General features: G+C 49.1%; 2 protein-coding genes and 1 long non-coding RNA gene across 11 annotated transcripts; 1 reads left to right on the top strand and 2 right to left on the bottom strand.

The window, feature by feature from the left end:
* Nucleotides 1-2,874: 2,874 nt before the first annotated feature.
* On the bottom strand, nt 2,875-6,017 carry LOC115661104 (cytochrome b-c1 complex subunit 9). 2 transcript variants are annotated; one of them, XM_030583247.1, is made up of 2 exons: nt 5,776-6,017; nt 2,875-3,142 (listed from the first exon to the last, which is right to left on the bottom strand). In XM_030583247.1, exon 1 carries the CDS (start codon nt 5,964-5,966, stop codon nt 5,778-5,780), a length of 189 nt encoding a protein of 62 aa, XP_030439107.1. In that variant the 5' UTR covers nt 5,967-6,017; the 3' UTR covers nt 2,875-3,142; nt 5,776-5,777. The 2 variants fall into 2 exon arrangements, with proteins under 2 accessions (XP_030439107.1, XP_030439106.1); XM_030583246.1 differs by having other exon boundaries at nt 5,826-6,015.
* Nucleotides 6,018-6,243: 226 nt separating this feature from the next.
* ZMAT5 (zinc finger matrin-type 5) lies at nt 6,244-30,857 on the top strand. Of its 8 annotated transcripts, XM_030582775.1 has the most exons (8): nt 6,277-6,349; nt 6,637-6,711; nt 11,530-11,691; nt 15,076-15,138; nt 16,587-16,667; nt 20,199-20,442; nt 23,431-23,533; nt 30,579-30,857. In XM_030582775.1, exons 2-8 carry the CDS (start codon nt 6,651-6,653, stop codon nt 30,723-30,725), a joined length of 861 nt encoding a protein of 286 aa, XP_030438635.1. In that variant the 5' UTR covers nt 6,277-6,349; nt 6,637-6,650; the 3' UTR covers nt 30,726-30,857. The 8 variants fall into 8 exon arrangements, 7 of the variants coding, with proteins under 7 accessions (XP_030438636.1, XP_030438635.1, XP_030438637.1 ...); XM_030582776.1 differs by lacking the exon at nt 6,637-6,711 and having other exon boundaries at nt 6,244-6,349; XR_004002973.1 differs by lacking the exon at nt 20,199-20,442 and having other exon boundaries at nt 6,284-6,349; nt 16,587-16,660; nt 30,579-30,665.
* LOC115660908 lies at nt 11,402-28,590 on the bottom strand. Its single transcript, XR_004002974.1, has 3 exons — nt 28,029-28,590; nt 20,603-20,607; nt 11,402-11,413 (listed from the first exon to the last, which is right to left on the bottom strand). It is a non-coding gene; the product is annotated as an uncharacterized LOC115660908 (long non-coding RNA).
* Nucleotides 30,858-53,085: the final 22,228 nt, after the last annotated feature.

The following is a 53,085-nucleotide window of genomic DNA, read 5'->3' as shown; positions in this document are numbered from 1 at the left end:
TCACAAGAGCCTAGACAGACATTGGAGATGGTACTAGCTGTCTGTGATACAAATGTCAGTAAGTTGTCATTAAATATCTGCACATTTAAAACACATTCTGCTCACCAGCATATAGACTTGTAGTATTTATTTTCAAATGCAGGATGAGTACATCAGCTCCCTACATAAACAGATGACAAATGAGTTGTGGTAGATGAACCTGTTCCAAAGAAAGACTAGAGCAATTTATTTTTGGTGTATTGCTGCTACTTAAAATGCACTGAATTCCAAGCTCCCGGCATTCTAGCCCTTGTTGCAGTGTGTGTAGTACATGTTGCTTTTCTCCACATGCTGCAAAATGAAGGCTTTTGTGTTAAGCTTTGTATGCACATCCCTCACTGCCAAGTTATACGCAGGGGGAGGAGATTGTACAGCTATGTGATTAGTGCTAGAACACTGGGGCTGCTTTCAGAAAGAATGGAAATGGCTGTCACCATTATGCAGATAGGATAAAGCCCTGAATGTTCACAGGATAAAATTTTCTGTACTATTCAACAGCCCACTAGGACATGGGGTAAAAGGAATTAATTTAACACTTGCGTTTTCCCAAAAGCCATTGTTATGGGAAACTACTTACCCCTTGTACTTTCATTGTTATCCCCTTTTGCCTAATAATTTGCTTTTTGCCAGACTTGCTACCACATCTCCCTATCTAATATGTATTCATTGCTAGGTAACTCTAGCTTCAAGGCTGCTGAAACCATCATCACTAGTTCAGCATAGCACAAAGCAAGCAGTACTGCAGGTAAACTTACACTGGAAGCAAAGGTGGGCTTTTTGGTTAGGCCTTGCTGGGCTAATCTCATAACCTAACTCCTACCCCCTAGGGTGCCTCTAGAAAAGCAGTTTAAGGCTGCTAGGAGTCTACATCAGCCATTTTTTCTCAAACAAAATATTGGCAAATCCTCCTTACCCACCTAGTGAAAATGGCACCCATTGTGGTTAATGTATTTTCACTATCCATAAAGCTTTTCTCCAGGTCATGCTACTGCTGTAGCAAGCTCCCTTCCACCTCAAGAGTCATCTGTCAGCAAAACTCCAATTGCATGTTATTAGTGGAAGTGTAACAAGCAGAGACAGTTCAAGTGTAAGGTGTGTAGGACTGGCAGCCAGCTTGGTTTGTACAGTACTGGACTGGACAGGCAAGAATTAGCTGGTTTCCATCATCCCCATGCACTAAAAACAGATTCCCATTGGACAACTTTTAAAGGAATCAGCTAGTTAGATAATGCTTTAACTTCCTTACGTCCTGGCCTGTGCAGACAGTTTCTGGCAATAGGCAGCAAGGGGGCATGGGAACTGATGGCATTGCTGTCAGTTCAGATGAGAGACTTAAAGGTGTTTCCCACTACAGACAGGCAGGCACTAGCACCGCTCCACCTAGCAGGCTAATAGCACCATGACACAAAACCAAGCATTGCAGCTTGGGCTAGCTGCTTGCATACAATCCCCCCCAACATCTCTGCTACAGGCTGAGGCACAGCTAACATGGTACTCTACCTATTCTGGGAAACACCATGCCTGCTGCTGTATAGACAGAGCTACAATCTCACTATAGTATTGCCATATCCCTTCCCATTGCGTGCTTTTTACCACTTTCCCCCATGCCTATATATTTAGCTTTATGCTCCCAGGGCAGGCACTCGCTGTTTAGCACCTTATGTACTGTGTCATAAACAGCAAAACCTGCACCACCACTTCAGCATACTCACAGGGTACGTCCAGACTACCCCCTGGATAGCAATCGATCCCTGAACACATGCCTGTCAACTCCAGAACTCCACCAGGGCAAGTGGCAGTAGCGGAGTCGAGAGGGAGAGCCATGCTGTTGATCCCGTGCCGTGAGGACAGGAGGTAAGTTGAAATAAGATACATCAACTTCAGCTATGCTATTCCCGTAGCTGAAATTGCATTTCTTACATCAACCCCCCTGCCCCAGTGTAGACCAGGCCCTACTGCATGGGGAAAAGGCTGAACAGAACGCTCAAGACAGATCAGTACAGCCCTCCCAGCATGGTAATACAAAGCTCCAGACCTGTACTAAATTTAAAATGAGTTAGTCACTTTTCAAGAGCTCATAGGGCTCTCAGATGTCATTAGGATACACCACCTCTACATCCTATTTACAACCCCTTTGTTTTAGCCCTTCCTTCCTGTGTTGGGCTTTGTTTTTTTATGTGCAGCTCAGGCCAGCTCTCTGAAAGCAAAGCAGCACTTCCCACTGATGAGTGAAGGATATTTGAAAGTTAAGATTTTAATTAAAATCAATACTACTGAGGCAGCCATCTTGCTGAACAAGTGCATATCAGGCTAGATGGTTTGTCTGAGATGTAACAAAGATACAGCTCCAGAACCAAAACTGGGTGCGTTGATATACTAATTACTGTAGAAAACAAGAGGTTTAAATAAAGAGAATAAAGTGTTGCATATAACCAAGAGCAAAGTGAAAGATGTGTTTGAATGCTGGAGGAATTTATTTTTTAAATAAAGTGCTGTTAAGAATATTTGGCGAGACCATTTATGGTTAGAGATACTGGCCAACTATTGCCTGCCTATTAAAGGCTATTGCTCCTGCCTGTACATTGGTCTGAGTTATAAATTGGAACATTTACCAGGCAGAAGCAATAAATATTGACAAAGGCCTTCAGCTGTATCTGTGCTTCCACTTTTTAGGATACACAAAAACAAACTCCTTATGATTTTCCATACTAGTGCCACAGAAATAAGGCTTTATATGCCACATTAATTTAGAGCCCAACATCCTGTGGTTAACAATAACCCCTTATTTACATATGGAGCACAGGGGAAGTTCACTGAACATGTAAGCACAAAAGGTATTGGTTAGTGAGTTTATTAGTTTAACAGAATGTTTTAACACAGCAGGAGTAAATCCCTAAGTCCATCTGTGGCAGAAATCTTTATGAAGTTGGTGATGTACTCTGGCTCAGATTTCTTCAGTCAGAAGCCCATTCTCATTCTTGGTAACTGGTATCAGGCAACTGAAGAGTTGCACATGGGGTACAGGCACCCCCGCATGACTCCTGCAGCTCTCACTTCACTCTTCTTGTGTCTCATACTTGTGCTTGATGTGTTTCCACAGTTTCTGCATTAAAAAAAAACAAGAAGTCTTATATACGTGTCCCAGTGATGCTGGGCTGAATTTCTTACTTTCTAAATTTCTAACTTCTAAATTTCTTCTTACTAAAGGGACTGCCTACAAGTGAGGAACACTGAAGTTTCCTGTCATTACTGTCCCATTTGGTGTCTTGCCCTTGACAGCATATCCTAATGGCACTTTTTTGGGTGATCACTTTAGCACATCCGCACAATGCCTTACCTAGCCAGACCAGTGCACTCCAGGAATACCAAAGGCACAGCACACACCTGAAACACAGGTTCGGGGTAACTTGAGGAGGAATTGCACTGTGGAATGGAGTTAAGATAATGGATCTCATCTTTTTTTTTGATGAACCTGCCTCTTGCAGTGGACTGGCAGAATGAGACCATGTCCCCTTCCTCTCAAGTCCCAGCATACTTGCTGCCATTTCTTCCTTCTATTCACACACTTTTTTCTGCATTTTGCTTAATTTTTTTTTATAGTAGCTTTGCTCTTTTGTTCTATGGCCTCCCTGTACCCAGTCACCAGAGGAGTGTATGATACTTGGACCAGAAGCATCTATTGACACCTCTTTGCCACAGGTGCTTTCCCAGGAGAGTGCCACAAGAGCCTGGGGCAGTGCACCGATACCTCAGCTTGGGACCTCATATTCAGGATCTGTATTAGGTAAGCCACAGTAGCAGAAAGGGAATGTAGGTAGCTTTCAAGTATATTTTTATAAGGAGGCAGTCTAGGATCATACAACTTTGCCCTCCTCTGTAACCCTGCAGGTTAAGAAACACCAAACTGTTGCAGCTTCTGGCTACCCATTCACACTGAGGAAAAGCCACTGTAGTCCACACAAATTCAAGCTGGACTCAAAACAAGGTCTTTGGCCCAACCATCACAACCAACTGGTACAATAAATACTTAAGATTCCTATTTGTGAGCAGAAAGTATCATAGCATTTCTAATGCCTGGTCTAGACAGGATCATAGCCTCTTTAAAAGAGGAAAATCAGCATACAACGCTAGACTCACAAAAAGTTCACTAACACTTAATAACCGAATTGCTCAATTCAGAAAGTAGCCAAAGTAGTACATAATTCCAGTTGGATATTAGAAGTGTCATCTGGCCCCAAACTCCTGGAAGGGAAGAGGAAATGTGCAAATCATACACACTTTATATTTGGCTGTAATTTTGTATTTTGCACAAACTCTGGGTGCTTTTAGAGCTGAAATACATACTTTTTGATCACAACTTGGAGACAGTTACAGATAACTGGAGGATCAGGCAATGTGTGTATCACTTATTGCCATGGTATCTAAGCATTAATTATCAAGCTTTTCCTGTCCATGGATGCAACCTAACTATAATGACAACTTGACATCTCATCTTGCGTTGTGTCTAATTTAGATTGTAGACTGCTTGGGACAGCACTGCCATACTGGCAACACATCCTATATGACCTACATCATGTGCAAAGTTGCTGACACCTGTTTTGTTGAGTTAGACATCAGAAATATGAAACTGAAGACATTCAAGAAATACAACTTGTTTTAAGCTTCCTGTGTTACAGTTTCTTTAACTCTGCTCCCCCATTAGGGCCAAGAGAACTGGAGAAGTCCAAGAGCATGCAGAAATCCTCCCTATAAGGGCCATAATAGCAGACTTCTATAATCACGTAAAAGCAGCAAAGAGTCCTGTGGCACCTTATAGACTAACAGTGGTTTTGGAGCATGAGCTTTCGTGGGTGAATACCCACTTTGTCGGATGCATGTGGGTATTCACCCACGAAAGGTCATGCTCCAATATGTCTTGTTAGTCTACTAAGAGGGCTGCCCCTCTGATTCTATAACCATGGTGGTTATCACAAGGCAATTCCGCACTGGCATTACTGTGCATTTACAAAATGCGTCCGCCGTGATACTAGCACGGCTGCTGGATCCACAGCCCTTCGTATGCATCTGGGACTGCGGAATAGAGCGAGCAGCGCTCGATCCCGCTGCTCCCCTCCCACCCACAGGCAGCCGGTGGGAAGTGGGGAGAACGCTCACTCAGCCCGTGCCCGGGGGTCCCGGCAGCCGGCGGGGAGCGGGGAGGACGCTCACCCAGCCCGTGCCCGGGGTCCCACCCGCCGGCAGCCGGCGGGGAGCGGGGAGGACGCTCACCCAGCCCGTGCCCGGGGTCCCATCCGCCGGCAGCCGGCGGGGAGCGGGGGGGACGCTCACCCAGCCCGTGCCCGGGGTCCCACCCGCCGGCGGGGAGGACGCTCCCCCGCCTGGCAGGGACCGGTGAGGGGGCTGGGGGCGCGGCGCCCTTTCCCGCCCCCGGCCCAGCACGGAGCGGCAGGCACAGAGGGGCGCGGGAGGTTGTGAGGCAGCCGGAGCGCGGAGACCAGGCCGCTCGTCCGCGCCGGGTGTGTGGGGCAGCCACCCCCGACCGGCCGTTCCCCCAGGCTGGGCCCCGAGGCGGCCTGGAGCCGGCAGCCAGCCCGGCCGGTACAGGGGGAGGCCTCACCGGCCGGGCCCAGCTCCCCGCGGCCGCGCTCTGGCGCCGGCGGAACGCGCCTGGGGACACGGGCGGTCCAGAGGCCGGACCGGGGCCGGGGCCTCGCCTAGCGCACAGGCCGGCCTGACCTTCAGCCCCCCGGCCTAGGGCGCGCGCGGGCTCTGCCGCGGCCCCTCACCCCGTGGTTCAGGCGCTCGTAGAACGCGTCCGCGCCCTGGTCGAAGACGCGCTCGAAGACGAGGGCCCCCAGCACGATGGTGAGGGCGAAGGTGGAGGTGCGGCGGAAGAACACACTGTACAGCCGGGCGCGCAGCGGCATGGCGGCCTCCTCTGGCGACGCTCAGGCCAGCGCAGGCGCGGTTTGCGCCCGGAAGTTATATGGCGGCAATGCACCCTGGGGCTTGGAGTCCTGCCGCGAGGCACCATGGGACTTGGCGTGCGGCGTCGCGCCGCTCTGCCCCAGTGGGAAAGCGCCTCGCTCTCTGGGCAGGCGCGGATTGTATTTCCCGGCATGCATAGCGCCACGCTCGCCGCTGACTGGAGGTCCCTCAGCGATGAGACCTCTGGGAGATGTAGTCCCTTCATTCGAAAGCCTGCGCCGGACCTTCCCTGGTGGCGGTAAAAAACTACAAGCCCCAGCAGGCCGTGCGGTGCGCGCTCAGGGAGGTGTAGGGCGGAGAGTCGGGCTGGGTCCGTGGGGAGGTGAGTGGCAGCCGGGGGCGGGGGCAGGACAGGAGACCCCGGGGGAACGCGGCTCAGGCCTGGCCCGTGCACACGCTCCCCGGGGAGCGGGACGCAGGCTGGGCCGGGTGCGGGGCGCACGGCAGCCCGGGGCTCGCACTGTGTTGTGACACAGCCCGGGCAAGGGGCTGAGGAGTCAGCCCAGCGGGGGGGGGGTTGTTTATACAGTTAGCACAAAACAGGCCTTTGTCACTTGGGGAGGGGTGACGAGACAGCAAGGCCGAACAAAAAATGGCCTCTGATTTCAGCTACTTCAATTCGTATGTGCTCAGCTTCAGGCGGGGCTCGAGGCGATTTTGGAAGTGCTGCAGTTGGATGTCGATGTAAGCTGTAAGTGCACATCTCTGACGATCAGGGCCGAGCTGCCTTGAATTGGGCAGCCCAAATTGCACCCAAGATCACTATCTAATATTGACATTTTCAGCCCAAGTTTATATAGACCAGCTGCATATTATGTGTTTTACACAGCACAACAGGCATACTTGGTGATCTTCACACCTACAGAAAGAGTCTTGAATTCTGCATGAAACCACACCACAAACAGTGACACTGGATTGTGGTGGGTAATGAGCAGAGCTAAGAGAAATCCTGAGGAAAGAACATTTGCTCCTGGAAATAGAATCCTAGGGTTAAGGGACCACAAGGGAGGCATGTTAGGTTTCATATATTGTTGTGTGTGTGTGCAGCTATTTCTTTTTTATTGATCACACATGAGAGTAAGAGTAGTTATCATTAGAGAGCAGAGACTTGTGATAGAAGGCACAAGAAAAACATTAATTTTGTGGCCTGGTGCTGCCTCTACTTTAAGTCAGTGGAAATTCTGCCATTGACTTCAGTGATAGCACGAGGAGGGTGAAGTTGCTTGGGAACTGGAATTCCTCCAATAAAATGTCTTCCATTTGCCTTCTGCTTATTTATATCAAAATGGTTCATTTTAACAAAGGGAGCAGTTACGCATTATCCCCATCAATTCAAACCTCAGTGGGACAGAGGTAAATCTGGGTTTAGAAGCATGTGCGGGAGGGGTATCTGGGACTGCATTCAAGCAAACTAAAAGGAGGAGGGAAAAATTCCCTTTAAAACCTCCCTCTCTCTCCCAAGGTTTCTATTTAATGAGTATCTAAATTGAATTTTAAAATGGATCTTAAAAACTGACATTTTCTCTGTGTTTCAGTCATGTCGGCCACCCAGAAATGGAGTCCTGGCTGCAGAGCCATTTGCTTTCCTTGATCTTGCACACAGCTTCTGTTAAGATCAGTGGAGGTTTCTTGTGTGGACCAAGGCCTCTGTCTGTGTCAGAGCCATGGAGAAAAGCTGGAAAGTTGGCCAAGAGGTTTGGACACCCAGTTCTCATTAATTATAATGGGAATTAGGTACACCTATCTCTTAGGTGACTTTGAAAACTCAGCTGCAGTTTTTCAGTGGTAACTGCTGAGCATCACTTCTGCTAAGGCAATCTTCCTAATAAGCCTATAAACTATTCCCACTTGGCTGGATTTTGATCACAGTTATGCTGGCATGACTCCTGACTAAATCCAGTGAAATTGGTGGAGTTATTCTGGATTTACACTGGTGTAAATGAGATCAGAATTTGTTGTCTTTTCAGCATGGAGAAATGCTGACAGATTCCACTGGTTTCACTTGGCACTGAGCATATTTAAATTGGCAGCTGGGTCTCATAAGCTTGACACTTGGCTTTAATTGACTTCACATCTGCCTAGATACCCTACCCAAGGTGACTGAAATGGCCCTAAACCTGGATTATGAGGAAGCAGGAAATTGAGAGAGAGGCCCAGAAGCAATTTTCGGAGTCCAGTACCAAAAAAAATCAGTTACACCCAGATGAAAACAAATCAGACATGTGTTCTCTTCTGCATCTCCTTCCCTCTCCCTGGATTGCATGCACCTGTAAATGAAATCAGTGAAAGGCTCCTTAGAGAGGAAGGTTGTGAGATTATGCAGTGTATCTTGGATCTTTTCAACCACTCAGCCCATGTGGGTACGCCATGCACTGCACTCATTGGATTGTGCTATTGCTTTTTGAAAAGGCTGCTCTGAAAAGATTTTAAACTGGAACAATATTATTTTAAGATAGGTTTAAGGCGGATGGACCTCTGCACCTGTACAGGCTCTTTGATGTTGGTATGGTGGCTACACAGAGACCCAGGGGTCTACTTTGCATGGATCCAATTGCAAATATTACATTAAAGGAGAAAAGCCAGGTTAAAAAAATATTAAGCAGAATTTTTACTCCTGTTATTAATAACAACCAAGATTATTAAAACTGAGGGAGTTCTTTAAAAAAAATCTATTTGTACTTTTAACCAATAATGCTGTTTGTTTTGAGTGTCATTCAGTAGAGAGAGCAGAAATAGGTTAGTCAATATCACTTTTCGTTCTAGTCGTTTTCACTTTGATTCCCAGGCACTAGGACTGTGCTGGAGCGTTTGGATTGCAGCACTACAGAGGATTGTTAAAATCCAAACAAATAACTGTTATAATTGAAATTTTATGAAGAAGATGAAAATATTTATTGCTCTTACTCCTTATAAAAAAAACATTTTGTGTCCCCCACCCGCCCCATTATTATCGAGTAGCCGGTGACCCTCTAATAGATCTTTATTACATTTTTTCCCCATAGTCTGGCTTGCTACAAGAATGCAGGAGCCAGTACCACAAGGGATGTATGGTTTGTAGAAAGTAGCATTTGCTGAAATCTACAGGACTTCTCACTCTTTGCTGCTGCTGTGTATTTTGGGAATTAGTTTCTGCAGTTATGGGGCCAGAATGATGAAAAATGCAAATAAAGAAAAGTAAAGATTTAAATTAATTTTCTCAGGGTCTGATGCTGTAATGTTTTCTGGACATGAAATTCACACTGAACTCCAATGATATTTTGTGTGTGGATTCATTGCAGAAATCAAGCTCATTTCCCGTGATCTGAGATCTGGTTTTGTGGAAATTGGAGTAAAAGTAGACTGCAGAAGCAGGTGGCTGAAATCTAGAGTTTGGGTTAATGTCAGCTGCTGGCATATCGCATGGAATCAGATGTCAGAGGGCTTTGAACATAGAAACTTAAAAACAACAATAAAATCCTTGAGTGACCCTTTATGTGGTGGAAAGTTGTAAGAACTTTCCCCTACAGATCCCCAAAGCTGTCTGGCTGCTGAGTTATGCCTAGTGCCAGATTCCACAGTTGGCTACAAAAGTTTGTAGTACATCAGGTAGAAAAAGGTGACAAATGGTAGGTAAATGCTGATTAACTGAAGATAGGCTGTGTCTTCTAGGACTGCAGAGCAGAGCTTCAGGCTTCACCCCTGCAGATCTTAAGAGCTCACCAGGGTTGAAACTCCTGACCATCAAGCTATGGTAGCACTTTACTAGCAAGAGCTAGACTTAGCCATCATTCTAGATAACATAGTCGGTTTCCCAGTAGGGTAATCAGAACCTGCGAGAGAGAGAGAGACCAACCCCATCTGGCTTATTCTTATCCAAGTATTTTACCATCCATCAGGTACCTAGAGAACAAAGGAGACATTTATATTCAGTGCCTCAAGGTGGGGGTTTATTGGCGTGTGATTCCTCCAGTCTCCCGTATCTGTGCAGCGGCTGGCACAGGCATTGAGGAATCTTGCACTGGAAGCGAATGGAACAGACAGGACTCCTTTCTCAGGCTCTGGGAGGCAGCTAGATTGACTTTGTAGCAGTGATTTGTTTTGCCCTTGAGGTGTCCCTGTGGCTGGCTGACATGAAGGCTTGGCAGGATCTGCTCTGAGGGAAGGCTGGGCAGTGGTGCTAAAGAGATCACCTGTTGATAGCATTGTTTCTGCTGACTCTGGAGAAACTCCTGGCTGTCTTTTGTTTTTAAGTCTTTATTTCTTGTGCTAGTTTCTGTGCTGCGCTTTTCAGAAACTTGGTCATCAAGTTTGTGAAGCTGTGTAGGCATTTTCAGAGTCTCTACCTATCTGTTCATCTTAGGCATTTGTAGGGTGTCCATCATGTTCCAAGAGAGGGAGTGTACAGCTGCTACTGGCTAAGATTCTGTACTGTGCTTCCAGCAGGCACAGTCCAGTGGGCGATGGGGCACTGGTGGTTTAAGCCATCTTTGCCCATTTGACCTGCTCTGGGGGCTGACATGGCCCCTGCATAAATTAGAGTAGTCAGTTCCTGGATCCTGCCTATAGACCATAGCACAAAATCTCTGTAGTGCTCAGTGCTACGGAGACTCATGTGACATGCCTCTGCCCTTCACCAGCCTTTCTCCCGTGCCAGGCTGGGCACCATCAGGTAACGTGGTGTTTCAGTGCAGTGTCTGTGCCAGGGGAATCCTCTCCCAGCTGGCTAGTTATGACCCTTACTTGCTGCCAGGACAGCTATACAGGGGGTGCAGTGGAAGGGAGAATCCCCCTTGCTTCAACTTCTGAAGGTCTAGGAATGGAATCATTTGGAGGGATAAATTTGTGGACTGGAAGGAGGAAAAAAGGATGGGGGGAGGCTAATCCTGCACATTGTAAGGCAGCATTAAACTCTAGCTAGATCAGCATTGGATTAGGCAGTACCATCACTTTATCATCCAGGGTGACTAATTCCTGAGATCATCCCAGCTCCCCAGGGGTAACCGCTTCACCACATGGGGGCTGCTGGGCAGCTTGCAGAGGTTCTGTGGCATCGCTGCTTGGACGATCTGGACTCCTCACAGCAGAGAATCCTATGGATAGGAGCAGTGCCGTGAGGAGGCATTTTCGCGCCCAGGGCGAGCAAGCATGTTGCTCCCCCTACTGGGGTTTGTTAGTTATTTTTCTTCCCCTACAGCTTTGCACCTTGGCGGTTGCCCTGCTCACCCTGCCCTGGTTTCAGCCCTGCGGAGGAGGTGTGTTTAGCTGCCTCCCTCTGCTTAGGGAATGGAAGCCTCCCTGCAGCAGTGCTGAGCATCAGCCACAAGGCCACTAGACTCAGAGCTGCCATGTCTTGGTGGGAGGGACAGTAGTTTAAATTAGCCTGTCTCACCCCTTCCTCTCTCTCCCTCTCAAGTGTACACCTCAGAGGATGCACATCCTTGTCCTTTGGGAGCAGGAAGTGTAAGGGATTCCCTGGGAATGAATACTGCCTGGCGCTGACCTCTGTCCGATGCTGTTTTCCAGGCAGCACTGACCCCGCTCTGCCCAACGGAGGATCAATGGGGAAGAGGTATTTCTGTGACTACTGTGACCGATCCTTTCAAGACAATCTTCACAACAGGAAGAAGCACCTGAACGGGGTGCAGCACCTGAGGGCCAAGAAGGCCTGGTATGACCTGTTCCGAGGTGGGTCCTGCCAGCCGAGTTGAACCTTCTCCCAGGAGGGTGGTCATGAGAGGTGGTTAGTAAATGAGGCTGGATCAGCATCAGTAATGTGTATCCAGCATCATTAACCTCAGTGTGTCAAGGACGCCTCCCAGACTTGGTGTTTGGCTGCCAAATTATTTCCAAGGCAGCAGTATCACACTGTGAAGAATCCTGGGTGTCAGGTGAGATTTGAAATGAGATGGAAAGAACCCGGAAGTCTGCTCCAGATGGTAAAAGTGCAAAGGAGAAACCTCTTGCCTCCTCTCCCAGCCTCACCATTATTGGCGCATGTGCTGCATGAGGGGTGTAGAGAGTGAGTGCTGGAATTAGTTAGGTGGCTTGTGAAACCCCAGAGGACTACTGTGAACTGAACTGGGAGCTGGGGGAGGCAGGGATGTGTGATGGGGAGAAGAGGTGCTGCTTTGTTTGCATGGAGGTTCTGCGGCCCTGGGGGAGGGTGGCACTGAACGTTTGGACAGAGGAGGCAGACACAGGTATGAATTGTGCTGGAAGATGCAGCTGCAGCCCAGGAGATGCCCTTGTGACTTGGGGAAATCGCACGGCCTTTGCTGGGGCTCCCATGGGCCAGGAGTTAGAGACTGCCTGAGTCGGACAAATCGCCTGGCTTACTAGGTCGAGCGCAGCATGGCGCTGATGGGCTCGGGCTGGGCAGGAAGTTTGCCTAGTGCAGTTTGGGTTATGGAAGTTTAGGTGACTGTTGCTGAGTGTGGAAGGACAAATGGGGTCTTGCCAGGGCAAGCTGCCGAATAGCCTTACCGCTTTGTTCGTTCCCAAGCCTATCTTATGCTGCTGTCCTAGTGACCCTCTCCAGCCTTGATTTTACAGGGGTCACCTTCCTTTTGGCTAGCAAGGACTCCCGTCTCCAGACTGAATATAGCCCTGGCATCAGCAGCTGCAGTTTTCATTGAAATCTGAGGGAGTTGCCTCTACTAGGACTCATAGACTTTAAGGTCAGAAGAGACCATTATGATCATCTAGTCTGACCTCCTGCACAGCGCAGGCCACAGAATCTCACCCACCCACTTCTGTAACAAACCTTTAACCTGTGTCTGAGTTACTGAAGTCCTCAAATTGTGGTTTGAAGACTTTAAGGTGCAGAGAATTCTCCAGCAAGTGACCCGTGCCCCACGATGCAGAGAAAGGCGAAAAACCTCCAAGGCCTCTGCCAATCTGCCCTGGAGGAAAATTCCTTCCCGACCCCAAGTATGGTGATCAGTTAAACTCTGAGCATGTGGGCAAGACTTACCAGCCAGCATCCAGGAAAGAATTCTCTGTAGTAACTCAGATCTCAACCCATCTAACATCCCATCACAGACCACTGGGCATACTTACCTGCTGATAATCAAAGATCAATTGCCAAATTAATTGCCAAAATTAGGCTATCCCATCCCCTCCATAAACTTATCAAGCTTAGTCTTAAAGCCAGATATGTCTTTTGCCCCCACTACTCCCCTTGGAAGGCTGTTCCAAAACTTCACTCCTCTAATGGTTAGAAACCTTCGTCTAATTTCAAGTCTAAACTTCCTAGTGTCCAGTTTATATCCATTTGTTCTTGTGTCCACATTGCTACTAAGCTTAAATAATTCCTCTTCCTCCCTAATATTTATCCCTCTGATATATTTATAAAGGGCAATCATATCCCCCCTCAATCTTCTTTTGGTTAGGCTAAACAAGCCAAGCTCTTTGAGTCTCCTTTCATAAGACAGGTTTTCCATTCCTCAGATCATTCTAGTAGCTCTTCTCTGTATCTGTTCCAGTTTGAATTCATCCTTCTTAAACATCGGAGACCAGAACTGCACACAGTATTCCAGATGAGGTCTCACCAGTGCCTGTACAACGGTACTAACACCTCCTTATCTTTGCTGGAAATACCTCGCCTGATGCATCCTAAAACCGCATTAGCTTTTTTAATGGCCATATCACATTGGCCGCTCATAGTCATCCTGTGATCAACGAATACTTCGAGGTCATTCTCCTCCTCCTTGTTACTTCCAACTGATGTGCCACCAATTTATAGCTAAAATTCTTATTAATCTCTAAATGTATGACCTTGCACTTTTCACTGTTAAATTTCATCCTATTACTATTACTCCAGTTTACAAGATCATCCAGATCTTCTTGTATGATATCCCGGTCCTTCTCTGTGTTAGCAATACCTCCCAGCTTTGTGTCATCTGCAAATTTTATTAGCACATTCCCACTTTTTGTGCCAAGGTCAGTAATAAAAAGATTAAATAAGATTGGTCCCAAAACCGATCCCTGAGGAACTCCACTAGTAACCTCCTTTCAGCCTGACAGTTCACCTTTCAGTATGGCCCATTGTAGTCTCCCCTTTAACCAGTTCCTTATCCACCTTTCAGTTTTCATATTGATCCCCATCTTTTCCAATTTAGCTAATAATTCCCCATGTGGAACCAGATCAAATGCCTTACTGAAATTGAGGTAGGTTAGATCCGCTGCGTTTCCTTTGTCTAACAAATGTTACCTTCTCAAAGAAGGAGATCAGGTTGGTTTGGCACGATCTACCTTTTGTAAAACCATGTTGTATTTTGTCCCAATTACCACTGACCTCAATGTGGTTAACTATTTTCTCCTTCAAAATTTTTTCCAAGACTTTACATACTACAGATGTCAAACTGACAGGCCTGTAGTTGCCCGGTCACTTTTTTTCTCTTTCTTAAAAATAGGAACTATGTTAGCAATTCTCCAGTCGTATGGTACAACCCCTGAGTTTACTGATTCATTAAAAGTTCTTGCTAATGGGCTTGCAATTTCATGTGCCGGTTCCTTTAATATTCTCAGCTTGGCTCTCCAGGCTCATTCACTGCTAGGGGTTTCCAGGGCACAACCTCAATAGTCATTAAAGGCCACTTTTGCCGTGGTGTCCCCTACATGCACAGGATGAGGTGCTGGAGGCCGAGCTTCCAGAACTGCTGCACACGCCCCTCCCATCCCCCCCCCCCTTTACCACCAGTTTGAACCAGAGTCTGTCTTTGTCCCTTGAGCGTTACAGACTGTCTTTGCTCTGGCCTCATGCTTGTTTTTCTGTTGTGTGGCTGGAGAGGGAGCATGTAGCAGAAGGAAAACAAGATCTTCCAAAGCCAGTGAGATGCAAGGGAGGAGCCTGCAGACAAGGAAAATGTTAGTTCCCTGTTGTCTTGTAGTGAGCTTTCCATGGCTGCTGCTCACAGCTCTCATGTGAAAGGGCTGCTCACTGGGCAGCTGACCTGCATGTGATTCTGGTGGGCTGCAGGCGCTTTTGCAAGGGTGGTGACGTGTGCATGGTTTTTGGGTGAGATGGCTCTATTTATTCCCATCTCTCTCATTCCTTTCCTTCCCCAGATGCTGCTGCTGTCCTGCTGGAGGAGCAAAGCAAGAAACCCTGCAGGAAATTTCTGCAAACAGGTTGGGTTTCTCCATGATGTCTTTCCATACAGTGATATCTAGGGTGCACTAGCTCAAAAAATCTCTGTTAGCCAGGTCAGCGCCGCGCAGGGTTGGCCTGGAAGTTGTGCCTAACACAGTTTGGTGTGGAGCTGCTGGGTGTGCTTGTGTGGACCCCCATGTACATACACAGTAAAAAGTTTTACTCCTGAGGACATTCTGTGCCAAAAAATTAAAAATTCTGCAAAATTCTGCAAATGTTATTTGTCAAATAAGTGTGGAGGCTCCAGCCTGGTATTGGGGAACATAGGCCCCTGGCTGCACGGGGTGGGAGATCACTGTATAGCTCCTCCCCAGAACATGGACTCAGCAGTGAGACTGCACCCAACCCTGCCTCAGAAACACCCCAGGGCCCTGCTCCTCTGTGCCAGGTGCACCACGTGTGGGCAGGCAGGCTCAGCAAGGCAGCATCCAAGTGTGGATGGTTAGTGTGGGAGGATCCAGGTGTGGGTTGAGAGGGTTTTGTGTGGGGCAATCTGGGTGTGGGCAGCTCAGTGGGGGATCCAGGTGCAGAGGGGATCTGGGTGCACAGGGGTTTGTTGGGGGGGTTCTGGGTGCAGTGGTAATGGTCTAGGAGAAGGTGGTTGGAGCTCAGTGGAGAGTGTGTGTGTCTGGGTGTGGGAGGGGATAGAGCTCGGCAGGGGGATCTGGGTATAGGGGGGTCCAGATGCTAGTGGTGTGAGGCTCAGTGAGGTTGGGCATCCAGGTGCGGCTGGCTGGAGCTAAGTGGAGTGGAGATCCGGGTGACTTGTTGGGATGGTCCAGGGGCAGAGGGAGTGGGGCTCGGCAGGGGGTTCTGTGTGGCGAGGTTGAGGCTCAGCGGGACGGTCTGGGTATGAGGGGATCTGGATGCACAAGGTTTTGGCAGCTGGGGGAGCAGCTACCTGTACAGAGATCCCTCCCCCTGTAGCTGAGGAATGATGGGTCCAGGGTGTGAGGGAGTTTGCAGAGCTTCCTGCAGCCTGGAGAGAAATCTGGGGATGGGTCTGACTCTGATCTGGATGCTGTGTAGGGGAAGAGGAAGTCCCATCCTCCCCATGCCAGCCGGACTAGCAACTGAGCCTGGCACAGGGTAGGAGCCACCAGCTGGGTCTTCCCCAGTCCTGCCTCCGCCCCACAGTGATTTAGCTCTCTGCTGGCTGCCTTGGCCACCCAAAACATACTGCTGGATAGGGTCACATGACTGCTCTTGTGGCTTCCCTGTCAGAAAGTCAATTTTCTGCAGGGAAGCAAAGAAATCTGCGGGGGATGTGAATTCTGTGCATGCGCAGTGGTGCAGAATTCCCCCAGGACTATAAAAGGGAAGGATGGAGGCTGTTTGTGCAGATGCATGGGGGAGACCATGCCTGTTCCTCTGATCTTTGGAGTGAGCCCTGCTCTCATCTGCCTGCATTTGTGTCTTGTTCCAGGGCAATGCGACTTCGGGTTCAACTGCAGATTCTCTCACATGACTGAGGAGGATCTGGAGAAGCTGAACGCACAGGTACAAGGTGAAGATTGGGAGAAGGGAACAAGAAACTGCCAAGTGATTTGTGAGGACTGTGATCCCTGGGTGCAGAGTGTTGGTGGGGCACAAGGGGGCACAGACGAGCAGTTGTGCAAAGACAGCTTGTGGGACTGGGCAGCTGCATGGAATGATCAGTGCAGATCCATCCTGCTGGCCCCCCAGCCACTCCTCACCATCTGAGCCTGTCACATTACTGGAGATGGAGATGGGGCCACTTCCTATATGGATTCTTTCCCTGATTTCCTGGCGTAGGGAGAGACCTGTGTGTGTTACTGCTCAGAGCTACAGCCCAGTAGTGGGTTCGTGGGAAGGTGGCTTTCTGGGCCGTGTGGGTTCTCTGCAGCATGGCTGGGAGAGGGCTTTGTTAGCCAGCTATATGAGTTGTCACCAGCAGGGGGCACCAGTGCATCACATCCTCCCAAACTCTCAGACTTTTATGATTTTCCCCCAGCCCCTCTCCCCAATTAAAGGGAAACTGCTTCTCCGAACCCCAGGAAAGTTTGGTCTGGAGTTAGCTGGGCCCTCTATGGGGCGTGCACAGGGACATGGATTCAGGGTTTCTGCTTCTGTGGGAGTGGAGCTTGGGATGGGGCAAGGGGTTAGAAAGAAGATGCTGAAGGGCTGCTCCCCTTGGCCAGTCTTGCAGGAGGTCATGGCTTTTCCATACTGTGATCCCAGATGATCCCCCTTCCATCCAGCTCTGAAGAAAGGGAAGGCAGCTGCAATATGCCTCCTGGGGGTCATGACCTCCCCAGACTAAGAACCCGAGGGTCAAGCATTGTTGACCTCCTCCAAGCCAGTCACCTGCCCAGGCTTCCAGGAGAGGTCGAATATCGCATTGATAACAGTCCAGCAGGGAACAGCCTTAAGCTGCCGGGGCGGGCTGGGGGGTCTAATTGGGGGGACTCTTGGGACCCCCAGCCTTTGCTCTACATTAGAAAGAGTGGGAGGGAGAGGCCTGGCTGTTGCTGAGTCAGGCGGCACATCCCCGAGGCTTCTCTGCGAATCGCTCGCTGATCGGCGCTGGCAGTCAGTAAAAATCCCTCCACTGGGGGATAGAGAGAGCCAGCGATAGTTGTCTCTCGCACCGTACACAGAAAAGCAATGCCCATCTTGCCATCTCGTCTCCTTTTCTCTCTGCTCCTGCATCCCTGGGCGGAACCTCTTGGTGACCCCTCTTTGCTGTAAGGCCCTATGAGGGGCTGTTCAGAAGTCAGTTAAACTGGAAGAACCTGTAAAACTCCAGCCATTTAAGGCTGTTTATAGCAGGGGAAGCAACCACCATGGGCTGAGGGAAGCTGTGCCTCCCCAAACAGTCAAACTTGGCTCCGCTCATGCTCTGCCCCCAGGCCTTCCCCCCACTTCCTTCTCTGCGTGCCACAGGCAGCAGCTCTAGTCCCCCTGTTTGGAGGCCTCTGGCTCCGGCTGGGGCCACGCCGCTGGCCCTCCCGGCACTCCAGGGCTAGAGCGGCTAGCCTGGGGCAGGGGCCGGTGGCTGCGAGGTGAGGATAGGGGAGCTCTGGGCTCCAGCAGGGGCATGTGGAAGGAGTAGGGCCTCAGGCGGAAGGGGTGGGTCTGGGGGCTAGTCTCCCCCAGCTGGCGGTTCACATTCCACCCATGGCAACAGCTGTCCTGAGTGGAGCCACAGGGAGAGGGCAGGATCTGACAGGGCTGTGTGCCAAGTACATTTGTTATTGATGATTGATTGGATGAACGTGGGGCATTGAACTGACTGGCCAGGGGGACTCCTTGAAACCCTGGCCCTTGGCTTTACAAACCTAACGCTTGAATTGCAGCACTGGCTTCAGGGCTATGCTCACCTGGCTCCTGGGAGCAGTCTCAGTCATGTCCATGGAACTCCTCTGTGAGTAAAGGCTGGCCGTGTGAGCTGGTTTGTGCTATGATGAGAGTCCCAGGGTGGTTTAGCCTGACAGAGGCTGACCGGGAATTTCTGGAGATAGTTTTTAAGGCTGTGAATGAAGGGCACAGTGGAAGGGAGGTGGGATCGGTAACATGGAAAATCTGGATCACATGAATGGCCAGAGAGCACAGCTGGCACAAGGTAGCACTGCACAGCATGCAGTCAGCTGGCAGGATTCACAGGCGTGGGACATTAGGGTCAGATACTGTAGCTGGGCTTGTAAAATGGAGCCAGACGCCAGGAGAGTTTCAGAGAGACAGGATAAAGTGGTGTTAAGGCTATGGGTCAGGCAGTGCAGGAGTGCGGAGGCCAGGCAAGAGGTACAGCATGCTCAGGCCAGGCCAGGATTTAGGAAGGCCCTGTGTGGTGGCACTCGGTAGCGCAAGGCTGTGTTTGTCAGGGAGCTAGAGAGCTCCACAGGGTCTGTGTATCTGTCCCAGGAAAGAATTCCCTTTACATCCATTTTAACCTAGTTCTGGTGCTTCTGTCCCACAAGAGGCACCACAGGCCGCTGCGGGAGATGTGACTCAGGACTTGATGGACTAGCGATCTTGACTCACGGGGGATAGTGCCACTTACTAGTTTACCAGCCCCACTCCCTGCTCCTTGGAGGTCTCCCATCTGACTGCTGAGCTGCCCCTGCTTAGCTTGTGGGATTGTGATAGGAGGGTCTGGCTGCAGGATGCAGGGGATTGTTAGGGCTGAGTCACAGTCACAAGGGGTGGGAGCAGCAAACAGTTGCCAGGTGGGGTGGGTCTCTTCTTTGCAGCGGTCCCAGAACCCATCACTTGCAGAAGTTATTAACTTGCTGCTGGTGGCTGCTCTGTGCCTCAGATGGAGTCAAGGGAGGGACAGAAATCAACCTTTGGCAGGGTTCTTCGAGCCGCCCAGCTCTAATTCCCTTTTGTGTGTTGGGTATAGGACGTAGGAATTGCCAGACTAGATCAGAGCCGAAGCCCATCTAGCTCAGCCTCCCATCTCCAACAGTGGCAGATACTTCAGAAGAAGGTGCAAGAAACCCCATAAGGAAAAGCTATGGACCAGCCTGCCCCATACGGGAAGTTTCCTCCTAGCTCTGTTAGTGGTTGGCTTATACCTTGAAGTATGAGACCTTGTCTGATATGTCTATGTCTGCTCTTACTAGCCATATGAATATCAGATCCTTTCTTGAATCCAGTTAAATGCTTTGATAACCTTGTGGCAGTGAGTTCCACTGGTTTTAATGTATTGTGTTACAATCAAAGGAAATATTTATTTTAATTGGTGCCTTTTAATTGAGGTGGGTGTCCCATGTTTTTGTGTCACATTTGAGGGTTAAGTAGGAGGTTTTCTCTACCATTCGTTGCTTTACAGTGGTTAGGCATCAAGACCAGTTTGGTTTTAGCTGCCTCTGCTGCCACTCCAATGTGCATGTCCTGGAGCAACAGTTTCCCCCTGTAGTAGGATGGGGAGCAGTGTCCCAACTGTCCGCTCAGAGCATTCGCTGGCTGGGTCTGCTGTGTCTTTCAGCAGCGAGACATGTGAGGGTTGTTGTCTTAAGTGCGGTTATGGTCAGGAAAAGTGACTGTAAAATTGGCATCTTCTTACACACAGTTACGGGCTCCTTGCTACGTTGCGTCCCTCGTGCTCATAGTACTGACGCGCCCCAATCTCTCTCGTCGGCCCTGGCAAGCCCATACAGATGTGGGAGAGAGCTGGAGTCCCTTCAGATTCATGCAGTGCTGCAGAGGAGCCAGAGAAGTTCTGGTTGCAGAAGCTTCCTAACCAGAGAGTGGCCCAAAGTTCAGATCTGGATCTCAACTTGCTCAGGACGCCTTGGGCTGCTCTGCTCTGAAGGGTTGGTTCTGGCTCATATCTCTTTATAACGGATGCTGATGTCAGATGCCAAGAGAACTCAGCCTGACTCTCCAATCCCAGATGAGCTTTGCACGTTGTCACGGTGCGAGTCAAAAGCTGATAGAAAGCTATATTCCCCCCCTTCCCCCAATTGAACAAACCTCTTCTGGAGCCCCATGGGGAGAAAAGCTTAATCTGGAATCCCCTCACAGCTTCGTTAGAGAGGCACTTTACTCACTACAGCCACTCTTTAATTGGTTGTCGTTAGGCTTTGAATGGAACTCCCCAGTCTTGCCACCATTCCCACTGTCTGCTTCGCTGTGTACTCGGTACATGTATTTTTATCACTGAAGCAGATGGGCTCAGAACCTTGCCTCTCAAGCTTAAACTGTAGATTCTGGCAAATCCATCCCCATTCTTGGGAGTGTCCCAAATGCACTGGCACCTAGGATCGTCCCAGGCGACACAGGATTGGGGAGGGAAATGTTGCAGAGGAAAGCTGGTTTAGAGGCTTGGGTTTAACAGGTATGCAGAGAGCAGGATAGAGCTCAACGTGTCTGATGCCTGCTGCCTGTATGTGGGTGTCTGAGGATCAGAGCATCCTGGCGCAGAAATTCATGTTGTTGAACATGTAGCTAGCTGGATGTTTTAATGTGGACACCAGGCGCCAGAGTCTTATCTCACTTAAACCAGTGTAGATCTGGAGTAGCCAGTGAGTTACTCTGGATTTATTGTGGGGTAATGGAGAGCAGACTCTGGCTCCATGGATCTGCGGAGTCCCACTTGCTCCCGTTCTGTCTCAGCAGAGCTGAAGTCATGGAGATGCTTTGGGGCAGTTTATTCCATGAGTGCCCCCTGCTGTCTGAATAGTAGAGTAGCTTTGACAGAGGCCACTCTCCTGGCTGCTCTGAAAAGCATTGTTGAATGGAAGAAGTGGGGTAGAAAGGCAATCCCAGTACAAGGAGAGAAGCCTGTCTAAGTACTTCTGTGACCCTCGTCGCCACATATCCACGCTCTTCACAATTACTGGTAGATTCATCCCAGTAGGAAGTGTTATAACCATTCTGCAGATGGGGAAACTGAAACTAAAGGACTAACCCATAGATGTCTGGTGTGTCCTTGGCTGAGCCAGGAACTGAATGCAGGGCTCTTGAGCCCCAATCTAGTGCCCTGTCCACTGGACTCATTCCTACCTCCCCTGTGCACCCCTTCTGATCAAGTCTTTGATTTGGGACCATGTTGGGTGGCCATTCTAAATGGGGGATCCTTCCCCACTCTCCGGGGAGAACAGCAGAACAGAGCTCTCCAGCAAAGATCCTCATCGCTGCATTTAGAGTGACATGCCGCCAGTGGGATCAAACCAACCCCCCTTAACAAAGGCTGCGAATTCCGGGTATGGGAAATTATCCATCTCCAGTTGCTCACTGTGTAGCACATTGTCCTCATTAAAATTCACCAAGCAGATGAATAATTGGTTGCCACCGTTAGGATGGAGCGATCCTTCACTCTGCTGGAGTGATATTAATTTCACACCCTGTCTGGAAATGTATAATATTTTGCTTAAAAGTCTGACGTATGATGTCTTGATGATGAGCAGGCACCTTGCGCAAGGGGCCACGGGGCGGCACAGGCTGTTTGTGTCAGGGATCTAGGGCTCTCCAAGGGTCTTTCTGTCTGTCCTTTATATCCATTGTAACCTAGTCTTGGTGCTTCTGTACCACAAGAGACACTACTGGCCACTGCCGGAAAGGCGAGACAGGACTTGCTGTTTGGTTTCCTTTTGTTAATTTCAGAGTGTTTAAAACTGCACTCCCAGTTCCGTGGTCTGGGAACTTGAACCTAGGCTGCAGACTCCCGGAGTGTGAGCCTCTAGCAGGTTGTCTCTGCCTTGCCTGCTGTCAGGGTGTGATTGTGTTGTTAATGTCAGCACAGAGGGCTAGACCCTGGCCAATGTCATGGCCCCTTCATGCTGTTCTGGGGGCAGAAAGCTGCCCTAATGGGGCAGCTGGGAATTCCCCCAGCGTGGGGCATTCTCAGAGCCATGCTAGCTGGCTCCGTACTACACTCTCTCTGGGCACAGGGAAAGGGTGTAACTGGATGCCATTGCTCTCTGGCTACCTCCTGCTGGCAGAACAGTGCCTGGGGAGCTATTACCAGATGGGGTAAGCTAGAGCAATCTTCAGGCTGCTCTCTTATGCCAGGGCTGAACAGGCTCTTGACAGCCCAAGGGATCAAGAAAGTGCAAAGGTGACAGTCAGTCACTTTCACCCCCTCCCCTCCTTGGCTGGCTGAGCAGAGGTTAAGGAAGGTTAGCTGTACCCCCTCCTCACCCCTCATTGTGCTATGCTCTGAAATATCTGCTGTTGGCCTTTGTCAGAGACCAGCTGCTGAACTACACTGACCATTGATCCAGCAATCCCTCTGGCTCTGGCCTGCCCCCTAAGTGTTTGAGTTTGTGATGTGTTGAGCAGCAAATGCCCCAAGAAAAACCCTGGCAGCGTCCCCATTATCTTCCAGCAGAAACCCTGTGTGTGTTTGTGTCTGTCTGAGACACACACACATTCTGAATCTTTCATACTCCTGCAACTTGCTATCTGCATCGATTGATACAAATGCTCCTATTGCAGCCAGCTAGGCGGGGCTGAGGTGTCTGGTTACTTCCCTGCCAGTCAGATGGACAGGTCCTTGGAAATCTTTCAGGGCTGTGGGCCAGCAGAGGCTAAGTGCTGCAGGAGAGGAAGCTGACACCCTCCCAGATCCAGAGGCTGTCAGTCTCTTTGACTAGCTGGGCATGTGTCTGCCAATGGATGCTCCTGGGTATGCCCCTAGCCATGGCGAAGCCAAGCTTCCAGATGCTGGTGGCCAGCAGGGGAGGAGGGACCGGATTGTATTGGAGAAACTATTGACTCACTGCAGGGAAAGTGTTGCAGGATTACAGGGCTGGCGCTCGCTCTGACAGGGCCCTCTTTACCTTCTTTCCCCCAAACAGAGGAAAGGAGATCAAAGGAGGAAGGAGCAGAGGTCCCAGTTGGCACAGTAGAGGACTGGCTGGAGAAGAGAGAAAAGAGGGTGAGCTTGGCTCAGAGCAACAGGTATGTGAGGCTGGCATCTCTCCCCGCCCTAGTCAGAAGATGGTCTTGTTCTTCACCTCACTCTCCTTGAACCTTAAAGATGTTGGAGGTTAGTCAGAGCAGAGTCTAAGCTAGTGGATTGATTGTGGGAGCTGGGAATAGGGACACCCCGCTGGTGAGTTGCTGTGACCCTTTGGGCAAGTCACTTAAAGCCTGGGTTTGAAAGTTATGCATGTGCGCTGGGTGTGTATGTCATACCTACCCACTTGTGCAAATCTGGACTTGCCCGCACAGATCAGGGTTGCATGCACTTGTAAACTGGGGTGGGTCCTGCTATTGTGGGGAACTTTCCTGGCTTATACACTACCCTGGTGAAGTGGGCTAGCGAAAGGATCTGAGTCCTCGTTCCCACTCCCTTTACCCAGAGGCCTCCCTGCCCTCAAGGGCTCCCCTTCCTCTCTCCTCTATGGCAGAGTCCTTGTAACCCCAACAAGGCTGGGCCCAGGATTCCTGGGGGGCTCGACTCCCCATCTTGTGGTCACTTAGGGCACTGGCTAGGGTGTCCCCATTCCAGGGTGCTCTTTGCACTCTGGACACTTCCCTGACCCACTGCTCATTACATACAGTTCAAGCAAATACAATTTATGAAACAGCAACCAATTAAAACATGTTAAAAATGGAAAAGGCTAAAGGAAAACACGTAACCCCGCTCTGTGGCACAGGAACATCACAACCAGCGTCTCTGGAGTGTAAGGGAAGTTGATAGTCTGTCACTCACATGTTCCAAGCCTCCCTTCCAGGCCCTGGCTGTGCTGCAGGGACACTTGCTCTGGCGATGGCCACACGCCCTCAGGCTCTAGGTGGTAGGACCCTCTTCCCAGCGTCGACCCCCCCCTTTGGGGTTATGATCCCCCTCTTGGCTGGGGGCATCTCCCTGCACTGAGCCCTCTGCTCAGAGTCCCCCTCGCTTTCCCCAGCTGCTCACTGCACCTGGCTCCAGCCCCAACTCTGCCCCAGCACTGCTGCTGCTCTGCGTCCAGCCCTCCTGGGCTGCTTCTCTGGCCCCTCTGGCTCCTGCAACTCTCCTCCCAGCATGGATCTGTTCTCTGGACTTTTTCTATGGCTCTCGTTGCTATGGCTCTGCTCCCAGCACTGACCTGCTCCGACTCTGTTCCAGGCAATTCCAGCTCATACAGAGGATGGGATCCTGGCCTCCTGATTCCCTCCTTAGCCTGCCCACCCTGTCAGTCAGGCTGACGTGAAGCATTGGCCTTTTCCCATTGTTCCTGGGGACTGTCAGTCTCAGGATCCTGATTTCCCATCAACCCTTCCCCTTTCTTTTGGTACCGGGAGCTAACCAACCAAAACACCCCACTGAGTTTTAGTAAAGGACAACAGTCCCCTTACACACTCATGGCTTTGAAAAGTCTCAGCCTTGCTCTCTCTCTCTGCCTCAGTTTCCCTATCTAATGTGAGCTAGTGATATTTCCCTCCCCTTTGCAAAGTGCTTGGAGATCTCTGGGTGGAAAATGCCACCGAAGTGCTGTGTGTCATCAACAACCCGAGTTCCGTGGACAGACCGCTGAGCCGGGCTCGGCGACAGCTTCTCTGCCCTCTGCTTGTCCTCCCCGCACAGCTCCTGCCTTCTGGTTTGCCAGCAGTGGAATGGAACCAGCCCCTCCCAGTGGCATTCTGACAGCTTGGCATTGCCTGTTGTCTCGCTCACCTGACTGTGCCGCAGGCTTAATTGGCTGTTGCTTGGTCAGGTGCCAGATCGCTCTTTTGTTCTTTTCTGTTTACTCTTGTCCCTTCCGCATTGGTCTGGACAGGATCTTCCTTCTGGAATGTTTCTAGATGTGCTGCTTTCCTTTTATCCCATCTGTCCGCTTGGCTGCTCTTAGCCCTGCAGCGGAACCTGCTTGCAATTGGCATCCATGCAGTGCAGTTGCCCCTTGTGTTTGTCCTGTTCAGGGACTCATGCAGTACCAAGTGGAAGGGCCACGAACCAGCACCTGTCTCCCTGGTCATTAGAAGCAAGCAGGAGGCACGGGATATTGGTGTTTTATTTGCTAAGCTCCTCTTTGCTCCAGTAGATGCTGCTGGTGCATCTGCCAGCCAGGAACTGAATGTCATTCATGTAAGAGCTTCACCTTAGACTGACATGGCAAATGTCTATCCCTCCCAGCTACACTCACCCACACAAACAGCCACAGGACGCTCAGCAGCCCTTGCTATTCTGCTGTCCTGAGCAACCGTGTGTTCTGTTTGGTCTGGGAAGGAGCCTTCACTTTCCACTGTGAGATGCTTTCCAGGGCGTTGACACACCCAGCTAATGGGTGGGCGGCTGTAGACAGTGCTGAGAACATTGGCAGCAGGGGGCAAGTAGCCCATTTCCCTGTCTTATCCTGGGAAGGGTCTTTCTCCTTCCTCTGCAATATGGAGCATGGAGCACTAGCTGGAATCATTTGGGCATGTCTCACTTCATCAATTCCCTGCCATTGCTGGGGCCTCAGTCTCGCGTGTTCTCTGCCTGTGGACTGAAATGCTTTGGTTTAACTCAAGTCATTAGGTTCAGTGTAGGGGTATCTGGGTGAGATGTAATGGCCTGGGCCACGCAGGAAGTCAGACGTGATCTGCTGGTCCCTTCTGGCCTTAAACTCTATGAAACTTCCAGAGAGGTGACCCATTCTCTGAAAGGGTCGGAGAGTGCAGTGATGGGTACGTGGACTTGAAACACATATGCCCTCCAGCGCCTGCTTCATTTAGCTAGTGCTTTGTGTGGCTGCTGGTGTCCATAAAGGCCATCTGGCTCTTTAAAATGAGACTAAACTGTAGAGAAAGTGCTGTGGGGAGCAGTCTGCATTGGCAAAGAGACGGGACTAGGGGATCCTATGGGCCATTTCCATCTCAGCTACCAGGGAGGGCAGCTTGGGGGATGATGGAAAAGCTCTTGGGGGCAGCATGGTCCTGAATGGTCTGAGGAGCTCCAGTGTTCCCTGCCGATGTGCCTCAGACCAGGGCCTGAGGGTGGCAAAGGGGAGTTGAGCTTCTGTCTCCATTCGCTCTGTGTCCTCTTGGCTGAGGTAACACTGTGGGACTCTGATCTTGCGGGAAATGACTGGAGATCCACCAGCTTGTCTCACATAATCTCCCCAAACAGCCCCCCATTCCCTTCTGGCTGGCTTTGAAATGACATTTATGCAAGAGACTCCCATCTGATCCTTACTGCCTGAGTCATGCAGTTCTCTGCCATTCTTTGGATAGGTAGGCTGGGGCGGAAGGAAATCCATGAATAATTGTATCTAAGGTACGTATATGGCCCCCATCAGCATGTAGTTATCTTCCCAACACCCTTGTAATATCACCACTGTACAGATAGGGAAACTGAGGCACAGCGAGGCTAAGTGACTTGCCCAAGTTCATACAGAGAATTGAATCTATATTCCCCAAGTTCTAGTCTGGCATCCTAACCACTAAGCCACCCTTCCTTTCCAGAAGGCCTGCTGGCCTCCCACACAGTTCTTGGACCAGGAGAATAATTTTGGTTAGGTCGGTGATTTTTTGTTTGTTTGTTTGTTAACCAGTATAGTTAGATCAGTACAAGCTCCAGAGTAGATGCGGTTACACTGTAATAAAGGGGTCATATACCGCTATAGTTTATTCCCCTTCCTGTATGGGTACAGCTATACCACTGTATGCACCCTTACACTGCTATAACTGCATCCACACTAGGGAGTCATATGGCATTAGCCATACTGGTCTATTTAAAACAGAACAGCTTTGATGTGTAGATAAAGCCTTAATGTAGAAAAACCAGTGTTACCACCAGACGCTGAAAGCATCTGCAGTGTCATCCAAACTCCAGAAGATGCTCCCCCAAGGGGATAGAAAAATTAGCCCAAATCACAGAATCATAGGACTGGAAGGGACCTTGAGTGGTCTTCTGGCATGAGTGCAGAGGACTGGAGTAGAACTAAGTATTATCTAGACCATCCCTGAGCGATCGTTTCACTTAGACCGGACGGAAGGTAATGCACTAAACGTTTATAGTCAATTCCAGCATATGGTCTGGGCTCCACAAGTCTCTGGATAAGCACTATTATGTAAAGGAGCTCGATAACATTCATTCTGGCATAACAGTTAAAGAGATGTGTGAGGATCAGAGGTAGAAGCCCCTGAGAATCAGTGAAAGCGGCTGTCAGGACTTGTACTGGAGAACAAATGAATTATTCTTCTGCACGGAGGAGTTGCTGGAAAGGGGGCAGGTTCCGTGCCAATGGAAGACTTAAAGGGCCAAGTGCATCCCTGTTCTGGAGGTAATGGAGTGACACCTCGGCTGGCTTTGGCGCTTGATGTGCAGAATGATTAATTATCCTCTCCAGAGCGAGAGAGGCGTTTACCTCTGGCATGGGAGCGCTGTGCTTTGGGTGGAGAGGCTGCCTGCTAGTGTTAACTGCAGATTTTCACCCATTCTAGCAGCAAGCACAGGGCATATGCCACCTGCTGTGGTGGTGACTCTCTCTCTCTCTGGGATGTGCTGGCCCCAACCCCACATCACAACAAAGACCAGCTTGACACCCTCACCCACTTCTCTGCAGAGCTTTGGGAAGCCAGCTCCCTGGAGTGCTGGAGGCTGGCATGCCTAGGGAGAAGAATCAAGGCTGGGGCATTCGGCAACTGCTCTAGCAATGAAGTGTATAGCTGTGGGTGGAAGGGTGGGTCAGATTAGGTGGCTTAACTTTTCCCATCCTTGCTTGTCTGCAGCAATCTTAACTGATACCCAACAGGGAGAGGGGTGTGAATTTCCCAATGGCTAAATCAGGAAGGGATCTCCCACCCAGCAGTGGGGCCTGTCACAAAGTACCCAGTCGTTTCAGCAGCTCCTCTCTGCACAGAGATCCTTTCACGGGATTATTGCTGTGAAGGTGGAGTAGAGGTTGGAATTAGGAGAGCAGTAAAGCAGTGTCTAGAGGAATAAATGCTGCTTTTTCATCCCGTGCTCTTACTCATAGACTCATAGGTCAGAAGGGACCAATATGATCATCTAGTCTGACCTCCTGCACAAGGCAGGCCACAGAACCCCACCCATCCAACTTTATAACAACCCCTAACCCAGGACCGAGTTATTGAAATCCTCAAAATTGGTTTGAAGACCTCAAGCTGCAGAGAATCCACCAGCAAGCGACCCGTGCCCCACGCTGCAGGGGAAGGCGAAAAACCTCCAGGGCCCCTGCCAATCCGCCCTGGAGGAAAATTCCTTCCCGACCCCAAATATGGCAATCAGCTAAACCCTGAGCATGTGGGCAAGACTCACCAGCCAGCACCCAAGAAGGAATTCTCTGCAGTAACTCAGTTCCCATCCCATCAAACATCTCCCCGCAGGCCATTGAGCAGACCTATCTGGTGGTAATCCAAGATCAATTGCCCAAATTAACGATCCTATCATAACATCCCCTCCATATACTTATCAAGCCTTGTCTTAAGGCCAGAAAAGTCTTTTGCCCCTACTACTTCCCTCGGAAAGCTGTTCCAGAACTTCACTCCTCTAATGGTTAGAAACCTTCGTCTAATTTCAAGTCTAAACTTCCTAATATCCAATTTATACCCATTCGTCCTCGTGCCCACATTAGTACTAAACTTAAATAATTCCTCTCCCTCCCTAACGTTAACCCCCCTAATATATTTATATAGAGCAAGCATATTCCCCCGCAGCCTTCTTTTGGCCAGGCTAAACAAGCCAAGCTCTTTGAGTCTCCTTTCATAAGGCAGTTTTTCCATTCCTCGGATCATCCTTGTAGCCCGTCTCTGAACCTGTTCCAGTTTGAATTCATCGTTCTTGAACATGGGACACCAGAACTGCACACAGTATTCCAGATGGGGTCTCACCAACGCCTTATATAACGGTACTAACACCTCCTTATCCTTGCAGGAAATACCCCGCCTGATGCATCCCAAAATCGCATTTGCTTTTTTAACAGCCGTATCACATTGGCGACTCATAGTCATCCTGCTATCAACCAGTACCCCAAGGTCCTTCTCCTCCTCCGTCGCTTCCAACTGATGCGCCCCCAACGTATATCCAAAATTCTTATTATTAATTCCTAAGTGCATGACCTTGCACTTTTCACTATTGTATTTCATCCTATTTCTATTACTCCAGTTTACAAGGTGATTCAGATCTTCCTGAATAGTATCCCTGTCCTTCTCCGTGTTAGCAATACCCCCCAGCTTGGTGTCATCCGCAAACTTTATTAGCACATTCCCGCTCTTTGTGCCAAGGTCAGTAATAAAAAGATTAAATAAGATCGGTCCCAAAACCGATCCTTGAGGGACTCCACTAGTGACCTCCTTCCGGCCTGACAGTTCACCTTTCAAAACGACCCGCTGGAGTCTCCCCTTTAACCAGTTCCTTATCCACCTTACAACTTTCATATTCCCCATCTTTTCCAATTTAACTAACAGTTCCCCATGCGGAACCGTGTCGAACGCCTTACTGAAATCTAGGTAAATTATATCTACCGCATTTCCTTTATCTAAGTAATCCGTCACCTTCTCAAAGAAGGAGATCAGATTGGTTTGACACGATCTACCTTTAGTAAATCCGTTTTGCAATTCGTCCCAATTAACTTGACTGTAAAATGGCCCAGTTTTGCATTCCTCTGTTGTCTTCCCATTTCCCCACCGGCCCCCTTCCCTAGCAGAACATTTCCCTCTGCCATCTCTTCTTCCCGTGCTCCCTCAGAGTCCCAGGGCTTCCCTTGGAAAGGCCGGTCAGAGAAGGTTGGAGGGATTTGTGGTAACTTGCTACCTGCGGCCCCTCTGCTTATTTCGTTCACCAGCTGCTGCTGTCTGGCTGAAGACTCCCAAGTGCCAGATTTCTACCAACTTCCCAGACAGCCCTATGGCCCCTAATACTTCTGGAGGTTCATTTCTTGGGGGGGCAGGGCAGGTCTGGTGGCTGTTGGAAAAACTAGGCTGATAACGGGGGAGAGGGGCAGAGGGAGCACCATCGTGACTCAACCTGGCTGGATCTGACCTAATGCTGCTATTTCTTTCTCTCACCCAGTTCTCTGACGGAGAAGATGTTGGTTTTTCAGTACCCCCCTGGCTGGCCTCCAATACAGGACCTTCCCCCATCCCTTCAGGCTCCACCCCCTGGAGGATGGCCAGTCTTACCCAACCTCCAGTGGGGATGAAGGCTGCAGGGGGGTGAGATGCACGAAGAAGGGGTAGATGTGTGGAGTTATGCCTCATGGAGAAGAGAGGGAGTCTGGTTGCTGTAGGATATGTTCAGTGTTACTTCATATATATATTTTTTAAATGAATAAAAGTCACTTGAGTCAGTTGTGGCTGGTCTGGGTGTGTGGCCTACTGGACCCGGTGTTTCCCCCACTGTGCTCTTTCCCAGCTGCCCCGGGATTGAGTTGATTACCTGGAAGTTGGTGTCTCTGCTGAAATTGACTAACCTGTCATAACCGCAGCCTGTGTATCCCCTGCACTTCATGCAGGGTAATGTCCACAAGGCAGCAGGGTTTTCCTGCCCCTTAGTTGGGGGGGGCAAGGCCTTTGCTAATGGAGATCAGCATGAGCCCCATCCTGTGGCCTTTGAGGCACAGTGCCAGCTCTACCTGTCTGTGCAAGCCCCAGTCATGTGGCTGCACTAGAGGCAGATTCCTGATGATGGTCAAGCCAACAAACCTGTGGTTAAAGTGGCGTTAATGAGGCAGTGTGTGCTGCTTTCACGATTTTTGTCTTTTAATGGTCTCTGTTGGGCCTGGAATCTAGTCATTCGGCTAATGAGCTGTCCAGGACTGGAAATGCCTGGACTGTTAAGAGCCATATGCTGGGGAGAGCAAAGTGTGTTACTTCCTGCCTCTCTTGCTGTTTAGCTGTTTTGTTTCTTCAGGACTCCAGCAGCCAGTTCCCATGGTGACCTGTGAAGGGAAGAAAATTGGGCTTTTGCCCATGTTTAATTCTTTAGGACAAAAATGGCTGGAGAGGTTTTATTCCCCCCCACCCAAGAAACCTTTTTTTAGAATAAAAATTCAGATCCTGTCTAGGCGAGAAGCCTCTCTGTTGCCAGGAGAACTGGTGGAATGGAGACAAGAGCCAACTTGCTGCGATGCCCACAACAATCTTGAGTACGATTAGGCAGCTGGTGCGCTGAGCCCGCTGTCTGTCCAGTATTGTCTCGTCGCTTCCTTGTGCCCCTGACTGTCTGCGGCCAACTGTTGTCTCATACTTTGGGACAGGCTCTGGTTTTTGTGTTTGTACATGACTAGAGCAATGGGAGCCTGGCCCAGGGTGGGTCTACTTCGCACTACTGCAGTAATGACAGTGGAGGGGAAGAGAGTTCTAGCCAGACTTTAAATCTCAGGTTTTTGTTAACATCTGTTTAACTTTAGTGACTTGCATTTTAGAGAAAGGAAGTCTTTGTGAAATCCAACATTCTCGCCCTTTTATTTAAGCTATTGAAGCCAGAGAACTCCAGCTACCCCAGGCCTGATATTCCCACTCTTTCTTTTTCTAAGGTAAAAAAACGCAAGGCAACTCCCCCAAAACTGCCATCTTTCAAGCTTGCTTTCTTCATGAAGAAGCCAAAAAGGGACAGTCCTCAGGTTTTTTTTTTTCCACTATTTATTTAGGAATTTTTAACAAGTTTACAAATCTTTGCCATGTAAATATCAGAAACAAAATCAATCATTACAACAGTGAGCTTTTGTTTAAAAGGACATTATACAGAAATATAGTCATCAGGCCTTTCTGTTTTAACAGTGAGTTCCTGTCTTACAGAGTGAGCATCACTGTGTGACAGGACCTTGGGGTACAATCTGGAACTGTGCCCCCTTGAGTCTCCAGCCTGGGTTGTCTGTCTCAATGCTTTGCTAGTGACAAGCAGCAAACCCCTCCAGATGCTGTGATCACTCAGCACAACAGGAGGTGGAGCCCCACACCCAGCTAGATTGCATGTATGCTCTCCAAGTCACTAATGAACTATACAGACAGAGACACCAGCAAATCCCCCCAGTCCACAGCCTTGCACCCCAGAAATGTACCATCTCACACTGCTCAAGACTTCTTGAACAATGCAAGCTCATTAATAAGTTCACCACTTTGTCAAAGGATAGTGAACATGCACCAGCCTTTGTAATCTGTGCAGATTCCCTGAGCGCTTTAGACACTCACAGTTAAGGATAAAGCATTAAACTAAGTTTATTAACTACAGAAAGATAGATTTTAAATAACTGTAAGTGCTAGGCATAAAGATCAGAGATAGTTACCTTAAAAAAAATAGTAAACACACATTCTAAATCCTAAAGTTTCAGACTAAGCAATATTTGAATCAAGCAGTTTTTCTCACCTCACTGGACTTTATAGATTATAGTTCTTAATACACAGGCTGAATTTCCTTCTCAGCTGGGGCTAATCTCCTTAGTTCAAAGTCTTTGTCTTCCAAGCATTCTTGTTGCCGTCCACGTAGGTGGGAGAGGGGAGAGGTGGTCTCATGATGCCATTGTCCCTTATTTTATACTCTTAATTCATGTCCCAGGGAAAATACTGGCCCAGGCATGTCCAGATGGGCCTTGCTGAATCAGAGAGTTGAGCAATCCCCAACTTGTGGTGCTTGCAGAACTGTCTCTTACAGAACTGTAAATCTCTTGTTTACAATTCCCCTGCTGATCAATGGCTCGTGGTGGTCACTTAACACCAGTTTGGATATGGGTCACCGCCTTTGTTGTCACTGGAGAACTAGCAGTGGGCGTCTCCCAAACTCACAACATGTTTCAATAACCACCATATAGCAAAATCTCATGACTTCATACACACTAAGGATATACATATTTTGTCAGAACAATTAGTTTCAGCAGAGCATGACTTTTCATATGGTATCTTACATGGCATGCTTTATAGGAAATATCCCAACCATATACCAATGATGAATATGGGGGTTACGGGGTGCTATTCTGAGGTGCAGTGTGTTATACATTGCGACACCTATGTCATGTCTAAAGATTTTATTAAATGGAGTGAAATCTCTCTATATACATGTTTAACAGCCCAGTCTATTAATATTCAAAACAGTTGGACGGGCATGCTGGTTTATTTTTTCAGGTGACTATACTTTTTCTGAGTATCAGATAAAAGGTAGCCAAATACCTAAGTATCCATCTGTCCTCTGTCTTGCTGACAAGCCCCAATTTTTAACGAATGTCTTTGTGAGTCACCTCTGCCCATCTTTACAAAGGGGGGGAAGAAGGAGCCAGGGAGGTGTAGACCACTCAGCCTGACTTCGGTACCTGGGAAGCTACTAGAGCAGCGTTTTTCAGACTTTGGGTCACGGTGGCATGTCAGGCACTGGGTCACTCTGGTCAGCACTGCCGACTGTGGCGTTTAAAGTCCCGTTGGCGGTACTGCCAGGCTAAGGCAGGCTAGTGCCTACCTTTTCCAACACCGCGCTGCTCCCCAGAAGTGGCCAGCCGTGGGTCTGGCTTCTAGGCAGGGGGGCCACGGGGCTCCACATGCTGCCCCCACCCCCAGTACCAGCTCCCAGCCAAAGGGAACGAGGGGGGAGGGGGTGGTGCCAGCGGGAAAGAGTCACATGAAGCTGCTTGCGCGCCTCTGCCTAGGAGCCTGACCTGCTGCTGACCGATTCCGGGGCGCAGCGTGGTCAGCAGTGCCAGGACAGATGGGATGCCTGCCTCTGCACCCCGGCTGCACTGCTTACTGGGACCTGCGGGAGGTAAGTCTGTGCCCCAATCCCCTGCCCCAGCCCTGAGCTCCCCCAAACCTGGAACACCTTCCTGCACTCCAAACCACTCATCTCCAGCCCCACCCCAGAGCCCTGATCCCCCTCCTGCACCCCTGCCTCAGCCCTGAGCCCCTCCCAAACCCCTCATCCCCAGCTCTGTTGGGTCACGGGCATCAACAATTTTCTTCAACTGGGTCACCAGAAAAAAAGTTTGAAAACCACTGTGTTAGAGCAATGTATAAAACATGCAATTTGCGAATACCTGGAGGATAAAGGGCTGCTCACTAGCAGCCAGCAGGGATTTACCAAGAACAAATCATGCCAAATCAGATTTCCATTTTTGATAGGGTAACTGGTTTGGTGGATAGGAGGAATGCAGTGGATATCATATACCTGGACTTCAGCCAGGATTTTGACTCAGTGCCACTTGACATTCTGAGAAGTGAGCTGGAGAAATGCAGGCTCAGCGGAGCTACCATTAAGTGAATACATAATTGGTTAAACAACCACAAACAGAGAGTAACTATTCATGGAATGATGTTGGATTGGAGGGAGGTCTCAAGTGGGATTCCACAGGGATCTGTTCTGGGCCTGGTGTTGTTTAACATCTTCATTAATGCTGTGGATGTAGGACTAGAGAGCAAACTGACCGAGTTTGCAGATGAAACAAAGCTGGGGGTGGGGGTTGCCAGCACTTTGGAGGATAGAGCTAAAATTCAGAGGGATCTTGATAAATTGGAGAACTGGGCTATAGATAACAAAATGAAGTTCAACAAAGACAAATGTAAGGTGCTACACGTAGGGAAGAAAAACCAAATGCACAAATACAGAATGCCATGGGGGATAATTGGCTTGGCAGCAGCACTGCTGAGCAGGATCTGGGAGTTGTGGTGGATCAGTCAGCAATGCGATGCTGTTACAAAAAAAGGAAATGTGATTTCAAGTTGCATTAACAGAGGCATAGCATACAAGTCACAGGAGGTGATAGCATCACTGTACTCAGCACTGGTTAGGCCTCGGCTGCAGTACTGCGTCCAATTGTGGTCATCAATGTATAGGAAGGATGTAGAGAAACTGGAAAGGATCCAGAGGCAATTGGCAAAGATGATCAAAGGGCTGGAATGCAGCCATAGGAGCAAAGGCGGAAGGAACTGAGTATGTTCAGTTTGGAAAAGGAGATTAAGGGGCAACATGCATTCTAGGATGAAATGCATCCTAGAATACTCAAGGAGTTAATAGAGGAGGTATCTGAGCCTCTAGCTATTATCTTTGGAAAGTCATGGGAGACGGGAGAGATTCCAGAAGACTGGAAAAGGGCAAATATAGTGCCCATCTATAAAAAGGGAAATAAAAACAACCCAGGAAACTACAGACCAGTTAGTTTAACTTCTGTGCCAGGGAAGATAATGGAGCAAGTAATTAAAGAAATCATTTGCAAACACTTGGAAGGTGGTAAGGTGACAGGGAATAGCCAGCATGGATTTGTAAAGAACAAATCATGTCAAACCAATCTGATAGCGTTCTTTGATAGGATAACGAGTCTTGTGGATAAGGGAGAAGCAGTGGATGTGGTGTACCTAGACTTTAGTAAGGCATTTGATACGGTCTCGCATGATATCCTTATCGATAAACTAGGCAAATACAATTTAGATGGGGCTACTATAAGGTGGGTGCATAACTGGCTGGATAACCGTACTCAGAGAGTAGTTATTAATGGCTCCCAATCCTGCTGGAAAGGTATAACAAGTGGGGTTCCGCAGGGGTCTGTTTTGGGACCGGCTCTGTTCAGTATCTTCATCAACAACTTAAATGTTGGCATAGAAAGTACACTTATTAAGTTTGCAGACGATACCAAACTGGGAGGGATTGCAACTACTCTGGAGGACAGGGTCAAAATTCAAAATGATCTGGACAAATTGGAGAAATGGTCTGAGGTAAACAGGATGAAGTTCAATAAAGACAGATGCAAAGTGCTCCACTTAGGAAGGAACAATCAATTTCACACATACAGAATGGGAAGAGACTGTCTAGGAAGGAGTATGGCAAAAAGAGATCTAGGGGTCATAGTAGACCACAAGCTAAATATGAGTCAACAGTGTGATGCTGTTGCAAAAAAAGCAAACGTGATTCTGGGATGCATTAACAGGTGTGTTGTAAACAAGACACGAGAAGTCATTCTTCCGCTTTACTCTGCGCTGGTTAGGCCTCAATTGGAGTATTGTGTCCAGTTCTGGGCACCGCATTTCAAGAAAGATGTGGAGAAATTGGAGAGGGTCCAAAGAAGAGCAACAAGAATGATTAAAGGTCTTGAGAACATGATCTATGAAGGAAGGCTGAAAGGATTGGGTTTGTTTAGTTTGGAAAAGAGAAGACTGAGAGGGGACATGATAGCAGTTTTCAGGTATCTAAAAGGATGTCATCAGGAGGAGGGAGAAAACTTGTTCACCTTAGCCTCGAAGGATAGAACAAGAAGTAATAGGCTTGAACTGCAGCAAGGGAGATTTAGGAGGGACATTAGGAAAAAGTTCCTAACTGTCAGGGTAGTTAAACGCTGGAATAAATTGCCTAGGGATGTTGTGGAATCTCCATCTCTGGAGATATTTAAGAGTAGGTTAGATAAATGTCTATCAGGGATGGTCTAGACAGTATTTGGTCCTGCCATGAGGGCAGGGAACTGGACTCGATGACCTCTCGAGGTCCCTTCCAGTCCTAGAGTCTATGAGTCTATGAATCTATAACAGCGGTTTTCAAATATTTGAAAGGCTGCCATAAAAAAGATGGAGAAAAGTCCTCTTTTGCACAGAGGGCAGGACAAGTGGCAATGGGTTCAAATACAGCAGAGCAGATTTAGATAAAATCTCCGGAAAAGCTTCCGAACTGTAAAAACTCCCTAAATGACAATGGAACAGATGCCTAAGGAGGTCGTGGAAGCTCCTTCCCTGGAGGTTTTCAAAAGGAGGCTGGAGCCATCTGTCTGGGATGGTTTAGATGACGCTTGCTGGCCTTTCTAACCCTATGGCTCTAGGATTCTGTGAGCAGCTGGGAGATGGCTGGAGGGGCTTTGTTCTCCCACTTGGTCTGGCTTTGGGGTGAGAATGGGGTTCATGCTAAGCAGTCTACAAGTCCCTCACATACACAGAATCCCCCAACTTCCTGATCCCAGCAGGAGCATGCTCTGACCTGATAGCTGAGAGGAAATGGATGAGGAGGGAACCTATAATTGCCACTTCACCCCACCCCCTCCACATGCTGAGGGCAGCAGGCTGGACCCATCCATGGTGCCTATATTCACTCTCCCTTTCATGCAAGACCTCACCTTATTTCTTATGGTGATGGGCTTAGGCCTCTTAATTCCTGCTGGCTTTTAGGTGACTGGAATGAAAAGGGGCTGGACAGACATTCAGGGATGAGGACGCAGCTGCATGGAACAAAACTGCCCTCTGCAGGCCATGCCCCCCCCAGGTGGTATCACTGCGTCTGCAATCTTCAGAATTTAGGAGATCAAGGGACAGAAGAGATCATTTTGCTGGGGGGGGCCTGGCTGATGCACACAGTGGAGAGGCAGGCATCCTCCTGTTACCGCCTGTTGTCTCCCCTCCAAGCCTCAGAGAACTGGCAGCCTGAACGTACCTGGCCTCCCCTCTCTCACTGCCAGGAAAGAGGTGATGCTTTCTGTGCTGTGGCTACAGCCCTTCCAGCCTCTGCTTTGCTGGGGAAGGAAGGTGACAGATTAGTGCTGTGATGGAGCCAGGCCTGCATGGTTGCGAGGGTGCAGACAGCAGGACTCTAGAGTAACCCTGCTGTAGTTACACTAGGATAAAACTACTGTCAGGAAGATGTGGATCAGGCCCTTTGGCTCTGCTCTCTCATGGAGCCAGTCAGGTCAAGTTACAGCCTAGCCCTAGAGAGATGGCTGGCAACTCGGCGAGTCCAGTCTGGAGCAGTCTTTCCATGCTGGCAGCACCCTGGAGCAGCCTCTGAGGGCACTGGGAGAAGAGCAGTTCAGGCCACGCTGAGCACAGCAGGAGCGTATGTCAGGTTTGGCTGCATGGGGAGGATGCAGGTGAAGGGACAACAGTGGCTGGGACCATAATCTTGGCCAACTCTTGTCTTGATGGGTGCTGTGCTCGTGCTGTGATGTCCAGGGTCTCAGTGCTGCCCAAACAGGTGGATGCTCATGGGAAGCCATTAGATTGACCCGGTGCCCATGATGTCTAGCGCTCTCTGAAGCAGGTTAGTTTGTTAGGAACCTGAGAATTGCCATAGCAGGGAACAACCCACTTGACTCTTGTCTCCGACAGGCAGGGTGACCAGATGTCCCAATTTTATAGGGACAGTCCCAATTTTGGGGTTTTTTTCTTATATAGGCTCCTATTACTCCCCACCCCCTGTCCTGATTTTTCACATTTGCTGTCTGGTCACCCTACTGACAGGCCAGCTTCAGAGGAAGGTGCAGGAAACCCCACAGCTGTCAGTTGTGGGCTAATTGACTCCCAGGGGACATTTCTTCCTCCCCTCGGGCAGTTAGAGGCCCCCCTGTAACATAACCCTGCTGTGCACATCCTCCCTATCAAAGCCTTAGCCTTTCCTGGCCCTTGCGAAGCTCCTGCCCTGGTGTTTTGAGACTGAGAGATCTGCAGGCTAGTCACTGTGAGCCTGGCTCCTCCTTCCTCCGCTGCTTTGCAGCAGCTGGTATGGGGATGGGGGAGGGCGGGGCTATGTGCCAGTCTCCCCTTGCTCTGTTTTTCTATAGGTAAAGAATATGGCCTTATTCTCATTCCCTCAGGGCTGTGGAGTCTCTCTCAGCACTAGCACGGCTCCTGATTCCTTTTGTTCTGTGTTTCCCTGGGTTGGCCCCTGGGAGAATTTGTGGGATCCTTTGTCATCCTGGCAGGCTGCTCACCTCTTTTTGCACAACAGTTTGGGAGTCAAATACAAGGTTAAGGTCTCAGGCCCGATCTTTGAGGAGCTCCATGGCCTAGGCCCAGCATACTGAAGAGATCTATGAAAGCTCTACACTGGGGACTGTGATCAGCAACCCCTGGCACCATAGGACTCTACAATAAGGGTCAAGCTCATGTGTGCAGGATCCAGAGCTTTCTTGGGGGCTGGTCCCAGACTGTGGAATGAAGGCCCCGCCCACACCACACGTGCCTTCTGCTCCTAGTGCAAGGAGCACATCTCCAGCCTGCCTTCGCTAACACACACAGCAATGTGTATGTGTTTACAATCCCCTACCAAGACAAAGCACTCCACTGCACTCCACATCCTCCCCTGCTGAGAGAGAGACTACAACAGGCCAGCTGCTCTTCCCCATTGCTTAATGCATGGCTGAAAGGTGCTCAGATCCTACAGAGCGAAGGGCAGAAGGAAATAGGAGCCGGCTCATTCTTCCAAGCTCACAGTGTGCTTCTATTCAGGGCCCTCAGTAAGGCCCCATCCATTCCCCTGGGGATTCTTTGCTGAGGCTGTGGGGTTCACATAGAGCCTGGGTCTCTCTGGCTCTCTAGCCACCATCTCACAGGCAGTGCTGCCTCATAGCGCCACAAAGGGTCTCCCTAAATCCTGGCCTGAGCAGTTGCAGAAGAAGCCGATGACCACACAACACAGCTGTCATGCCCTCGTTCACCCTTACACCCCAACCAGTTCATCGAGAGGGGCAGGAAGTCATTTGACTTGCTTGGGAACATGCTCACCATACACTGGGGAGTTTGACACCAACTCAAAGAGAGCGAGAGAGAGAGAATCACAGAATCACGGAATATCAGGGTTGGAAGGGACCTCAGGAGGTATCTAGTCCAACCCCCTGCTCAAAGCAGGACCAGTCCCAACTAAATCATCCCAGCCAGGGCTTTGTCAAGCCTGACTTTAAACAACTCTAAGGAAGGAGATTCCACCACCTCCCTAGGTAACCCATTCCAGTGCTTCACCACTCTCTGAGTGAAAAAGTTTTTCCTAATATCCAACCTAGACCTCCCCCACTGCAATTTGAGACCATTACTCCTTGTTCTGTCATCTGCTACCATTGAGAACAGTCTAGACCCATCCTCTTTGGAATCCCCTTTCAGGTAGTTGAACGCAGCTATCAAATCCCCCCTCATTCTTCTCTTCTGCAGACTAAACAATCCCAGTTCCCTCAGCCTCTCCTCGTAAGTCATGCGCTCCACCCTAATCATTTTTGTTGCCCCCTGCTGGACTCTTTCCAATTTTTCCACATCCTTGTAGTGTGGGGCCCAAAACTGGACACAGTACTCCAGATGAGGCCTCACCAATGCCGAATAGAGGGGAACGATCATGTTCCTCCAGAGAGTCCTCTCGAAAGGGCAGCATGGGGCGTGGGTGGATAATTGAGAGAGAAAGGAGGATTAAAATGGGAGAGGAGGAAAAGCTCAGTGTGGGGAAATGCTTCTAGTTTCTGTTGCCTAGGTCTGCTACCAGCCGCTGAGCAGGAGAGGGAGGATGGCCCAGTGGTTAGGGCAGTATCTGAGACCTTGGCTGACTTGGGTTCAATTTCCTACTCCACTGCAGACTCCTTAGGCCCTGATATTTAACTGCGCTCAGCAAATCAACCCCAACTCTCATTGAGGCACTTAGGCATCTAAACCGCACCAAGATTCTTTGGTGCTTAAATCCCTTTGGAAAAATGAGATTCTGGTTCCTAAATCAGCTGGGCATTGTGACACCGAGCTCAGCGACACTTGAGTAGTGGTAAAAATTTGGGCTTAAGTCTCTGGTTCAGATCCTTAAAAGCATTTAAGTGCCTAACGTCCCTTGGTTTCAATGGGACTTAGTTGCCTAAATGCCTTTGAGGATCTGAGGAAGGGGCCTCAGTTCCCTCTCTGTGCAGTGAAGACAATAGCACTGTCCTACCTCACAGGGGTCTTGTGGGGCTAAAGATTAAAGCCTGTGATGTACGCAGGTGGTACAGTGATGGGGGTCAGACAGGTACTAAGATAGATTGGCCTGCTGATGTGAGCACAGGACTGAGATGCCAGGAGATGTGTCTATGGAGCACATGTACCAGCTCATCATGTGTGATCTGGTTGCCTGCTAGCAGCGTAACCAGAGGGAGAATGAGACCTGTTCCTGCAGCATGTTTGGGGAGAGCGTCTCTTTAGTTAGTGCTGCGGCAGCAGGATTCCAGCCCTGTTGCCTGCAGCACCAAGGTGTAATTAAAGCTCCAGGCTCAGCCTGTGTGGATAAACGGCTGCCTTGAGCGAAGACATAACATTGCTGTTGCTGCACCGTGCGGGGCAGCCTGGTATCTCCGAGCTGTCACTGAACTTAACAAACCTGCCAGTGCCACAAATGCTGAGTGATGGTGACAGGAAGGGGCTCCACACCTCAGGTTTGCTGAGCCTGAGGGGACTTTCCTTCCCTCTCCCAGAGAGGCCAGGCGACTGGCTGCAAGTGGCAGATAAATTGCACACTGGAAAGAAAATTGCTTTCTCTTCCCTTCACCCCGGCTCTTGCTTAGAACTCTCTTGTGTAGAGATAGCAGCATGACAACCAGGTGTCTGACAGGCATGGAGTCTGGGTCTAGTTCCTATTAATATCCATCCCCTCTGGATAGCTTTGAAACTAGTCTTCACAGATTGAAAGAGTTTAAGGGCAGAAGGGAACATTGTGATAATCTAGTCCAGTGGTTCTCAGCCTATCTACCATTGTGGGCCGTATATGTGGCCCGCAATGTGTTATGTGGGCTGCATCCGGTACGGCTCTGAGGGTATCACATGGGCCACAGATGTGTGCTGATTAGGCTGCAAGTGGCCCATGGACGGCAGGTTGAGAACCTGATCTAGTCAGGCTGCCTCTACCCCTATATAACGCCACCCGATATAACACAAATTCGCATATAAGTCGGTAAAGCAGCAATTTGGGGGGGGGGCGGGGCTGCGTGCTCCGGTGGATCAAAGTGTTGCAGGCACAGAGGGTGCCCGAGGCAAGCAACAGTGGTTCGTGCCTGGAGTGCTTAGCGCCAATGAACACACACCAGGGTGGAGAAGCAAGCAAAGTTTATTTGAGATCTCAAAGTGGTGCTGGGAGACTTGACATGCCTCAGATCCAGCCCCCCTACACAAGCGGCTTTTCCCTTTTTATAAGTTTTTTTTTCTCTTTCTTCCCCCCCCCCCCGTCCTCCTTCCTCCCCCTGTAGCAGTTACGTAAGCGCAGGTGCATTAAGTAATCTTGGCCGCGGCAGCTCGTTAGTAAGTTTTCCTTCTGCAAGTTATCTTGTCCTTCTGCTAAAGGTGCACAGGCCTCATTATTTCTGCTTTAGACCAGTTAGAACTGTTGCAACTGATAACGGCTGTTACACCTGGCCTTTTAGGTCGATTAAAGTTCAAACATGGAGGGACTCTTGTCTGCTGAGGCCTAAAACCAGGAAGGCTCCATACCCTTGTGGCCTTCCACCCTCCCGAGTTACTTAGGGTTACGCTTAGTGACACCAACAAAAGCAAGTTCGATATAACGCGGTTTCACCTATAACGTGATAAGATTTTTTGGCCCCCGAGGACACCGTGCTGTCAGGGTAAAGGTGTATATCAGAAACCCAGAGTGGGACAGGAATGCAAACAGCCTTAACTCTGCACCATAGTGATGCCAGAACCTCCTCCTCTTCCCTTCTTTGGCCCTTTCAAGCCTGTTTCTGGATGTTTTCTTAAGGACTTGTCTGAATTCCCCTTCCATGTGGGCCACATGTGCAGAATCTGAAGTGGAAAGGCTTTTGGGGCAAGGGCGCGTGTTAGACTTGCAATGGAGAGTGAGGGTTTGGCTACACTTGCAGGTGTGCAGCGCTGGGAGTTACAGCTGTCTTCATACAGCTGTGTAGGGAAAGCGCTGCAGTGTGGCCGCACTGACAGCTACCAGCGCTGCAGTGTGGCCACATTTGCAGCATTTGCAGTGCTGTTGGGAGTGGTGCATTGTGGGCAGCTATCCCAGCATTCAAGTGGCTGCAAGGTGCTTTTCAAAAGAGGGGGGTGCGGGGGAACGTGGGGGAGAGAGAGAGAGTGGATTTTTGGATCTGTCAGCTCCCTGCCTTGCAAGTTCTAAGGACTGGAACATACCAACCTTCAATCAATTTAAAAGTTTCGAGCCCTTCCCCCACCCCTCTCTTATTCACTAACTGCAAATTATGCACTCCTAAATAGCCTTCAGACCACATAAGCAGCTGCTCAACATGGACTCCTCCCTCCCCCTCTGCCGTGTGACTTCTCTCTTCAAGCAAACAGCTGTGAACCTTCCAAAGCAATTCCTCTGCCTGCCTCCGCTCGCTTGAGCAAACAGGAGCTGTGTTTGTTTTTTAGATAAGCAGCTATGGGGAGCTCAGAGTTCAGCCATTCTTCCGGTTTGTTGTGAGCAGGCATTCTGGGATTCCGCTTAATACCCTGGAGGCCAATTACAGCACTTTTGGTGGCCACACTTGATGAGCAGCGTTGCATCACCAGCACTGCAATCATTACACCCCAAGCAGACCAGGTGTACAGCCAGCGCTGCTGCCAGGGAGTTGCAGCGCTGGATGTGCCTTGCAGGTGTGGACAGTTACTAAGTTGCAGCTCTGTAAACCCACCACTAGCGCTGCAACTCTCCAGTGTAGCCAAGCCCTAAGTCTGTGCAGCAGGAGAGGTGCAGCCCAGGGAGATTTCCTTCAGCAATCAGCAGCTCTAGCACTAGACCTGCAGGTTTTTAACCTTTTTGACCTGAGCTCCCTCTTCCAGTTACAATTTTTTCCTAATCCAGACAAAAATAGACACATGCACAAGGACACTTGATAACCTGCTGACAGAGCCCGTAACATTACAGCAGAACCTCAGAGTTACTCACACCGGTCAACCACACACCTCATTTGGAACCGGAATTACACAATCAGACAGCAGGAGAGAGAGAAAGAAAAGCAGCAGCAAGTACCGTACAGTGTTAAATGTAGACTGAGGCTCTCCATCGCAGTTAACTCACGCGATTAACTCAAAAAATTAATTGTGATTAATCGCAGTTTTAATCGCACTGTTAACCAATAGAATACCAATTAAATGTAGTAAATATTTTTGGATGTTTTTCTACATTTTCAAATTTATTTATTTCAATTACAACACAGAATACAAAGTGTACAGTGCTCACTTTATATTATTTTTATTACAACTATTTGCAAAGTAAAAATGATAAAAGAAATAGTATTTTTCAGTTCACCTCATACAAGTACTGTAGTGCAATCTCTTTATCATGAAAGTGCAACTTACAAATGTAGAATTTTTTTGTTACATAACTGCATTCAAAAACAAAACAATGGTTTAGCACCTACAAGGCCACTCAATCCTACTTCTCGTTCAGCCAATCGCTCAGACAAACAAGTTTGTTTACATTTACGGGAGATAATGTCACCTGAAAGTGAGAACAGGCATTTGCATGGCACTTTTGTAGCCAGCATTGCACGGTATCTATGTGCCATAGTGGCTTTCCCTGCTGCCCCACCTCCTGTGGTACAGCCGCCAATCAGATTGCTGCAGGAAGTGCTCTGTGCCCCACCCCTCAGGAACTGACACTGTTCTCGGGGGGTGGGGGGGGGGAGAGAAGCAGAAAGAGCCCCTAGCAAAGGGACAGCTCCACTGCACCTTCCCCATCCTGCCTACAACACCAGGCCTGGGAAGCGGGGAGGGACCCTGCTGCAGTCCCCCAGGCCTAAGAGAAGAGGGCAAAGCACTCAGGAGCTGCAGAATTGATGGGGCTGGACGGGCAAATGCAATGTCACTTTAATTTCTGTGGAAAGCGATAGAGCCCCTCCAACCCCATTTAAACACCAGGGGCTGGTCCATTAGCACAGAGACCCAAAGGAAACACAAAAACTCCCCTCCAGCCTCCAGGCACTCCTGCCTTCCCAGCTGGCCCCTGCTTCCCACAGGCTGCATTCCCCAGACTGTGCCTAGGAACCAGGCAGAGCAGATCTTTCTGACTGATCACAGGCCACCCTTCTGGTCCCCAGTAGGCCTGGTTGTGAGTCACATGCTGCCATCACATGACCCCTGGACTCATTCCCTGGGAGGTGGGCTGCACCTGGCACATGTGAGGCTGAGCCCCATCTCTCTTAAAGGGTCAGCCTGCCCTGTGACAAGCATGCTAGCCACTGCTTACCTGGGCACGCCTATGACACACCTTGCATCCACTCCCAACAGTGCAAGGGGCTCACCCCACCATTTGGAGAAGACTCTGCTGTGCTGGTCTAACCAGTGCAGTGGCAAGTGAGGACAAGAGTCACTAGCAGCATAGTCCTCCCGTTACCATCCTACAGTGCACCAGATGCTGTGTATTTGGCCTGTCTGGTCTACACGCTGGACTCCACTGCACAGGTGTCAAGTTGGCCAGAAGCTGCATCTCTGTAAAAGTAGCTGTCCACATGCCATAGAGCTCTGGTGCAGGGTATTTTCAACTTCTTCAGCAGCTTCTCTGTCTTCAGTCTGCTGCTTGCCTTAACATGTCTCAGAGGATGTCATCCTATGAGTTTGCTGCCAGCTGGCTTGACGCCCTCATACAAGCACTGACAGCCTTCTAGAGAGTTGAGGAGACCCAGAGCCAGCTGCGCTCCGTCACTCAGAACACAGTGGTGTATGCCCAGCTGTCTGGATCTGGATGGCTTGCTAAGATGGGCATCCCTCAGAGCAGCAAGCAGAGGTGTGACCTGGGATGATACCAGCAGGCCTGGGTCAGGGTAGAAAACTTGTCCATTGTATGAGGAGCTGGAACTCATCCAGCTTGAGGTGCCTGGATGGCATGGAGGTGCCTTGCAGCACAGTGGTGAGGGCTGAGCAGGAAAACACTGGCACATGAACAGGCCAAGCCTCAGTCTGTGAGATGCTGGAGGTGTTGCCAGGTTATCTCTGCAGGGCCCCAGAATCTAGAGTCAGCAGCAGAGATGACAGTGTCTGTAAGAATTGAGGAGGAGGAATTGCGGAGATGATGGACCCTTGAGCCCAGGTTTGCAGTTTTTCATGAAATATGATGGGGGCTGGTTTTGGAGGCTTAGACCCTGGGAAAGGTTTTTCCAGGTTCTGATGGATGCTACCATTAGGGCTTCTGATGATGGTAGCAGGGTTCACTTCTCACACAGCACCACCAGCTGTTCTCTGACCCGTCTGGCTTGGCTTCCCTGGCATCCCCCCTTAGCAGCCCCACTGCATTGTGGCTGTTGTTGGGTGGACATGCTATACAAAGGGGCTTGTTGGACTCCAAATGGAGGGCAAGGGAGTAGGGTGGGTTCCAAAAGTCACACCAAATCTGCAGGGTAAACAGATTAAGAAGCCCGTTGTCATGATCAGCCCCCTCGAGACCTGCATGTGGCCAGCTGCTCCAGCCATGACCATTGTAGCTGGACTTGGGCTCTGGCTCCACTACACCAGAGCTCCTGGACCAACCTTTTGGCAAGCAAAGAGCACAAGCGGAGTGCTCCCTTGGCCACCCCTAGGGAAATGGCACCAGCCCCAGGGGTTCTCAGGGCACTATGAAAATTTGACTTCAGCTTCTGAACCCCCAGGAGAATCCCAGACAAAGCCCTTTTGAGAAGCCCCAGCAACCACAGCATCAGCCAGCAGTGAAATGGGAGGAGGTGCCCAGAGCAAACTGCAGCAGTGCCATATAGCCCCAGGATGAGTGTGGCTCTGCCAGCACTGCTTGGAGGCGGGGAGTAGCCAACAACTGTGTGGTGGACATGCCTGGCCCCACTAAGACCAGGAGAAGTCAGTCCATGTCCTGTCTGACGCAGGGCAGAGGTGCGCCTGCCTGCATGGCTCCGTCTGGCAGTGATGGGCTCAGCCATGGCAAGAGACTCCTGATAAGGGCTGGCCAGGCCAGTGAGGCCAGGAGGTCCTTGTACACAGAGCTGTTGGCTGTGACACTGTGGTTCAGAGGCCAAACCGAGTTTGCATCCTGAACGCTGGCATTAAAATAATGACAAACCTTAGGACAAACATTAACGGGTCAATGCTCTGGGGAAACAGCTCAGAATGATCAACCCCTTCTTACCAGTGGGGAAACTGAGGCACAGAGTGGTGAAGTGACTTGCCCAAGGTCATCCAGCAAGCCACTGGCAGAGCTAGGGCTGATTTCCTATCACCCAGCACCTTGTGTCATCATCCTCATCAGCAGCCGTGCAAAGAGAATGTAAATTCCTAATTGTATTTATATTACAGAGTACTGAGCTGCTATGTAAGAGGGTGGCCTGTTCCTTTAAGGGCTAGGAAGCCTGGCACTAGCCAGCCACGGGCAGTCAGCCTCACCTGTGCTATAATTAGCTACCTCCAAGCCTCAGGGGGCTGGACTGCTGGGGGTCAGGTGACAGCAGGGGGTCAGGTGACAGGTTGCATCTGAGGAAGTGGGTATTCACCCATGAAAACTCATGCTCCAAAACGTCTGTTAGTCTATAAGGTGCCACAGGATTCTTTGCTGCTTTTACAGATCCAGACTAACACGGCTACCCTCTGATACTTGAAATTCCAGGGCTTATCAAAGAGGCAAGAAAACTCAGCTGGGGGAAGGAAGCCCAGAGAGAAAGCTGGAATTCTGTGGAGGGCTGGAAGGATTCCAGGGAAGGCTCCTGGGAGTCAGGGCTCTGGTCCGGAGAGGCATAAAGAGAGTCCAGCAGGGACCAAGAATGGAGCCCAGAGGTGAGCTAAGAGGAGCTCAAGCAGGGCGGAAAACCCTTTTCTTTGTTTGAGTCTTTTGTCACCGCAGAAGCAGGTCTGAATTAGATGGGACTTAGCCAAAGGCGTGTGAGTCCTTGGGACTGAAGAAACAGAAAACCCTGGTGAGGGGAAACTGAGGCAGCACCACACAGTGCGCAGGGGATGCGGCAGGGCAGCCATGCGCTATGATGGACCCCAAACAAGATGAAGGCTGCGTTGTGCTGGGACACCGTAGAGACCCCTGCTAAGAAAGACCCTTCCCTGAATGGCTTAGACCAGGGGTCAGCAACCTTTCAGAAGCGGTGTGCCGAGTCTTCATTTATTCTCTCTAATTTACGGTTTCGCGTACCAGTCATACATTTTAACGTTTTTAGAAGGTCTCTTTCTATAAGTCTATAATATATAACTAAACAATTATTGTATATAAAATAAATGAGTTTTTTTAAATGTTTAAGAAGCTTCATTTAAAATTAAATTAAAATGCAGAGCCCCCCAGACCGGTGGCCAGGACCTGGGCAGTGTGAGTGCCACTGAAAATCAGCTCGCGTGCTGCCTTTGGCACCTGTGCTATAGGTTGCCTACCCCTGAACTAGACAAACAATAAGTGGGAGGGGAAACAGGCACTATCAGGCAGTGGCTGAGCCAGGAGTAGCACCTTGGACTCCTAGGTCCCATGCAGTGCTCTCCTGCTCTCATGAGGCTGAATAACATTTTACAGCCACCTTGCACTCTTGCCTGGGGACTGCAGGAGCTGTGGAATGAGGGAGAATCTGGCTCGGTATCTGTCATAAACAGATAGCTAAGGGTTAATGTCTCTTTCACCTGTAAAGGGTTAACAAACAGTGACCTGCAACACCTGACCAGAGGACCAATCAGGAGACAAGATACTTTCAAATCTTGGTGGAGGGAAGCCTTTGTGTGTGTTTTTGGGTTTTGCTTTGTTCTCTCTGGACTCTGAGAGTGACCACACGTACCTACAGGCTCTCTAATCTTCTATTCCCATTTTGTGAGTAAAAAGATAGAAAGGCGGTACAGTTTTCTTATTTCTTTTCCTTTATTTGCAATTGTGTAGTTTGCTGGAAGTATTTTAAATTGTATTTGCTGGGGGGAGGCTTCTTTTTAGTTTCTATAAGCTGACAGACCCTATAACTTTTTACCATCTAAATTGCAGAGATAGACCTTTTACTTCTTTCTTTCTTTTTATTAAAAGTTTTGCTTTTAAGACCTGTCTGATTTTTTTCTCCTTGTTGAGGCTCAAGGGAATTGAGTCTGTACTTAACAGGGAGGGAGGGGAGAAGGGGGAATCCCTTTGTTTTAGATTCACGGAACTTGAATCTGGATTGCCTCTGGGGGAAGGTATCATTCCTCTCTGTGTGGTGATTCAAGGAGTTGAATCACGGTGATCTCCTAGCGTACCCAGGGCGGGAAAGAGCTGGGAGGAAGAAAGGAGGGGGAAGGGAAATGGTTTATTCCCCTTTGTTGTGAGACAAGGAATTTGGGTCTTGGGGTCCCCAGGGAAGGTTTTGGGGGAGACCAGAGTTTATCAGGCGCTCTACTCTAAGTCCTGATTGGTGGCAGCACTACAGGATCTAAGCTGGTAATTAAGCTTGGGAATTCATGCTAGTACCCATATTTTGGATGCTAAGGTTCAGATTTGGGAATTATATTATGACAGTATCTCCCCTTCTTGTTCTCTTGTTTGTGCTCAAAATTGTCCTCTCTTGCCACAGGAGGCAGGACAAGCGGCCATGGGTTCAAACTACAGCAGAGCAGATTTAGATTAAATCTCAGGAAAAACTCCCTACCTGTAAGAACAGTTGGCCAATGGAACAGACGCTCAGGGAAGTCGTGGAAGCTCCTTCCCTGGAAGTTTTCAAAAGGAGGCTGGAGCCATCTGTCTTGGGTGATTTAGACACAACAACTCCTGCATCTTAGTAGGGGTTAGACTAGATGATACTTGTGGGCCCTTCTGACCTGTGGTTCTACAATTCAATAATTCTCATGAATCCAGAGGTATCAAGCCACAAGAGGACGAGTCCTACAAAGGAAACACACTATCAGCTATGAGACACCCCCAGGGCTAGGAGTTTAAGCTGCCTGTTAACTACAGCACTCTGCATGCTGCTCTGAAGCAGTGTTGGAACATCTCTGCTTGCTCCTACTGAGCTGAGTGTCAGCGCAGCCTGACTTTGATGTCCCCTGTCCTCTGTGCTACCAGCAGTGCAATGCACACAGCATGGGAGTGCTACATTGAATCATAGAATCATAGAATCTCAGGGCTGGAAGGGACCTCAGGAGGTCATCTAGTCCAACTCCCTGCTCAAAGCAGGATGAACACCAACTAAATCATCCCAGCCAGGTCTTTGTCAAGCCGGGCCTTACAAACCTCTAAGGAAGGAGATTCCATCACCTCCTAGGTAACCCATTCCAGTGCTTCACCACCCTTCTAGTGAAACAGTGTTTCCTAATATCCAAAGTAGACCTCCCCCACTGCAACTTGAGACCATTACTCCTTATTCTGTCATCTGCTACCACTGAGAACAGCCAAGCTCCATCCTCTTTGGAACCCACCTTCAGGTAGTTGAAAGCAGCTATCAAATCCCCCCTCACTCTTCTCTTCTGCAGACTAAATAACCCTGGTTCCCTCAGCCTCTCCTTGTAAGTCATGTGCCCCAGCCCCCTGATCATTTTTGTTGCCCTCTGCTGGAATCTCTCCAATTTGTCCACATCCCTTCTGTAGCGGGGGGACCAAAACTGGACACAAAACTCCAGGTGTAGCCTCACCAATGCCAAAAATAGGGGAATAATCACTTCCCTTGATCTGCTGGCAATGCTCCTTCTAATACAGCCAAATATGCTGTTAGCCTTCTTGGCAACAAGGGCACACTGCTGACTCATATCGAGCTTCTTCTCCACTGTAATCCCCAGGTCCTTTTCTGCAGAACTGCTGCTTAGCAAGTTGGTCCCTAGCCTTTAGCCATCCATGGGATTCTTCCTTCCTAAGTGTAAGACTCTGCACTTGTCCTTGTTGAACCTCATCATATTTCTTTTGGCCCAATCCTCCAATTTGTCTAGGTCACTCTGGACTCTATCCCTACCCTCCAGCGTATCTACCTCTCCCCCCAGCTTAGTGTCATCTGTGAACTTGCTGATGGTGCAATTCATCCCATCAGCCAGATAATGAATAAAGATATTGAACAAAACTGGCCCCAGGACCGATCCCTGGGATACTCCACTTGATAGCAGCTGCCAACTAGACATCAAGTTGTTGACCATTACCCATTGAGCCCGACAATCTAGCCAACTTTCTATCCACCCTATAGTCCATTCATCCAATCCATATCTTTTTAACTTGCTGGCAAGAATACTATGGGAGACGATATCAAAAGCTTTGCTAAATTCAAGATATATCACATCCACCGCTTTCCTCATATCCACAGAGCCCATTGTCTCATCATAGAAAGCAATCAGGTTGGTCAGGCATGACTTGCCCTTGGTGAATCCATGTTGACTGTTCCTGATCACCTTCCTCTCCTCCAAGTGCTTCTAATGGATGCCTTGAGGACCTGCTCCATGATTTTGGTGGGGACTGAGGTGAGGCTGTAGTTCCCCGGCTTCTTTCTTCCCTTTTTAAAATATAGACACTAGATTTGCCTTTTCCAATCGTCCAGGACCTCCCTCGATCGCCACAAATTGTCAAAGATAATGGCCAATGGCTCTGCAATCACATCAGCCTGTTCCCTCAGCACCTTTGGATTTTCTGTTGTAACTGAGATCAAAGTGTATATTATTTTTTATTACAAATATTTGCACTATAAAAATGATAAACAAAAGAAATAGTATTTTTCAATTCATCTCATTCAAGTACTGTAATGCAATCTCTTTGTCATGAAAGTGCAACTTATAAATGTAGATTTTTTTGTTACATAACTGCACTCAGAAACAAAACAATATAGAACTTCAGAGCCTACAAATCTACTCAGTCCTACTTCATGTTCAGCTAATCGCTCAGACAAACAAGTTGGTTTAAATTTATGGGAGCAAATGCTGTCCACTTCTTATTTACAATGTCACCAGAAAGTGAGAACAGGCATTTGCATGGCACTTTTGTAGCCGGCATTGCAAGGTAGTTATGTGCCAGATATGCTAAACATTCACATGCCCCTTCATGCTTCGGCCACTAGTCCAGAGGACATGCTTCCATGCTGAGGACGCTTGTTAAAAAAAGAATGGGTTAATTAAATTTGTGACTGAACTCCTTGAGGGGAGAATTGTATTCCCTGGCTCTATAGTACCTGCATTCTGCCATATATTTCATGTTATAGCAGTCTCGGATGATGACCCAGCACATGTTGTTCATTTTAAGAACACTTTCACTGCAGATTTGACAAAACGCAAAGGAGGTACCAATGTGAGATTTCTAAAGATAGCTACAGTGCTCGATCCAGGGTTTAAGAACCTGAAGTGCCTTCCAAAATCTGAGAGGGACAAAGTGCGGAGCATGCTTTCAGAAGTCTTAAAAGAGCAACACTCCAATGCAGAAACTACAGAACCGGAACCACCAAAAAAGAAAATCAACCTTCTGCTGGTGGCATCTGACTCAGATAATGAAAATGAACATGCGTTGGTCCACCCTGCTTTGGGTTGTTATCGAGCAGAACCTGCCATCAGCATGGATGCGTGTCCTCTTCAATGGAGGTTGAAGTGTGAAGGGACATGTGAATCTTCAGCACATCTGGCACATAAATATCTTGTAATGCCAGCTACAACAGTGCCATAAGAATGCCTGTTCTCATGTTCAGGTGACATTGTAAACAAGAAGCAGGCAGCGTTATCTCCTGCAGATGTAAACAAACTTGTCTGAGTGATTGGCTCAACAAGAAGTAGGAGTGAATGGACTTGTAGGCTCTAAAATTTTATATTGTTTTATTTTTGAATGCAGGGTTTTTTTGTACATAATTCTACATTTACAAGTTCAACTTTCATGATGAAGCGATTGCACTACAATACTTGTATTAGGTGAATTGAAAAATACTATTTCTTTTGTTTTTTTTACAGTGCAAATACCTGTAATAGAAATAAATATAAAGTGAGCACTGTACACTTTGTATTCTGTGTTAACTGAAATCAATGTATTTGAAAATGTAGAAAACACC

The sequence above is a fragment of the Gopherus evgoodei genome, chromosome 13 (genome assembly GCF_007399415.2).
Source record: "Gopherus evgoodei ecotype Sinaloan lineage chromosome 13, rGopEvg1_v1.p, whole genome shotgun sequence".
In the NCBI taxonomy this organism is placed as follows: Eukaryota; Metazoa; Chordata; order Testudines; family Testudinidae; genus Gopherus; species Gopherus evgoodei.
Note: the sequence above shows the minus strand (reverse complement) of the source record. Positions and strands in the feature narration are given on the sequence as shown.

Coding starts and splice junctions, on each gene's coding strand:
- LOC115661104 (XM_030583247.1), bottom strand. CDS start 5,966: ATGCCGCTGCGCGCCCGGCTGTACAGTGTGTTCTTCCGCCGCACCTCC.
- ZMAT5 (XM_030582775.1), top strand. CDS start 6,651: ATGTGCTCAGCTTCAGGCGGGGCTCGAGGCGATTTTGGAAGTGCTGCA. Junction 15,139..16,586: donor CAGGAAATTTCTGCAAACAG/GTTGGGTTTCTC, acceptor GTCTTGTTCCAG/GGCAATGCGACTTCGGGTTC. Junction 23,534..30,578: donor AGCTTGGCTCAGAGCAACAG/GTATGTGAGGCT, acceptor TCTCTCACCCAG/TTCTCTGACGGAGAAGATGT.